This window comes from Miscanthus floridulus, unplaced genomic scaffold (genome assembly GCF_019320115.1).
Source record: "Miscanthus floridulus cultivar M001 unplaced genomic scaffold, ASM1932011v1 fs_443_2_3, whole genome shotgun sequence".
Classification (NCBI taxonomy): Eukaryota; Viridiplantae; Streptophyta; class Magnoliopsida; order Poales; family Poaceae; genus Miscanthus; species Miscanthus floridulus.
Genome location: NW_027096770.1, coordinates 1 through 60,000, shown reverse-complemented (window position 1 = coordinate 60,000; position 60,000 = coordinate 1). Strand labels below are relative to the sequence as shown.

Below are 60,000 nucleotides of genomic sequence, written 5' to 3'. Positions count from 1 at the left end.
CATGTGTGACCGCGAGGATTATGAGCTCGCCACTACCGTCATCAACTCTTCCAAGCTCCTATGGCTTGGTGAAGCGTCGACCCTGGTAGTCCCGGACTGCAACAAACCAACACCCTCGATGGCCTTCCGCCCACTCGAGGAAACTAAGGCGCTAGGGATCGACCCTATACAGTGACCGAAGTAATCTGACTGGGCGCCTACCGACTGAAGGACGACAACGGCAACATTCTCACCAACGCTTGGAACATCGAACAGTTACATCGTTTCTTCCCATAGAAATTCGGCCTTACTGTTTTTTCATTTAACATTCGCTCCTACAGAGCACCCCGGCCCAAACACTTTTGGCCTAGGTCGCTCGGGGGCTCCACGGAGGTGCGATACCACCTCTCTTTTTGTTTACTATCATATGGTAAAATACCTTTCTACCTGAACAAAAGGGTAGTTCGTTCCGTTAATTACCTTATGTAGCTTTGCTTTAAATATTTCGACCGATCACACCCCGCCTCTAGCTACTGTTACTAGCAGCTGAGCCTCACAGGCCATGCCCGGGCTCTTAAGGTTGCAGCCTATAGGACGAACGGGCAGGTGCAAAAAAGAAAGAATAAAAAACAAAATTATGCTAAGGTAAAAATAAGAAATGAATGGGACAAGCTTCCCCGAACGAAGTGATTCCATCACAAAAACAAAACTGATTGTATTCATTAAATACACAAAAATGTTTACATAAGGGCTTCCCCATGAACTCATCCTTTGCATGTGCTAAGTACTTCTGCTCTAATTTTTTTTACTATGGTCGCCCAAAGGCATCAGCTGACGGCATGACCGGCGAGGGAAGGGGCTGCTCATCCTCTGGCTGGGTGACGTTCGGCTCGGTCAGAGGTGGTGCGATGTTTGCCTCCAACCTAGGCTCCACTCCATCTATAGGTTGCATGCCTTCAGCTACGTTCGCGCGACAAGCATCCATCACCTGCTACGTGGAGACTTGCTTGGCCACCAACTATGTGTGTGGCAGCAAGCTTTCCCCGAGCACGTGGATGTCCTCTGTGCTCTAGCCATCGGCATAGCCGCTACAGATGGCGGTGAAGTACAGGTCTGGGTGGTGCGTCGCCACCGAGGTCAGCACCCTCGATGTCCCATAGAACATTCCATCAGTGATGAGGGCCGAACCTCATTCAGAACCTTTGCTAGTCGGATGGTGGGCGTGCTGGTGCTTGGCGCCGACTCGAAGACCTCCGAGATGATTAGCTGGGCAACATTGCGCATCTGGTCAAGTTCCCCCTCAAGAGCACATCGCTCTTCAAGGGACTTGGCTAGCGCCTCCGCATTCCAGCCAACAGTTGCCTTAGCCATCTCTAGGTCCTACTCTAGCGACACAACCTTTCTACCCAGCTTGGGAAGAAGGACGACAAGCTTAGAAGCAAGCTAAAGGATGAAACCAAGACATCAAAAGTAGAATGGATACATACCAAGGTAGGTGTTCTTGAGGATGGAGAGTCCCTCCTCCCACCGAGTCACCTGCTCACGCAACCGGGCGTTCAACTCCTCAATCCCATGCACCTAGCCCTAGAGCGCAAGCACTTCCTGGTTGACCTCTGACCAGGCCTTCTGCTCTGACTCCAAGGCCTTCTACTTCACTTCTAGGGTCTCTAGGGTACTTTGGAGTGCCACCTTAGTCTCCGCTAGGGACTTCTATAGCGCCGCCTTGGTCTTTGCTTGGTGGACCTTTGTCGCCTCAAGCCCCCACTCGATGGTGGTCGCCCGCTCTATCGCGAGCAGCTCCATCACCCATGCCTTGGTCACCTCCACTGCCTGGTCTTGGGACTCACAATGGGTGGACTCTAGCTCACGCTCGAGCTCGGTGACCCACCATGACATCTCAACCTTTAGGGCGTGCTCCATCCGGAGGAAATGAGACTTGCAGCTCGACATCTCCTCTAGACCCTACAGAACAAGAAGCAAGCATGACAAGGCAACTAATGAAAGACCAAGGAGTCAAGGACAAATGCAAAAAACTCACCTCTGTGACACAAGGCAGGTCAACCATGAACGCCTACTAGACAGACTTGACCCATTCTAGGGCCTCCTCCAGCTTCACCCTGGTTTGGGTGAGATCGAACTCCATCGCAAGTCCTTTCCCCCCAAGCACATCCTAGAGCTGACACTCCTACTCATCTCGAAGGATGAACTAAACCTTCCTTGGGTCCTCGGGGTAGGGCCACACCAGGTCGGTCGCCCCTAGCTCGCTAGAAGGCCCAGCCGATGACCGGACCACCGCTAGCTCCTGCGATGGTGCCGGTGGCTCCACCTCATCACCTGCTTCACCATCAAAGGGGATCTCCAATACCTTGATTTCATGAGCCACTGGTAGACATTCTACCTCTAGTCCGGCCGCATCTCCCCCGGCACCTCCAACTCTGACCAGGAGGGTGAGCCATGCGGCCCTCTGCCCGATGAGGCAGGGAGCCCCATCTCTCCCTCCTCTTCCGCTGTAGCTGGTGGGGGAGGAGCTGCAAGGGTCACCTTTGACCCAACCTCTGCCATGGTCATCGAGATTGCCGCCAACACCATCGCTGCAGCCTCCATACTTGCAATCGACTGTGAAGCCACCGTCCCCAGAGGGGAAGGACGCGTCGCCACCACCCTGCTCTCCCCACCACTCATCACGCCGTGCTGCAAGGTGGGCCTCCACTCCTCCTACACAGAAGTTGGGGCAATGCTCAACCCCATCAGCATCTGGCCCCCATCAAAAGGAACATGTCAGTCGCTCAAAAACTCAACTATGAGATCGAAAAGAAACAAAGAAAGCATACTAGGATGTAAGCGACAGTGTTATGAAGCCCCACTCACCAGCAATGGGCCTACCGGGCGAGGCCACTCCCGAGCCATGACCCATGCCCCCTCACTTCGACCGGGGGGGAGTCGATCCGACCGACTCCCACTCGGCCCGCGCGTCGTCGCGATCGCTGGTTTGGGGCGCACCGACCAAAGCGGCTAGTGGGGCATCCCCCATTGTGGGTCGCAAGCTGGCGCTAACCCAAATGATGCGTAGGTGCGAGGCCGCTCCTCCGACCGCCTGGCCTGCCCTGCCGCGCTCAGAGCAGGCGAGGACAAGGCCGATGATGCCTCCGAAGAGCGTGGCGACCGCGTCTGCTTTGCCTCTAGCTCACCGACAGTGTCCAAGCTCGCGGCATGCTTCCTCAGCCTGGGAACATCACTGCGCCTCTCCACCTCACGCCCACCATCGACAGACGCGGCCGTAGGCTCACGACACACCGCCGAAGTCACAACCTCCCAACCCCTCTCGTTCTCGGAAGAGCTTGTGTCATCCCCCACCTCCGTGGGGTCCTCCGACTCAAGCTTTGACTCGACATTGCTCCTATTTTCCCTGGCCCACACACGCTGGGTGATCTCCATCTCCTTCTCATGCTTCTATCGAGCCTTCTCAGCTCTATTCTTCTTCCTCTTAGCCACCGCCTCCTTCAGGGCGGCATGCCACACCGCGCCCTCTGGCCCCTTCAAAAGATGTGGCCGTGACTTGTAAACTCTAAGTCCCTATGAAATGGATGACTCAAAGTCAAGATATAGGAGAGCAAAAATGGAAAAGAACATGGAGTAAGGAGAGGGGAGCATACCACTTTGGATAGCTTCACGGTGTGAAGAGGTCCGGGCTTTCCATCAAGGGTCTCTTTGGCCCTCAACTGCAGCACCCGGTCCAGGCGACTCTAGACCTTGTCGTTCGGCAGCTCCTCCAGTGACGCACAGTTGGGGTCCATCGAGCCATTATACATCCACATCGGCCATGTCCTTTCCGCCAATGGGGCGACCCAACAATGGATGAAGGTGTGGAACACCCGCACCCCATTAAGGCCCTACTTCACAAGCTTCTAGAGCTCCGCCTTGATGATCTCTAGCTTCTTCTTCTCCTAGCTAGAAGGGCCCCATGACCAACTACCCTGCCTCTCTGGCCTCCTATTGGTGAAAGGCGGGAACGGCGCCTTCACTGGGTTCCTAATGTAGAACCATTCCCCATGCCACCCCTGATTAGAATCATAGGGGGTGTAAGTGGGCACGAGCCCGATGCGCTCGGTTTCTTCTACAGCACGAAGCCCCCACTGGCATGACCTAGAGAGGCTTCCCCTCTAACAATGCTTGTCCAGAGAACATCCGCCAGAAGAAATCCATGTGCAGCTCCATCCCAAGGAAGGCCTCACACACGGTGATGAATCTGGCAATGTGCAGCACCCTAGTTAGATTGAGGTGCTACAGCTCTAGGCCCCACTCATTGAGGAGCCCACGTAGGAACCAGTGCGTGGGGTATCCCAACCCATGCTCATAGAAGGAGAGGAAGGAGACAACCTTGCTGGCTCAACGCTGCGGGAAATCCTCCCCCGTAGGAGCCTTCCAGTGCGCCACCTCCTTCGGCGGCAGCACCCCCTTCTCAGTGAAGGTGGCCAGCACCGACTCCCTCACAACGGATGACCTCCCGCTCAACATTGCACTCTAGATTCATGAATGGAACTGCCGTGGTGCATGAACGCTCTTGGCGAGAAGGAAGAAGGAGGAGAGGCAGCAGATGGGGAATAGATGAAGGAACAGGATGAAAACCCTCTCCCTTCCCCTATTTAAGGAGAAGGCGCAACAGTTGGGGAAATGCGAGGGATTGGGGCAAAAAACCCTCTCCCTTCCCCCATTCAATCTGGATGGGATACGATGGGATGCGCCTTGAACCGATGGGATGCACCCTGCTAGATGGAACAATGCCTGTTAAGACACGACGTGGCCTAGGTATGGCCCACCACTACTGCACACCAGGCGTGAGAAACAAGGCGCAACTGCGCTCAGGCGTAGCCTTCCCAGGCAGGATTTGGAAAGGCCCAACTATGGGATCTTCACCTAGGAGAGACCAACGGGCTTCCTAAGTCGATCGGATGACTCAGGCAAATGCCGAGAGACAAGTAAGGAGCAGAGGGATGCCCCATGTGGGCCATGCCGACTCCATCGTGAACGACGAGTGTGGATCCCAGTTGGACATATCTAATAGGAGCTCCTCGAACCTCGTCACTCGAGTCATCAAGGTAACATTATGAAACCCCACCATTTCTTTATATGATCATTCATTCATCTGCTGTCATTCATACATTCATGCACGCATTCACTCATCCCATATATTTGGAGCATTGCATATGCAGTTAAATGCATCACAACACTCTGTGTTGCATCACAAAGTGGCAGTTGCCTCATTCAACCTGAGCAACGATTGACCGGGGTTCAAAGGCCAGCCCATGAAGGGCTCGAGGCCGCCTTGTGTCAAATAGAGCCAGGGGAGAAAACATAGATGAGCCCCGAGCGGCCCTCGCCTAGTCTGCCTCGAAGCAGATAGGGTCATCTCAACCTTCTCATTTGATCCTAACCTCGAGCCAAGCCCATAGAATCTCTATCAAGGGGAGGCTAGCGGGCCACCTGGGTTGGTCTTCGGAACGACCTAGGCATCTGTCGGGATGCAGGTTAAGGAGCAGTTGAAAGGTCCTAATGGCTAGAGGGGGGTGAATAGCCTAATAAAATTTCTACAACAACACTTAACAAAAGGTTAGACAATTATGAGGCAAAGCAAGTGTTGCGCTAGCCTACTCAAAATGCAAGCCACCTACCACAATTCTAGTTTAGATAGTGTCAATTCACACAATAGGTATGACACTACCCTATGTTAGTGTGCTCTCAAATGCTAACTAAAGAGCCACACCAATCAAGCAAGCAAGCTCTCACAACTAGCTACACTAAAGAGCTTATCAACTAGTTTGCGATAATGTAAAGAGAGTGATTAGGATAGTTATACCGTCGTGTAGATAAAGAACCAACCAATCACAAAGATGAATAACAATGACGACCAATCACCTCGGAATCAATGATGAACACAATGATTTTTACCGAGGTTCACTTGCTTACCGACAAGCTAGTCCTCGTTGTGGCGATTCACTCACTTGGAGGTTCACGCGCTAATTGGCTTCACACGCCAAACCCTCAATAGGGTGCCGCACAACCAACACAAGATAAGGATCACACAAGCCACAAGCAATTCACTAGAGTACCTTTTGGCGCTCCACCGGGGAAAGGTCAAGAACCCCTCACAATCACCACGATCAGAGCCGGAGACAATCACCACCTCTGCTCAACGATCCTTGCTGCTCCAAGCCATCTAGGTGGTGGCAACCACCAAGAGTAATAAGCGAAATCCGTAGCGAAACACGATCACCAAGTGCCTCTAGATGCAATCACTCAAGCAATGCACTTGGATCACTCCCAATCTCACTATATTGATGAATCAATGATGGAGATGAGTGGGAGGACTTTGGCTTAGCTCACAAGGTTGCCATGTCAATGAAAATGGCCAAAGATGTGAGCCACAGTCGGCCATGGGGCTTAAATAGAAGCCCCCATGAAATAGAGCCATTGTACCCCTTCACTGGGTACACTGCGCTCTGACCGGACGCTCCGGTCTTATTGACCGAACCCTAGACTCAGCGTCTGGTCCACTGATGAACGCCACGCGTCATCAACTTCAAACATTGTTCATCAGATTCCAATGGCTATGAAGTTGATCGGACACTCCGGTAAAACTGACCGGACGCTGGAGCCTCAACGTCCGGTCGAGTACAGTAAGGGTCGAAAATCGGTTTTCCTCAACCAGACGCATCTGGTCCACCTCGACCGGACACAGCACAGCGTCCGATGGTAAACCCTAGCCTCTGTACCCCCAGTCAATGCGACCGGACGCAGGCAGTCAACGTCTGGTGCTTTTGGATCCAGCGTCCGGTCACTTGACCGACGCTGGTATCACCTCTGTTTTCACTTCTAACTTCTCCACCCTTGCTCCAATGTGCCAACCACCAAGTGTATCACCTTATGCACATGTGTTAGCATATTTTCACAAATATTTTCAAGGGTGTTAGCATTCCACTAGATCCTAAATGCATATGCAATGAGTTAGAGCATCTAGTGGCACTTTGATAACTGCATTCCGATACGAGTTTCACCCCTCTTAATAGTACTGCTATCAAACCTAAATGTGATCACACTCTCTAAGTGTCTTGATCACCAAAAACAAAATAGCTCCTATGGTTTATACCTTTGCCTTAAGCTTTTTGTTTTTCTCTTTCTTCTTCTCAAGTTTAAGCCCTTGATCATCGCCATGCCATCACCATTATCATGCTATGATCTTTATTAGCTTCTCTACTCGAAGTGTGCTACCTATCTCATGATCACTTGATAAACTAGGTTAGCACTTAGGGTTTCATCAATTCACCAAAACCAAACTAGAGCTTTCAGCAGTGGAGTGCCACATGAGGGCTATGCTGACCCTATCACGAATGATGGATCCGGACTTCACTTGAATGTGCCCGTTAGCGAGCTCACCGAGCGCATCACTCGAGCCATCGAGGCAAGCAACATTAGCTCAGCCCCTCTGATTGCGAGAAACCATGGACGGGGTAACGCATGAAACTCAACTGACCCCTACCAAACCCAACGGGGCATAGGGGCTCAAGACGCCCAACACCTTGGTTGTGCCTAGGTCCATGACTCTAACTTGCCCAATCCCACACCGTGCCTGACACCTGGATCTGCGACTCTGACTCGCCTGATCCCTCGGCGCACCCGACGCCTAGATCCGTGACTCCAACTCGCCCGATCCCTTGGCTGCATGTCACACCCAATTTTAAGGATAAAATTGAATGCACAATACTCATGTGTGCCTAGGAAACAGTCATACACACAAGTCGACAAATCATATAAAGTATCATCACGGTGTCTCTTACATCAGATCCATAATACAACTTAGTCTTACATCACACAGCGAAAAATAAAAAGATAATAAACTCTTGTGGGCTTCATCACAGGGAAGGTCAACTGGTTGACCACAAGCCTAAAAATCCTCCGGGAAATCCTCATACCCGTATTCATCTGTTACCCATCCGGGATTTTTATCCAAATAAAGAAAATAAACAAGTGTAAGTACATCCCATACTTAACAAGCTAACATGGGATTATGAAGCTCAAAAAGGATTGACTCTGGTTTACTACGGTTAGCATTTTTAGTACGACAAGCTTTTAGTATCAAATATTATCAAATTACGCTTAAGCTCCCCTTTAATCCCATAAGAACATATATCAATGTAAAGTGTATCGTATATCATCATAGAACATCTTAAATGAACATCATCAAGTATCCAGTTATTCTATGAGTTTTCTGGGCCACTCGTAACTGTGAGCACGGCTGTTATAACAGTTTGTTACCCTCTGCAGAGGTGGTGCACATTCACCGTGAGTTGTGATCCCCATATGACCGGGTTAATTACTCCCATGTCACTATCAAGGTGAGCGGGTAGGGTACACTATGAAGCCATTTCATAGGTTTCTCTAACAAGTTAGGGCTGCTAGGTTTCCTTGGCAGGCAGATGTAGGAACCCCCCTTTCCTATGGCACATTTCCATCGCGGCTATACACATAGGAATAGAACCAGCCCTATACCCAACGTGGCAAGCCCCATTTGCGCCAAAAAGGTAACCTCTAACTAGCTAGAAAAGTTCCTATTACTGAGCTAAAGTTAGAGCCATATGACTCTTCCGGTTGCACTGTCAATCCCAGCTTTTGCCGACAGATAAGTCCTTATAGAGGGCTGGGAGCAACATGAACAAAGGTCATTTGCACTTTCGCCCTATGGAACAGTTGTTATAAATCATGTTAAACTCTTTGTTCCATAGAATCATTCATCATCATGTATATCAAGTTTAGTTAGAGCACTAGCAATCTACCCATATGCATTTAACCCATAGGAGACAAGGCACATGATAAACAATCACTAGGATGTCCTTACGGGTATCAAAATTAGACACATGCAAATGAGTAGTTGATTAAAGTTAAATAGGACATCAAGGTAGGCCCATGCTATACTTGCCTTGGTTCACAAACTCGTGCTAGTCCTGCTGGTCGTCGAAGAATTCTTGGTCTCCAACATTTTCCTCACCGTCTGAACGCGACCAACACGGCAACATACAACATTCCAAAAGCATTCATGCAAAGCAAACATTCCTATCATTAGAACAGTACACCAACAGTATTGAAAACAAGATAAAATGTTTGTAAAAATAATCTACGTCACGCTACGATCACGTCAACACGAAGTTCACGAAAAACGGAGCTAAAATGCGAAAGTTATGATTTAAACGGGTTTTTCTATAGCCATATATTTAATTAAATCTAATCATGAAATTAAAAAGTTCCAAACTTGACTAACAGTAGTTCTAACATGTAGCTTATGAAATTACGAAGCTAACGCGATTTGAATGGATCAATTCGGAGCTAAAACGACAATTTTATAAGCGAAACAGTTCAAATGGCATTTCTGTAAATACTGAAAATGTATTTTTGGACTTAAGCTGTGAAGTTTATGTTTTCCAAACAAGAATGCGCATTCGAGGAACTATGCCTTGGACTACGGTTTCAATTAGATGAAAACCGAGGGTCTCTTTAGAAAATTAACCCACGAAGGGGTATCGGATGATCTTGACCGTTGGATTAGAAACGAGCGGCCAAGAATGATTCCGGGGGAAGGGAGAAGAAGGTGGCCAGCTGGAACAGTGATGCCAGTGGCAAACACCATGACCGGCGGTGCGGAGGCCTCAGGCGCGCGCGGTTAGGGGGCTAGGGTTCACCAAATGAGAAACCGAGAGCACCGGGGTAGACGGGGGAAGAAGGGGGTCTCGGCCATGCCGCTACGGCGGCCGAAAGACGCAGGTAGCGTGGTGGCCGCCATGGCCAGTGGCCAAAGCTTGCGGAGCTCACGGCTAGGGCATCTAGAAGCCAAGAAAAATGAAAGTAGCGGTACCGGAAGATAGAGGGAGGCCAGGGGATTCTCACCGCGGGGAAGAATGAGGACGGGGAAGCTCGGTGGTGGCGGTCCGTGTGAAGGCGAGGTCGGCGAATCTCGGTGCTGCTGCTGTGGTGGTCTCCGTGCACGGTGAGCGCGAGAGAGAGTGGGGAAACAGCAGGGGCGCACGGGGGGAGGCTCGGCTGCTATTTAATAGGGCCGAGGAGCGGGGGGAAACGCTCCCACGACGCACGTCGTGGGCGACGGTTGCTGCAGCGCCGGGCGTGGGTGGTTCCAAGCCACGCGGGGAAGAGGACGGCGCTGACATGTGGGGCTGAGCGGTCAGCGGCTGCGGGGAAGGGAGCGGCGGCGGTTGCGGCCAGGCCGTTTGGTTGGGCTGGGCCGGCAGCGGTGCTGGGCCGAGCGAGGCACGAGGCTGGGCTACTGGCGCTGGGCCGAGCGAGGCGGGGAGGCGAGCTGGGCCGAGGGAAAGCTGGGCTGCGGGGGAAGGAGAGAAGGCCAGCGGGCCAAAATTCAAGAAGGGAGGGGAAAAATGATTCTTTTCTTTTCTTTTTCTACTATTTTCCAAATCCATTTCTAAATTCAAATTTCAATTCTTTTTGAAATATTTAATAAATTCCTAACATTCACAAAATGATATGCAGCAGCATGTATGCATTAAAAAGTTTCTAACCTTATTTTTAAATTTTAATTCCACAAAATTTATTATTTCCCTATCTTTTAATGCTCACATATTTGCATAAATAAATCATATTTAGCTATTTTAAAAGAATGTCATTTTTAGGGTGTTACACTGCACGCCTAGGTCCGCGAGTCCATCTCACCTGACCCCTCGACTGTCCATTAGCTACGCCCAATGCCTTAGCTATGCCTAGGTCCATGACTCCGACTCGCTCGAACCCACGACACGCCCGACGCCTAGATCTACGACTCTAACTCACCTGATCCCTCGACACGCTCGACGCCTGGATCCATGAGTTCGCCTTGTCCGATCCCTTAGCGCGCTCGACGCCTTGGTTAAGCGACTCCGACTCACCCGATCCCTAGATCTGTGACTCTGACTCACCCGAACCCTCGGTGCGCCCGATGCCCCGATTGATGAAACTCCGTCTCGCCCAGTCCCTTGGCTGTGACCAAACACCTGGGACCATGCTCCCGGAAACGATGGTCAGAAACCGGAAAAGAAGAGACTACGCCTGATTAACACATGACACCTATGCATATGACCATGTTTGGTGCATGGTATAGAGGGGTAGGAGGCCAGCAAGGGTGTCTAAGTCAAGAAGGAGGTCCGAGGCTAATTCGGTTCGAATCCCCGAGGTGGAGGCCCAAAGCAACTCAAGTTCGAGTCTGCCTTGGCCTCCAGGACCAGTCTGCCTTAAATTGGTCACCCAAGACGCATCCAGACTCTGTTTTCGACGATCCACATATGGTTAGAAAGCTAATTTGATAAGGAAATCAATCCAAGTGGTCTCACATCAAAGGACCTTCGGAATCAATGGAAATCGTCAAAACAAGTCAACATCTAGAATCTGCCAGGGTGCTGTGACACCGTCTTTTGGTCTGTTGGACCGTGTATCGTGTTTGGGCCCATTAGGGGGCGCGTCCAGGGGGGTGATGCCCAAAACTCTATAAATAGCAGCCGTCACTCTCCTTAGGATTTGGGTTTTGTTTAGTTCTTGATTTCCTTTTGAAACAGACATCGTTTTGCTGCAACTGTGCCGCCAAGGCTGCTTGCTGTGAACCAGGGTCCCAGTTCTTGATCTTGTTTGCCTGTGACGATTAGTCATTTAGAATAAAGACTTGAACTCCTTATTGTTATCATAAGCCTCATATTTATTTGTAATTTTAGATTGTGTTCATCCTGTTCTTGCTTGTGTTCTCGATTCGCTTGCAGGAAAGCCTTCTTGGTGAGATCAATCGCGTTTGCGTGGTTGATAACCAACAGAGTAGTGATGTAACGGTTGCGGGGGTCCGAATCAGTCTTGGTTCGAAGCCTAGATCGTGAACGTCGAGTCTCCACCAATCGATGCTATCATACCTTTCGGAAGATTGAGCCTAGTCTACATCAAGTGATATCAGAGCCCTTGTTGCCCGTTAGGTATAACTTTGTTTTTCCCTTTAGATTGTTACTGTTTTTGCATTACCTATAGCCCACAAAAAGCCAAAAAAATATACACTATCATATATTTCTAGTCCTATAGCCCCGCTGTGCCTTTGCAATTTTTTTTTAATTTTAGTTTGCTTTATTGAACTGTCGGCTCTCGTCGCGTCTTAGTGTTCGTTGTGTTCTGATCTTGTTCTTGGTCTAGTATCAAGTCTTGTCTTCTATGTGGTGATAGTTTGTTCCTTTTTGCCAAATCTTGCATCTCTGTTTGTTGTTACGTGAGAAAATTGAGGGAAAAGAATGAGTCAAGTTGAGAGAGACATATAGTACAAATCTTTATCATGATCCTTATTTCCACGTTTAAAAAGGATATCGCATCTGATCTCCACGGTTGTAGCTGGTGGATTATTCTTGCGCACAGTTAGAAAGAAAGGAAAGCATTAATTGACAGTTATAGTCTCCTTTGGAAATAATATGCACACAAGATTTTCTCCTATTGGTTAGTTGTGATCTTTGTTGGGCATCTCTTTGGTTTTTCCTTGCGCTAATCCAAAAGGAAAGTTCTTGTTAGGGTGTCAATGCCTAGGCAGTTCTACTGCTGATATTGTTTTGCTGGCCGAGAGTTTAGATCATGCTATAGTGCAACTTCTTGATATTTTTATTTACAATTATTTTTGCAGCACTTTTTTGAGTAAAAAAAGATAGAGTTAAAGGCAAATAGGTGCAAAAACCAAAAGAAGGAAAAAAAGCCGCACCTAAAAAAAGAGAGAAAAAAATAAAGTAGGAAAGAAAAATAAAGTGAAAATTTTTTTTAGAAGTGCTTGCATCCTTTTGAGTCCTTGTGCTGAGTTATACTGTATTGCTTGCTTGAACTAGGTCTAGGACGAGTTTAGGCCAGCGATATAGACTAGCTTGGGACTACTTTTCAATCTTGCAATTTCTAAATTAAATTATTGCTATTCCTTGCTACTATATTGTGCCTGTCCAAGCTCCACTTTCTTCTAATCAAGTACAGGTTCACCTTGCAACTGTTACACTCAAGTTACAATGGTATCACAGTCACTGACCGATTGCACCGCCTGTTACATTGGTAAGAACACTTGTAAGACCGTGGTAAGACGCTTGAGAGTGTGTGACTTTACTCCTTGACCACATCCTAAAGTAGCTGATAGGGATAATACTTTTGTGTTGTCTTTTGCTGTCTTCTAACAATGACAGGTTGTTCGTATCCACCGACTTATGATGGTATAGGTGTTGATGAGTACATGGAGTGGGAAATTGTCATAGATAACATATTTGCTACTCGCTTTATGTGTCCAAGGAGGAAGGTAAACAATGCAGCTAGTGTTTTGCGACATTCTGCTTTATCTTGTTGAAAGTCTTTAGATCCTTCTGATAAACCTTAAACTTGGAATGATATGAAACTCCTTATGCGGGAAACCTTTGTTAATCCACCTGCTATTTTGACTTCATATGATGCGGTGCACCATTTGGAGGAATAGTATGTTGTTATTCCTCTTTCTATGACTAACCTTCTGTAGGATAATGTATATAAGCGAGAGGATGACATGGAAGAAAATGATGAGCTCACAACCTCATATGCAAATTCAGAACCATCACTTCACAATGCACCTATTACTCCTGCTAAGAACATAGGTAATGCCCATGGTGCTACACTCATGGAAGGTGAAAATTGTCTTAATATACTAAATTTTTCCACAAACCATGCTATCATAGAGCAATTGTTAGTGGAATCCTCTCTTGATTTATCTTTGTCCCATGATAATTTGCTTGATGTTCCTTATGATAAAGATGAATTGATTGATAATGCTTCAGTTTTACATGTTTTGGAACCAACCACTTGTGCTGAAAATAAACATGTTATTTATATTGCTACTAAAACTGATGAGCTCAAACTATTGTCTTCTTTACATACTTTGGGTTACATTGAATTTGATGTTTTTTGTAACCTAGATTGTTTGGAGGAGAGCGTTTATAAATATGCTAATTTGCCTTGATTTTCTAAACACACATATCATGTTATTGGTAAATATAATAACAAAGGACAATATATGATACATCGAGTATACATTCGTAGTAATATGAATTCTTCTTTTGTTGTACAAGATTATGATCGTTTAGTGGGCAGCCATAATAATATAAACATTTTCTCATGTTCCTCAAAGAAACAAGTTCACTTCCAAGAAGGGGAGCATTGTTGGTTGCTACCTATGTCTGCTAGACCATCTATTTCTACATTGTCTTTGGTTTGTTCTAATTTTTTGTAGGATAGTGTTGACATACATCTTGTGCATTCGAATCATGGAGTCTACATGCTTGCTGAAATTTTTATGCGAGATGACATGCTAGAAACTTGGAAAAATGGTCATGTTCCTTTTCACAATTATTATAGTTTCCTTTGTCTTCTCAACCCCGTTCTCCTTTGTGTTGTGCAGGATCAGTTTCAAGCATAATCGACGCCGAGGACGGCTTTTCATCAAGAAGGGGAGGATGATGAGGACATGACACCCATGCATATGACCATGTTTGGCGCATAGTATAGAGAGGTAGGAGGCAAAAATGGGTGCCCAAGTCAAGAAGGAGGTCCGAGGCTAATTCGGTTCGAATCCCCGAGGTGGAGGCCCAAAGCAACTCAAGTTCGAATCTGCCTCGGCCTCTAGGACTAGTCTGCCTTAAACTGGCCACCCAGGACGCATCCAGACTCCATTTTCGATGATCCACATATGGTTGGAAAGCTAATTTGATAAGGAAGCCAATCCAAGTGGTCTCACGTTAAAAGACCTTCGGAATCAACAGAAATCGTCGAAACAAGTCAGCATCTAGAATCTACCAGGGTGCTGTGACACCGTCTTTTGGTTTGTTGGACCGTGTATCGTGTTGGGCCCATTAGGGGGCGTGTCCAGGGGGGTGACACCCAAAACTCTATAAATAGCAGCCGTCACTCTCCTTAGGGTTTGGGTTTTGTTTAGTTCTTGATTTCCTTTTGAAACAGACATCGTTTTGCTGCAACTGTGCCGCCAAGGCTGCTTGCTGTGAACCAGGACCTTAGTTCTTGATCTTGTTCGCCTGTGGTGATTAATCCTTTTGAATAAAGACTTGAACTCCTTATTGTTATTATAAGCCTCATATTTATTTGCAATTTTAGATTGCGTTCATCCTGTTCTTGCTTGTGTTCTCAATTTGCTTGCAGGAAAGCCTTTTCGGTGAGGTCAATCGCGTTTGCGTGGTTGATAACCAACGGAGCAGTGGTGTAATGGTTGCGGGGGTCCGAATCAGTCTTGGTTTGAAGCCTAGATCATGAACATCGAGTCTCCACCAATCGACGCTGTCATACCTTTTGGAAGATCGGGCCTAGTCTACATCAACGCCCACTATAGTGCACACACTCACGCCTACTGACAAACCCCCCCCAAGCAATTCTGCCCAAATCACCTGGGGGCTTGGGGGCTACACACGCGTGTGTGCTCGTGCGCACCCGCTAATGAAACAAAAAAAATTCCCCCACTTACAAAAAAAACCCCAGACGATCCTACCCGAATCGCCCGGGGGCTTGGGGGCTATACCCGCGGGTGCGCTCGTGCGCACCCACCGTCAAAGACAAAACTACCCCTAGACAATTCTATCCGAATCGCTCGGGGGCTCAGGGGCTCTTGTTGGGTTTATAAACCCAGGGTCCCTCATGGATCGGCTTCCCAGCCAAAGCTCGGCCCAGCAGGCAACGTTGCGAACGATGTGCAACTCCTGGGCCGGCCCAAATACCTAACGATAGGCCAGAAGGATGATCCAATCTCCGACCAAAAGGCCTGGCCAAGGAGGAATGGTGCCCGCTTCTGAGTCTAGCCCGCCTCTCCGATCGGACGGCCTCGCTTCCGACATCAGCCCGCCTCTCTGACCGGAAGGCCTGGCCTACGCCGCTTCCGACTCAGACCTGCATCTCCCATTGGGGATGCACCGAACCACTACTTAGAGCTCTTCTCCAACTAGCGTAGTTGGAGCCGACTGAAACCAACCGACCGAGGATGCCCGCTCGGTGAGGACCAGGAAATGGGCGAAGCAAGTAAAATAGGACTCTCAAGTCAACCACAATACCGAGAACCGTACCCTATACACCTATAGGACAGTACCGATAGGGCATGTCAGAAGGGTGCCCTGCAACCTTCCAGGCATGTCAGAACCCAAGCAGTGTTGTGGGCGCCGATGTTTCACCCTACAGTGTTATGGGCGCCATCAACTCCCATATCAGGCGAACATGGTAACCCCCCCCCCCATGTGCCTCTGGGCATCAATAGTGTTGTGGGTGCCATCATACATGGTAAATACGGTAAAAACCCCCACATGCCTCTAGGCATCAATAGTATGGTAAGCACCGACATCTGCCATACCAAAAGAAGACGACGGAACCTCCTACATGCATCTGACATTAATAGTAATGTGGGCACCTACAATCATCTTGTACCTGATGGCATGGGTGACAATACTTAGCATACATACACTCTCCCTCTCTCACTTGTAAGGCCGTCCCCTTTATCTATAAAAGGGGACGTGCTCTCTCACAACAAGGGACGATCAATCAGTCCACAACAACTCGAACAACACACACGATCCGAATGACCAAGGATCCCAACAAACAACAAATGTTCAAACACTTAGCACACTACAGAGCTCCCGTCACTCTTAGGCCTTCAGACCAGAGTCTGACTGGACTTCTTGCACCCCCCATCTCTCTCTCTCTTCCATTTGTAACCCCACAACAAACTTCAAGCACCTAGGCTTAGAAATAAAGTCACCGACCGACTCAAACTAGACATAGGGCACGTTGCCTGAACTAGTATAAACCCTGTGTCATTGAGTGCTAGGCCACATCCGATCACAACGTACGGCAAAACTATAAATATTTATGTGTTGGTCACTTTCTGCACCGATAGTTTCATTTTGGTGTTAGAGATTCTGATAGAGATCGCTGTGATCCACATGGCTCAAGTTGCAACCATGCCTTTTTGAAACTCCATGGTTAAGAGTTGCAACCAATTTAGGATGACACACTGCTCCAAAATGGCTAAACAATTGTTTTTCTTATAATTGTTTCTTATTCTACCTCACAATGCAAACATGTAATGTTAAGTTAATTCATCCCCTGTTCAAATTTGTAATCACCAGTCTCTTTTCTTCTTTATCTTAATGATATGGAAAGATTGCTGGCCACTAAGGCATTAACCATTCTAGAAAAGAGTTTGCATAAAAGTTCTTCTTACTAAAAAATGTCATGTTACAAGCAAGCTAGTTATGAGTGCTAGAGGCCCTAGAGTAGTAGAGTTTATAAACACTACAAGACTTGCAATTTTCCAATAGATGTAGTATATTTGTTTCACTAACTATGAATCTATGAACAATTATTTTGTTGGGGATTACATAGTTTGCAACTATCAAAATTGCTGGGAAAGATGGATTTTATACTACATAAATTGATGGTCGCTTAGTGAAAATACTGGTGGTGCTAACACTATAGACCACTTGGAAACTCCCGAGGTGAAGTGAGTGAAAAGTGAAAAACAAACCTCAACAATTAGTAGCCGTGTTTGTCAGAACCCCATGCGGCACTCTATGGAACAATCCTCTTTATGCACAAAACAATCGAAGTAGACAAGCTCCTTAGACATCTCTTAAATAATGCGTATGACGACAATAACCATATGCTTGGAACGAGTAACATATTACATGCTTTAACTATAGTGTTATTCTACAACATGTGAGCTCACTTCCATCCAAGGTGGAGTTTATTAATATCAGTTGCTTTGAACCATAAAGCTGGTACACCAATCCACACGTATGTATATTTATTATAATATACGTTGCCTACGTACATAGTCAAATAACATAATCAATGCAATGGTTTGAAAAGAACAATATCGACCACTTCTCAGTAAAATAGCCAAAAGAAAATAACCCATTGAGATGACATGTATGTTCTAGCTTAGGTTATTCCTGCCTTGATAATTAGGGACTATTGTGTATATATAATGTAAGGTAGTATAGTTGTCTTTTTTATTTTACACACTTTTTGCATCATGCCATTTGTATGTTTGATCATAAATATGAAGTTTGTGAGTCAAAGTTCAAAATTGGTTGCGGGGAAATACTTGAGGTCCACCCATAGTGGTTTTCTAGTTTTGTAGCAGCAATTTATTATGTTTATCTCTAACAATAATGTATAACCAACTATGTAAGTCAAAGTATATCTACAAGATTAAATAAAACCATGCAAATTTAAGATGCATGAAATTAAGCCAAATGACGATCGGGCCGGCTTAGTGCCACACACCTGGCATCCTCTCTATGGAAACAAATACTCTATAGCACTAGCCTAGTTCTAGAGTCTCTCTACAGTACTACAAAGATCCTCTCTTTATGTGCCACATGTATATTCCTTGTTTTTTGAAAAAGAAAAGGCTCAAGGTTTGTTTCATTTTGGTGTTAGGGATTCTGATAGAGATTGTAGTGATCCATATGGCTCAAGTTGCAACCATGCCTTTTTGAAACACCATGGCCAAGAGTTTCAACCAATTTACGAGGACACACTCCTCCCAAATGGCTAACTAGTTGTTTTTTACAATTGTTGCTTGCTACCTCACAATGCAGACATCATGTAATTTAAGTTAATTTGTCCTCGGAAATTTGTAATCACCACTCTCCTTTTCTTCATAATCTTAATGAAATGGAAAAAGTGCAAGCCATCAAGGCATTAACCATTCAAAAAAGAGTTTGCATAAAAAATTCTTCTTTACTAAAAATGTCATGTTACAATGCAAGCCAATTATGAGTGGTAGACACCCTATAGTAGTGGAGTTTATAAACACTATAAGACTTGCAATTTTTCTAACATGTATTATATTTGGTTCACTAACTATAAAACTTTGGTAATTATTTTGTTGGGGACTACATAACTGGCAATGTAGTCAGATAACATAATCTATGCAATGATTTGAAAAGAACAATATCTATCACTTCTCAGTAAAACCGCCAAAAGAAAAAAAAAACTATTGAGATGACATATGTTGTAGCTAAGGTCATTTCTGGCTCAATAATTAGCGACTATTGTGTATGTATGAATGTAAGGTAGTATAGTTGTCTAATATTTTTTTATTTTACACATTTTTTTGCATCATGCCATTTATATGTTTGATCATATATGCAAAGTTTGTGAGTCAAAGTTCAAAATTGGTTGTGGGGCAATACTTGAGGCCGACCCATAGTGGTATTACAGTTCTATAGCGGCAATTTATTATGTGTATCTCCAACAATAATGTAGAACCAACTATACATCATAGTCAAAGTATATCTACAAGATTGAATAAAACCATGCAAAATTAAGATGCATGAAATTAAGCCAAATGACGATTGGGCCGGCTCAGTGCCACACACCTGGCATCCTCACTATGGAAACAGATACGCTATAGCACTAGCCTGGTTCTAGAGTCTCTCTGTAGTACTGCAGAGATCCTCTCTTTATGTGCCATAGGTACATTCCTTGTTTTTAAAAAGAAATAGCTCAAAGTTTGTTCCATTTTGGTGTTATGGATTTTGATAGAGATTGTCATCATCCATATGTCTCAAGTTGCAACCAAGCCTTTTTGAAACTCCATGGTCAAGAGTTGCAACCAGTTCAGGAAGACACACTCCTCCCAAACGGCTCAATATTTGTTTTTCTTACAATTGTTGCTTGCTACCTCACAATGCAAACGTCATGTAATTTTAAGTTAATTCGTCCTCTATTCAAATTTGTAATTACCGCTCTTCTTTTTCTTCTTAATGTTAATGAAATGGAAAAGCGGTGGCCATTAAGGCATTAACCACTAAAAAAGAGTTTGCATAAAAAATTCTTCTTTACTAAAAAAATCTCATGTTACAATGCAAGCCAACTATGAGTGGTAGAGGCCCTATAGTAGTGGAGTTTATAAACACTATAAGACTTGCAATTGTTCTAACATATGTAGTATTTTTGGTTCACTAACTGTAAAACTTTGGGTAATTATTTTGTTGAGGATTACGCAGTTGGTAATTATCAAAATTTGTTGGGAAAGATGGAGGTTATAGTTATACTACAGACACTGATGACCAATTAGAGAAAATAGTGGTGGTGCTAAAACTATATACCACCTAGAAACTCTCGAGGTGAAATAAGTGAAAAGAGAAAAAAAACTTGACAATTGGTAGTCGTGTGTTTGTGAGAACCCCACGTGGCACACTATGGAACAATCCTATTTATGCACAAAATCGTCGAAGTAGACGAGCTCCTTAGATATCTCTTAAATAATGCGTATGTTGACAATAGCCATCTGTTTGGACCAAGTAACACATTACATGCTTTAACTTTAGCGTTACTCTACAACTAAAGAACACACGCCAACACCAATGTGCGAGTTCACTTCCATCCACAGTGGAGTTTATTAATATCAGTTGCTTTTAACCGAAAAACCGGTACACAAATCCGCACGTACGTATATTTATTATAATGTACGGTGCCTACATTCATAGTCAGATGACATAACCCTGCAATAATTTAAAAGAACAATATCTACCACTTGTCAATAAAACCGCCAAAAGGAAAATCACTTAGATGACATGTATGCTGTAATTTAGGTTATTTGCTCCTCGATTATTAGCGACATTGTGTATATTTGAATATAAGATAATATAGTTGTCTATTTTTTTATTTACACATTTTTTTACATCATGCCATTTGTATATTTGGTCATACATACAAAGTTTAAGAGTCAAATTTCAAACTTGGCTGTGAGGCAATACTTAGGCCCACCCATAGTGGTTTTCTGGTTTTGTAGCTCCAGTTTAGTATGTATATCTCTAACAATAATGTCTAACTAGCTATACATCTGAGTCAAAGTATATCTATAAGAATCAATAAGACTTGCAATCTTTCTAACATATATTTAGTATTTTTGGTTCAATGACTATAAAGCTTTGGGTAATTATTTTGTTGGGGATTACATAGTTGACAATTATCAAAATTGTTGGGAAAGATGCTAACACTATAGACCACCTAGAAACTCCCGAGGTGAAGTGAGTGAAAGGAGAAAAAACCTCGACAATAGGTAGTCATGTTTGTCAGAACCCCACGTGGCACTCTATGAAACAGTCCTCTTTATGCAAAAAAATCATCACGTAGACAAGGTTCTTAGACATCTCTTAAATAATGCGTATGTCAACAATAGCCATCTGCTTGGACCAAGTAACACATTACATGCTTTAACTTTAGCGTTACTCTACAACTAAAGAACACATGACAAAACCAACGTGCGAGTTCACTTCCATCCATAGTGGAGTTTATTAATATCAATTGCTTTTAACCAAAAAGCCGGTACACAAATCCACGCGTACCTATATTTATTATAATAATGTACGGTCCCTACGTTCATAGGTGACATACCGTGCAATACTTTAAAAAGAACAATATCTACCACTTGTCAATCAAACCACCAAAAGGAAAATTACTGACATGGCATGTATCCTGTAATTTAGGTTATTTGCTCCTCGGTTATTAGCGACTATCGTGTATATTTGAATATATGATAGTATAGTTGTCTATATTTTTTTATTTTACACACTTTTTACATCATGCCATTTGTATGTTTGGTCATAGATATAAAGTGCGAGTCAAAGTTCAAAATTGGTTGTGGGGCAATACTTAGGCCCACCCATAGTGGTTTTCTGGTTTTGTAGCCACTGTTTAGTATGTATATCTCTAGCAATAATGTCTAACCAGATATACATCCCAATCAAAGCATATCTATAAGAATCAATAAGATCATGCAAATTTAAGAAGTAAAACAACTAAGCCAAATGGATGCTTAGTAAAAAAAAGATTTTATTTTAAAATTGAGGACCGCTTAGTTTCACACTCTTCACCAGCGTGATGTGTGGTTGGCGAGCACACGCCGTGAACACGCACGTCCGAGGCCTTGGTGCACGGCCCATGCTGAAATACCGCGTCCACACTACCTCAGATCTGGACATCACCGCCGGTTCAAAAATCCACTTCACTACCGGATTTTAAACTGACAGTGGCATATCGGCAGTGATAGGGGGTTGATATCACTGCCGGTCCTTAAAAACCGACACTAATCTATAGGAAACAGTGTCGGTTTCTGGCTCCACCCGGCAGTGTTCAATTGAACAACACTGCCGGTTTGTAGTGCCAACCGACAGTGACGGTTGCTTCAAGAGTGTCGGTTCTTGGCTCGAGCCAGCAGTGTTGAGCAAGCCTATGCCAACCGACAGTGACGGTTGCTTCAAGAGTGTCAGTTCTTGGCTCAAGCTAGCAGTGTTGAGTAAGCCTACACTGTCGGTTCATGGATCAAACCGGCAGTGTTGTAGTAAATATCAGTGTCAGTTCATGATCAAACCGACAGTATTCTCGTAACTATCAGTGTTGGTTCATGGTTCAAGCCGGCAGTGTTGAGCAAGCCAACACTATCGGTTCATGGTTCAAACCGGCAGTGTTGTAGTAAATATCAGTGTCGGTTCATGGATCAAACCGGCAGTGTTCTCGTAACTATCAGTGTTGGTTCATGGTTCAAGCCGGCAGTGTTGAGCAAGCCAACACTGTCGGTTTCCTTCTAACCGGCAGTGATGGTTACGACAACACTGTCGGTTTGTTGCTAACCGACGGTGATGGCCCGTTCGTATTTTATTGTTTTATAATTTATTTTAATTTATATTTTTTCATGGAATCGGGTTTCGCTTTATATACGCTACGTAGACGACAGGTCCATCAATATTAAACATTACAAATGTTACGATTACAATTCAAATGTTCTTATCCACATCTCGATCCCTCAAAATAAAAAAGAAATATTCTTGGACTTCACACATGCTTCTCGGACTTCCTACAATAATCTGGTGAGCCGCTCTAGGCCATACTGGTCCTTGTACCTCACGGATTGTGCAATGGAAAATACTCCATCTTTTTCCAATACCTCGGCTAAGATGAATTTTGCCAGCTCCGATTGTAGTGCGACGATCTCCATGTCTAGCAGTCTTTCGTGCTTAAATTTCTTGCGCTGTCGTTCAAAAAAGATGATATACAAAGAGAAATAGTAAATCATTTTATTGAATTATTAACAGACATAAATGAAATGGAGATTATACACCCACTTATCAGCTTCTTTTGATTTCCCACCGATGTAGCGAAGCATTGCCCACATTACATAAAATCCGTATTCATTGTTTCCCGCTGGCTGTGATAAGTACTTCTCCTCTATTTCAACAACCTTGAATGGGACCGGCGTTCCACCGATATGTCTTCTTCGGACACTGAGCAAACCAAAGGTGCCTTACCTCTCCACCGATGTGCTTATAGAACATAGTATTGACAGTCCTCCAGTCATGCTCATCTTCAGGGTCCTCATCATTGTATCTTTCTTACGTTCTTCGCCATGCCAGCGCAACAGCTTAGCTGACTTTGCACATGCAAATAGCCTATGCACCCGGAGAGCTATAGAGAAATACCAAATGACCTTTATGGGACCTCCTCTGGTCTTGGTATCCTCATCTAACGGCCCTTCCTTGTACCGTGGAGCTTCACACTTGGGGCACTTGTCCAAGTCTTTGTATTTTTCTCCACGGTACAATATGCAATCATTAGAACACGCGTTGATTTTTTGAACCTCGAGGCCGATGGGGCAGATCATTTGCTTGGCCAAGTATGTCTTTTCTGGCAACTCGTTTTTTTTCTGGGAGCATTTTCCTTATTATACCTAACAACTGATCGAAGCCTTTATCGCTCAATCCGTTTGTCGATTTGAACTCTAACAGCATGATGTCGGCTTCCAGTTTGCTCATTGGGCAATTCCTATACAATGGTGTTTTGCTATCTTGTCTCATTTTCTCTAGCTTTCTCAGTTGTCTTTCACTAAGACATCCGGTCTCTACATTACATAGCAGCTGAGAAATGCCATCGTTATCCTCGGTGTCGTCAGCTAGCGTGTTCCTAAACACATTATTAACTGTGGCCATAGGTTCATGTTGACACCAGGTTCCTCGTCAGCATCATGGATGGCTACGTCAGGCATGTCCACATCATCATCGTTTTCCCGCAGAACATTCACACCAACCTCGCCATGCATAGTCCATATCGTATAGTTTGGCATGACCCCCCTGGTAATCAAGTGCGATCGTATAGATTCAATTTGATGAAAGTTCCTATGATTCTTGCAATCTTTGCATGGGCAGAAGATAGGGTTTCCATTTCCAGCATGGGCTTTGGCATCGGTGATAAACTGGCTGACGCCATGCATGTACCGCTTGTCCGTTCGGGACAGATGCATCCACTCTCGATCCATCTCTGTACAAAAAAATACTGAGACAGTAATTACAAAGAATTAATAAGAAATCGAGCTTCATGAACAACAATTGTAGCTCGAAAGTACCATTTTTGGAAAATATTATTGTACACTAATTATTAAAAAAATTGAAATTGGTAGCCCCGGCCCTATAAATTGAAAATCGTAGTAAAAAACAATTATTGCACAATATTGAAGAACAACTATTCTACTCTACTTCTAATAACTAATTATAGCATCACATACTAGCAATGATGATCTTGACCACCATAGAATAATTAGCTAGGAATTTAAATGTGTTCATAAACACCAACCTTTTGGATGATGGATTCACCACAATTTGAGCCTAGCACAAATGTCTAATTGGAAAAGTGCTCTCTAGAATGGAGAAAGAACTAGAATGAGAATCAAGCAATGTAGCCATCAAAACGAAGCTAATTAAGCAACAAAATCAAAGGAGTCGATGTTTGCTACTAACCTTAAAGCAAAAAGATCAAGCCATTCTTCAAAATCCAAGCACTAGCTTCATGGTGAAGAGCAGCCGCAACAATGGAGAGAAGGGTCCAAATACGCGCCTCTGTTCTCGGGATGGAAGAGAGGAGAAAGGAGAGGACGGCTGCAGCCTTTTTGTGTTGTAGGCTTATCACCGTCGGTTCTTGGCTAGAACCGACAGTACAGAGCCCTATCACTGTCGGCTCTTGGCTTAAACCGGCAGTGATGAGTGCCCGCCAAAACACTGCCGGTTCAAGCCACAAACCGACAGTGATGTGGTTCTTCACTACCGGTTTTAGCCCAGCCCCAATCATTTTTTTATTTTTAAGCTCATAACCGGCAGTGAAGGTACATCACTGCCGGTTCTCACAAATCCGACAGTGATGAGGCCGACAGTGATGTGCAAATCTGGCGTAGTGCCACACACGTTACAAATTTCTCAACGGGAAGAAAATCCTTTGAATTGTTGATTTGTTTACAATTTGGCCAATATTAATTGCAGGTGATAGAGTCTATATCATTTTGCTGCCGTTACACAAGGGAGCAAAACCGCGCTCATGGATCGCTCAAAACTAGAGGCGGTGTCGAGCCAAACCGCTAGTGGTATTCTACCTCCTGGTTTCCCGGCCGAGCTCGGGGCGTCTATAAAAAGGCGGCGCGCGGCGACACAAAGACACTCGTCAACTCACTAGTCAAAGGCAAAAACAAGGTATGCTTTTACCTCTGGTAACAGTGACGAAGCCAGAAAAAAATTTAGGAGAGGCTGAACAAAAGAATAGAGACTTTTTTATCTTCTCTGAACCTTAGCCCCTCTTACCTAATACATATATGTATAAAATTTTAAGAAAGGGCTTAAGGGGGCTCCACGTGCCCAGGATCGGTAGGGGGCTAGAGCCCCCCCCCCCCCCCCCCGCCCTGACTAATCTTAAATTATTTTTTACTATAATAGTATGTGAATCTAGTAAAAATATTTGATGAGTTAAAATGAGCATTTTTACAAATATGCTGGACAAACTTTTTCTTTGTGTGTGGGGGTGGGATAGGGGGGGATCGGGATTCATCACTAGGTGTGGCCAAGGCTTGAGCCCTACATCTACAACCCCCCCTCCCAACCAAGTGTGGCCAAGGCTTGAGCCCTACATCTACAACCCCCCCCCCCCCCCCCCCCCCCCCCCCCCCCCCAACAAACACATCGCCATTGGAGTATGGATGTCTCGTAGGATATATTTCTAGATCTGCCATGGTGGTGGATGGTGGAGGAAGAGGGGGGAGAATATGTATCAGTGGAAACTTTTGAGAATCTAGTTATGTTTTTTATTTACTCCTATCAGTATATAACAATCGTTTTGGTGTAAAAAAACTACATCCAACTTTCAGGCTACACGAGAGCTTTATTTATCAGTTAGAAGAAGTATTACTTTTATAGAACTTAGCATTGCCCTTGAATATTTAGAACCAACTTTTGTTATTATACAGATACAAGGAACATTGTACCTGGTCATTCCTTGCATGAAAACCATGAAATAGAAAATGAACACACGGGTGGATTTTCATATCTTTTTTAGAAGGACGACAAAAAAAAAATCACCGCAGTTTTTATTAGACAGGAGTGAAGTTTTCACATGGAACGTTCAAATGTGTGGATTTTACTGTCATAGCAATCTTCCTCACTCGCGTTCACATCTATATGCAGGCAATCGTCGGAGTCGTCATGGTACTCAGCCTTGTGGTGCTTTTGCTCTCCTTGAGGGAGACGACGAGAACCATAGATGAAGCCAGCGTAGAGACCATGGGTCTGGCGCTCCGGCACGTCGCCGGCAACATGCAGCCGCTCCTGGAAGCCAACCGCTCCGCCGTCGCCATCGCCGACGCCGCTCGGGAGCCCGCGACCAACAACGAACCATCACCAGCTTCGATCTCTCAAGTGCTAGCTAGCTTTATTTTTTATTTCCATTTCCGTTGTCGCCATTACTGCGCTCCATATAGTTGTCATTTTTATCTTATTATATATACGCGACTTGAGTCACAACTGACACGTGGTTGCTTTGCTTACGTGGACGTGGCAGGTGAGGCCCAAGATGTTCATGGCCTTCGCCATGCAGCCGCTGCTGGCGCAGGTGTCGTACGCTGGCGCCGACGGCCACGCGTTCGCCTTCTACCGCACGGAGCGCGGCGAGGCGAGAGCGCTGTTCACGGACTCGCAGAAGAGGTGGTGCACCCAGGCGGTGGACCCGGCGACCGGCCGCCTGGTCGGGAGCGCCGCCGCCGCCGCCACAGATGGGTTTTTCCTGCCGAACACTACGACGACGCAGGCGGCAGCGGCCCTCGTCGGGAGCAAGAACAACGCCTCGCCGCCAGCGGCGTCGCTCTGGGAAGGGTGGGCGCGCCCGGGCGTCCGGATGCTCTTCTTCTCCGCGCCCGTCGGCGGCGACGCCGGCGGCGGCGTGGTCCCGGCAGCGGTCGCCGTCCACGACGTCTTCGAGGTCACCGCCTCCCGCATCGGCGTCCAGGACGGCCTGGACGTGTACTACGCGGTCGGCGACGACAAGGACGACTTCGCGTCAGCGTCCGCCAACTACGAGCCTCTGCTGCTTGGCTATCAGTACCGCACCGCCGACGACACGGCGGAGGACACGCTCACGTTCTCCAAGCTGAAGTGCGCGGCCTCCGCTATTGACGACGCCGCGCCCGAGCTCGGCCAGCTCGTCTCCGGGGGGCCCAAGCACAACCGGTACAACGCCGTGTGCGCCATGTTCGACGTCTCTGGAGTACAAGTGGTACGTATACGTGTGCAACAAAAAGAGTAGTGTTACACGTATGGGTCTGCTATTTTTGGCAATTAATGACGTGGCAAGTAGTATATCATACAGCGCGCAATCCTTCCAAGAAGATCATCAGATATTACTTGATCCTTAATAGCATCGATCGAGTATTTTCCTTTCCTAAATGCTGATACGATACGCATGCATTCCATGCTAATAATGTATATTTTCCTTTCACAAAAAAAAAAAAAACACCCTTGGGCTTTTGGGCCAACGCCCAACGGCCGGGTGTGTCACGGTGCATGTATTCTCCTGATCTAACACATGCATGCATATGCTTCCCTGAGTCCTGACGCCGTCGTCCTCGTCGTCCGCGTCTCGCAGGCGCTCCGGCTGGTACTCCGGCCCCCGGTCCAGGGCCACATGCTCCAGGCGCTGTGCATCGCCGTGATCGTCCTCGCGTGCGCCCTGCTGCTGGTGGCCGTGGTGTCGTGCGCCTTCGCGGTGCGTGGGCTGCGGCGGGCGGCGGCGCGGGAGATGGCGCTGAACGCCGACCTCGTCCGGCAGAAGGAGGCGCTGCGGCAGGCGGAGCGCAAGAGCATGAACAAGAGCAACGCCTTCGCCAGCGCCAGCCACGACATCCGGTCCGCGCTGGCCGCCATCGCCGGCGTCGTGGATATGTCCCGTCCGGAGGCGCAGGCGCTCCCCGCCCCAGGCATCGTGGAAAACCTCGACCAGATGGGCATCTGCACCAACAAGCTCTTCGGTTAGTCTGAACCCTGGACAGATCCCTAGTTAATAATATACAGTAATTTGCATCAAGCTTTGTTCATCATCGTCTAGCTTGGAAAGTAGGAATATTGGTGCAACTAATATGAATATATGATGTTTTTAAATTTTAATGTTACTAATCCACCAGTTAATACTAGAAAAAATGTAGGATTGTGATCTACTGTATTTTTTCAGCTACAATAGGAAGGATTAATGCTGCTAATATAGGTTAGCAATTAAAACGTTCAACTAGGAAAGGTGCCAGCTACACGACGGGGTTCGTAGGTGTTTCATCAGCAATCAGACTACAGATTGTCTATCAAACAGGGCTAGTTGCCGTATACTAAAGCCCCCTTTGGCACGGCTCATCCAAAACAGCTTCACCGGTGAAGTCAAAGTCGGTGAAGCCAGAAAAACTAGTTTTTCCCTGGCTTCTAGTTCATTTTAAGCCCGGCTTACTAAACGGCTTCACGCTACAGTGCCTCGATTTGCGTAAAATAGATGAAGCCGAAGCCGGCATAAGCCGTGCCAAAGAGGCCCTAAATATAAGTACATGTTGTTTTTGAAACTTAATATAAGTATAAATGCTATACTATGATCGTAGCAATTTTGTTTCAGGAGATATATTATTTGTAGAACAATATCAATTCGAACCTTGTAGGTCATTGTCGGTGCGGGACCCACGGGATACCCCGCAAGGAGAGGAGAAGATCTAGTCTAACTAGGATTCTTCCCCTGTAATCTTAGTAGAAGTATTATTCTGTAATCCTACTATGAACTCTCATTGTAAACCGATTATGATTCTGACCTCCTGACTATATAAAGGAGGGCAGGGTTCCTAGGGACAGGGACTTTTCAACAACACAACACTTTATAATCAATCCAACGCAAAGGTTAACGTCCGACTGGACGTAGGGCTATTACTCGATCAAAGATCGAGGGTCCGAACCAGGATAAATCGATTGTCTCTTGCGTTAACCGTCGAGTTCCGCACACGCTGAAGCCCGAACATACTGCCCCGGGGACCCCCGTGGCAGGCTATCGGTGATCAAACATCGACAGCTGACGCGCCAGGTAGGGGCTTTCGGCGACTTTGCATCCAAGAGCTCGACGGACCTCGTCAACATGATCTTCTCGACGGGATCAACCTTCATCTTCGGCTCATGGATCTGCGAGGCAGACGACGATGGCAGGCTCCGAGGCCATCTCCTCGAAGATTCGGATCATCATCAAGACCTTTCCATTCTGACGACAATGACAGATCAACTTGCTGGAAGATTCGCACAGCTCACGATGTCCGATCCAACTCAGATTTCGTGGCTTCACGCATCCGATTCAAACTCAGGTTCCGCTTCCGAGACGGAGTCTTATCCGAGTTCTTTCGGAAAACCGAGTTCTTTTCTAATAAGGCTCCGGAACACAACCTCAACCTATCAAGAATACAACTTGGAGTACACTCAGAGTACTCTAAAGAAGACGGATCCTTTTCCGTTCGGCCTTGACAACATGGCAACGTCTTATCAGGCACAGCTCGAAAGATCTCTTAATCCAATGCTTGGAATACCACTGACAGGAGCTCAGAAAGGTCTCGTACTAACCATAACATCTCAAGACTGCATCATCCACTGGCCAGGTTCTGTTCCTACGGATAGCAGTACCCGGCTAGTTGACACAACAATGACTATAGCTCTATCCTACCAAGAAGGAGACTCGATCTGTGACCTTGAAGCCTCTACTGAAGTTATCAACAACTCTGGCAGTACGGAAACCAACGCCGATGACAGAACAACTCACGCTAGAGAAGTACTCATGATTCGCTGTCCTCGATCACCATTGGTCCCCCCAGAAGCGCCCGACGTCAGGTCTTCAGATGAATCTGAATCCAACATATCACCATTTACCCAGGGGCACGATGATGAGACTGAGAGTCAGAGGCAAGCCAGAGAGAGAAAGAACAAATTAAAGCAAGGACGTCAATGCCGTGCTAAGCAGCGTAAGGAAGCTTGGATCAAATATGAGTCAGACCTAGCCGAGTACAATAGAAGAAAATCAGAGCGAGAGGTCGAAGAAGGACGAGCAGTGAATACACCCTACGATAAGATCCGAGAAGCACTAGAAGAACTCAGGGCGACTTCACATCCCAATGAAAAACAAGAACAGCTCCGGGACTTCCTCTGATCAACAGTACTAAGGACGCACGACGGAAGGGCCCGCTCAAGACTACCTGATAGGTCAACATCTCACGAGCAGGAAGATCAAAATCTAAGGAAGTCCGCTTTCGAGAGATTTGGACCAAGTGGAAGTCACAACAGAGAAAGCAGAAGAAATCATAGTCAAAACGATCGAGTCAAACAACCAAGAAAGGCCAGAAGCAAAGCACCTACTCGGACAGCCACGCAAAACTACTCTCACCCAGACAACAGCTGGCAAGAAGAAGGCGCTGAATCAGAATACACAGAAACCAGAACGCATGATAGATTCCCCTGTTTTGCAATCAAACTTACTTCAATACGACTACCTCACAAGTTCAAGCCGTCCAACCACTCCAAGTATGATGGCAAGACCGAACCAAGGCAGTGGCTCAGGAATTTACTCGCAATCGATTGAATTGGCCAGGAGGAGACGGTGACATCAAGACCTTGTTCTTCCCCATGGCCCTAGAAACCATGCCCCTTCAGTGGTTTGATAAATTGAATCCAGGATCAATCGGAAATTGGGAGGACTTGCAAAGAGCTTTATGTGAAAATTTCGTGGGCATCATTACACACCTAATCACCCACGCAGAGTTAAAAGGACTCAAGCAGAAAGGAGGTAAAAGTCTCAGAAATTACTATCGACATTTTAGCGAACTACAAGCTCAAGTACATGACATCACCCAACGAGAAGTAATCGAAGCTTTCTCTCATGAAATCATGGCTAGGTGGCAATTTCAAGACTTCTGCAAAGAAAACCCAAGAAACAATGAAGAATTCAGTTGAACAGTGGAAAAGATTATTACCGCAGAGGAAAAGACACGAGAAAGATTCCCAGATAGAAACAACCGAGACAACCCGGACAAGCAAAATCTTTGAAATAACAGACATCAGGAAAGAAAACGTGGACCAGACAACACCTGTAGCAGTCACTGACAAATCAAGGAATTCCAAGCCCAGGAGGTATGACGACATTGAAAACATGCGTTGCGTCTTGCACCCCAAAGGAAATCACACCATCGGAGATTGCTACACCTTCAAAGATCGATACACAAGAAAGGATAGTAACGAAAATACCAAAGAAGGCAATCAGAAAAAAGAAGAAGACAACCACGAAGACAAGGGATTCCAAAAATCCAGGGGGACAGTAGCAGTAATCTTTGCCGGGGTCCCAGATTCTAGAAGCAAACATCAAGAAAAGCTAGCAGCTACGAACCATCATGGCAGCAGAACCGGCTACCCCAAGATATCTCAACTGGTCACAGTATCCAATCCAATTCTCAAGAGAAGACCAATGGACTAGTGTAGGAAACGCAGGCTATTACCCACTGGTTCTAGATCCAACTATTGCCGGTATGACTATCACAAAAGTGCTAATCGACGGCGGAGCTGGACTCAACATCATTTTCTCAGAAACTCTAAGGAAGATGGGACTACAACTCGCCAGGATGATTACACCAACAAGCACGCCTTTTTATGGCATAGTACCCGACAAGGCAGCAATGCCACTTGGACAAATCACTCTACCAGTTACTTTTGTGACTCCCTCGAACTATCGTATAGAGTTCATCAAGTTCGAAGTTGCAGACTTCGATTCATCATATCACGCAATCCTTGGGCGCCCAGCACTAGCAAAATTCATGGCAATACCGCATTATCCATACCTGTTGCTTAAGATGCTAGGGCCAAATGGTGTCCTTTCTCTATGGAGTGATTTGAAGCGCGCTTTTGACTGCGATGTTCAGGCAATCCAAATTGCAGCAAAAGCACAGGCCACCGATGGAAGAAAAGAAATAGCCACTGTTGCAGCAGAAATGAGCCCAGCAGAGCTAGTGATACCGGCTAAAAAACCCAGCATCCTAGCACCACCAAAAGAAGCCGACGTCAAGCAAATCGACCTGGGCACCGGTGATCCCTCCAAAATGGCAACCATCAGTGCCCACCTCACGGCAAAATAGGAACTCACGCTCACCAATTTTCTTCGGGACAACAAAGATATCTTCGCTTGGAAGCCGGCCGACATGCCAGGGGTCCCAAGAGAGTTGGCTGAGCATAGAATTGATATCAATGAAGGCTCCAAGCTAGTGAAGCAACGACTACGAAGATTCTCACCCGACTAAGAAGGCAGCAATTAAAAAAGAAATTACAAAACTAATGGCAGCCGGATTCATCAAAGAAATCCTCCATCCAGATTGGCTAGCAAACCCAATTCTAGTACAGAAAAAGAATACAGACGAGTGGCGCATGTGTGTCGACTACACAGATCTCAACAAACACTACCTGAAAGATTCGTTTGGGCTACCACGCATTGATCAGATAGTTGACTCAATAGCAGGATCTGCCCTATTGTCCTTCCTTGATTGCTATTCAGGATATCACCAGATAGCTTTAAAGAAACAAGACCAGAGCAAGACATCTTTCATCACTTCATTTGATGCCTACTGCTACAAAACCATATCATTTGGACTCAAGAATGCTGGTGCCACTTACCAAAGAGCTATCCAAACGTGCCTCGGTGATCAGATCATCGAAAACAGTAGAAGCATACTGTGGATGACATAGTAGTAAAAACAAAGAACCTAGATTCACTCATTGAAGACTTAAAGCAAACCTTCGAAAACCTGAAAAGATGGAGGTGGAAATTGAATCCAAACAAGTTGTATTCGGGGTTCCTTCAGGACAACTACTCGGATTCTTGGTCAGTCATCGCGGAATCGAAGCAAGCGCTAAGTAGATTCGAGCCATAACAGAGATGGGCCCTCCTCGAAGTGTCAAAGATGTGCAGAAACTAACAGGCTGCTTGGCGGCCCTCAATCATTTCATATCAAGACTGGGCAAAAAAGGGTTACCTTTCTTTAAATTGCTAAAGAAGACAGACAAGTTTGAATGGACAGAAGAAGCCAACGAAGCTTTCAAGAAGCTCAAGGCATATCTCACCTCCTCACCCGTTCTCACACCTCCAAAGAAATATGAAGACATGATGATGTACATTGCGGCAACTTCTACTGTGATCAGCACTGTGATTGTTGTAGAAAGAGAAGAAGAAGGGCGTGTATATTAAGTAGAACGCCCCATATACTACATCAGCGAAGTACTGTCAGAATCAAAAATCCGGTACCCACATGTGCAAAAACTACTCTACGCCCTCCTGATCACTTCACGCAAGCTTCGCCACTATTTTGAAAGCCACAAGATTACCGTGGTGACAGATTTCCCACTCAGAGACATCCTACACAACAGAGACGCAACAGGGCGCATATCTAAGTGGGCAGTTGAACTTGGTGCTCTCAATATCGATTTCACCCCACGGAAGGCAATTAAATCTCAAGCCCTGGCTAATTTTGTTGCCGAAGTGGATAGAAATTCAACAACCTATGTCAAATACCATCCTTGATCACTGGAAGATGTACTTTGATGGATCACTCAAGCTAGGCAGAGCCGGTGTAGGCAGTTCTCCTCATTTCTCCAGGTGGAAAACAACTCAAGTATGTCCTTCAGATACTATGGCAAGCTACAAACAATGAAGCAGAATATGAAGCCCTCATCCACGGGCTACGAGTGGCAATTACCCTCGGAATCAAGCGTTTACTCGTATACGACGATTTAGCAGTAGTCATCAATCAAGTCAACAAAGATTGGGACTGCACCAAAGAAAACATGGGCACCTACTATGCTGAAATATGAAAGCTCAAAAAACATTTTCAAGGATTAGAAATTCTACATGTCCCACATGATTCTAATGTTGCGGCAGACGTCCTCGCCAAGCTTGGATCAGACAGGGCGAAGGTCCCACCCGGTGTATTCATAGAGGAGTTATCATCTCCCTCTATCAAACAATCCAGTGAGATAACCCCTAAAATCTCAACTAATGGCACCCAGATTTTGGTAATCACCACTTCAAGGACCTAGGTTTTTATTGATTACATCAAAGAGAATAAGTTGCCAGCAGAAAAAGAGGAAGCTACCCGAGTTGTTCGTAGAAGCAAGAATTACGTCCTAGTAGGAGACAAGCTCTACAGAAGAGCTGCATCATTAGGAGTACTCCTAAAATGCGTCTCATTTGAAGAGGGCAAAGAGATCCTAGACGAAATACACTCGGGTTGCTGTGGAAATCATGCCGCTTCAAGAACACTAGTTGGCAAAGCATTCCGCACCAGTTTCTACTGGCCAACCGCTTTGAAAGACACAGAAGAACTCGTTAGAAGATGCAAAAGTTGTCAAATGTTCGTAAGACAAGCTCATGTGCCAGCTCACAACCTCATCTGCATCCCACCTGCTTGTCCTTTCTCTTGCTAGGGGCTAGATCAAGTAGGACCTCTCAAGAAAGCAAAAGGCAGTTTCGAGTACATCTTTGTAGCAATTGATAAGTTCACCAAGTGGATTGAATTCAAACCACTCATAAAATACAGCGCAACCAAAGCAGTCGAGTTCATCCAAGACATTATGCACCGCTTCGGCATGCCCAATCAAATCATCACGGATTTGGGTTCTCCCTTCACAGCCATAGAATTCCAAAGTTGGGCATAGGACTATGGCTTTAGAATAGATTACGCATCAGTCGCACATCCAGAGGCCAACGGAGGTCGAAAGGGCTAACGGACTCATACGAGCCGGATTAAAACCAAGATTGTATGAAGAACTAGTAGACTATGGATCAAAATGGATTGAAGAATTACCCAAGGTCATATGGGGGCTACGAACCCAAATAAGCAGAGCCACCGAATACTCACCTTTCTTCCTGGTTTACGGATCAGAAGCCGTACTACCTGCCGACTTGATCTGGACGTCACCAAGGATAGAACAATATGATGAAGGAGAAGCAGAACAAACCCGAAGATTAGAGCTCGACAATACAAAAGAAGTCAGAGTAAACGCTACCCTTCAATCAGCAAGATACCTCCAAGGGTTAAGACACCACTACAACAAGAATACCCAGCCTCGATCATTACAAGTCAGAGACCTAGTACTAAGAAGAATACAAAAAACCGACGGACGCCATAAACTACTCAGTCCATGGGAAGGTCCTTTTATCATCACAAAAGTCATCAGACCGGGCACATACAAGTTGATAACTAAAGATGGAAAAGAAGTCAACAATACATGGCACATCAGCCAGCTACGAAGATTCTACGCATGAAAACAACTCAAGGGAAAATATATATACAAGCCACAAGAGACCAATGTTCATGATCATCAACAACATATGTACTATTATGACCTATCAATATGCATGATCAATAAAGATGGTTCTAACTCAACAAACATATGTCTTATTATGGCTTTCCTCGAGTTGTTTCCAATGAGCACCAAAAAGCAAAATGGCTGAAAAGATGCCTGAGCATACCGTCCGAGAGCAAAAGAGCTGAAAACATGCTTGAGCCCGCCGATGAGGGTAGCTAATAAGCTAACACTCGAAACAAAAAGCAAAATGGCTGAAAAGACGCCTGAGCATACCGGCCAAGAGCAAAAGAGCTGAAAACATGATTGAGCCCGCCGATGAGGGTAGCTAATAAGCTAACACCCGAAACAAAAAGCAAAATGGCTGAAAAGATGCCTGAGCATACCAGCCAAGAGCAAAAGAGCTGAAAACATGCTTGAGCCTGCCGATGAGGGTAGCTAATAAGCTAACACCTGAAACAAAAAGCAAAATGGCTGAAAAGACACCTGAGCATACCGGCCGAGAGCAAAGGAGCTGAAAAGATGTTTAAGCCCATCGATGAGGGTAGCTAACAAGCTAACACCCGAACCAAAAAGCAAAATGGCTGAAAAGACGCCTGAGCATACCAACTGAGAGCAAAAGAGCTGAAAAGATGCTTGAGCCCGCCGATGAGGGTAGTTAATAAGCTAACACCCGAACCAAAAAGCAAAATGATAGAAACTAAGCCTGAGCATAAATCAGAGCAATTTCAAGACAAGACCCTCTAGCTCCTTCTTCCAAATAGCAAGAGGCTTGAGGACTACTCTCAAAAGATCCCAAGAAGCGCTACATAGTTTCGCTCAAGAAAGCACTCGAACGACGCTTGTTCCTACTCAACAAGAATTGAAAGAACAAGACGAGGCTTCCAGAACTCAACCATGAAGTGCTCGGGGGCTTGTCGATCCTAGGATGTTTTTGCAACCAGAGATAGGACCAGATGCTGACCACACTCCAAAAAGAAGAAGCTGGAGATGTCCTAAGTCTTTTTAGTACTAACAAGAACACAAAGTTTGTTGAGACAACGGTCTATACCGAGTTGTTTACAAGTCACAGACAAAAGCTAGACAAGCACTCGACAAATCAAGAAAGTCAATCAAGACATCAATCTACATATACCGAGTTGTTTACAAGGCACAAACGAAAGCCAGAAAAGCACTCAATAGATCAAGAAAGTTTGTCAAGACAATGATTTACCTAAACCGAGTTGTTTATGAGACAAAGAAATACAGACAAAGAAGACATCAACAAAAAATAAAGAATCTCCATTCAGTTTTCAAGTATAGTGTTTTGTTACAGAAGCTGGAATACAAAGGTCGATTACATCAGGCATTGTCATCAGGAGAAGAAACATCAATGTTAAGTTTATCTACAATCTTCCTGGCTAAATCATCGACCTCAGGCTCCAGCTTCTCAACAACATCCAGATACTCTTGGCTCTCGGCTTCATCAGCAACCTTGGACAAAGGAAAGTCTGGAGAAAGAACTCGGACCTGGGCAAGAACGTTCCTGGTACAAAGATGGGCACACCGCTTCATGAACTCCTAGAAACGGGTCGGCACTTGGGGAATGAACTGAGCCCAAGAATGACCATCATCTGCTGGAGTCTGGAGAAGGTCAGCTACTGACCGAAAAGACTTCCACAAAGCTTTCTAGTTCTCAGTAGCCGTTGCCAACTTGCGAGTCAAGTCCTCAACGGTTTTTTGGGCCTACACAAGATCTCTGTCAGCTCCACGCCTAATCAACCTAGCAAGCACGAGTTCTTCTTCAGCTTGAGTAATTACCTCCTCAGCCTTATTGTGGCTAGTATGAACGAGTGTCTTCATCTCCTCGATACCCTCCGAGAGCTTCTGCTTTTTAACTCGGAGAGCTAGACCAAGCAACAAAAGACAAGTCAGCAGAAAGGCAAATTTGAATACAAAGGGAAGCAAAAAAGAACTCGCGATACCATGGCACTCTTTCTTCATGGCCTCCTGGGCAGCTGCATCCCTCTGCTTTTCTACCTCAACTACCCAGGCATGGAGAGCCTTCTCCTCCTTCTGATGCGTTTGACGCTCAATCTCCAACTCGGCCCGACAGAGGTCAAGCTCTGCCTTCAGGGTACTCACCTCGGAGGGCAACTTTATCTCGATTTCAGACGAGAAAAAGAAGCTGGTATGATCATGAGAAAAAGACTGAGCAAAAAGAAAGAGAGAAAAAACAAGAAATAAGGACAGGAGAAAAACGAACATCCAAAGAAAGAAGTTCAAAAAAACTTACATGGAGCTTTTCTCCAAAAGAAGTCGCGAAGGTCGCCAAGTTTCCCCAGGCGGCAATCAGCTCCGACAATCGATGAGTGGCATCAAATTGCTGCACCATGTCATCAGCCAAAGGCGGACCACCGGAAGCAAGAAGAGGAGAGGGAAAAGCCGACTGAGGCGAAGAAGTCACGACCAGGGCAATCTCCTAGGAAGCCACGGCCAATCCCTCAGATGAACCCACCACCATGGTCACCGTCACCTCAGGAGTCGACAAATCAACAGCTGCGGACTCTGTCCCCCTCACAGCCACATCGGCGACCGTGCGTTCCAAGTCCTGAGACTCAGTACGCAAGGGTGCACTAGAGGTTTGACAAGAAGTCGACTAGAGGCTCAAGGAAGACGAAGGCCTGAAAGTTGACAAGGAAACTCATCAATAAGAATAAGAAAAAAGGAGAACAAAAGTAGAGAAATAAAACCAGAATTCACTCACTCAGCTATCTTCTTCTTAATAAAGCCAAAAGAAGACCTCGCAGGGGGAACCACGGCAGCAAAAACATCGCCACCACCCTGCGACATGAGCGGTGCGGCCGGTACAGGAGCCCTAGAAGAACTCGAACCCGATGTCCGCTTGCTACAAGAGAACAAGACCAAAGTCAAAACAAAAAGAGGAGTTCAACAACAAGAAAACAAGAAAAGAACTCACCAACGAGTAATGAGAGCAGCATCATCATCCTCTTCTTCTTCACTCTCGACCAAGGCCACCATAGCGCCAGCTGAAAAAGGACAAAAGTACTCGATCAAAGATAAAAACAAACAACAAAAGGGCAGAGCGTATTAATATGCTCACCTAAGAGCATGCTAGCTACAACTGGAGTACCTAGGCGAGTATTCGACTGGTGAGACTTCTTGGCAGTAGATGGAGCAGAAGAAGAACTATCCGCTCGACCCCTCTTTCTGAAAGTACATGGAGCTCGAGGAACTAGATGAGGAACATACTCTTCATATATGTCAGAAAATGCGGAAGAAACACCAGAAAGCATCATGGTAGTTTGAAACTTACTGGTCAAGGACGCCCCAGCAAGACTACCCCCAGCCTCCACATTTGCAGGGAGATCATCAAGGGGAATTGGATCAGTGAAATTATGCCCCAATTCCTATAAAAAGTAAAACAACAAGACAAGGAAGATTAAGCAAAAGTAGATACAACGAAAGAGAATCAAAAGTACCCACATAAAGAAAAGAACAACTCACAGCAGGGGTGGGTTGTTAGCACTGTACTCAAGGACAGCAAGCGGGACGACGCTTACTCCTTTCAGCATATTCTAAAGATGCTCAAGCACCTCCTCATCAGTTAACTCAAGGGCTTGATCGTCTGGAGTTCAGCAGTTGTCACAGGGTTTTTTTCCCATCAGTCATTAACCAAGGGACCAGAGCCAGAGTGAACGGAAAGAGGAGGAATCAAGTTGGCAGCATAAAACCAGTCAGCACGTTAATCCCTTACAGAATCAACTAGGTCATAGTCAAAGAACTTGCTCTTAAGACCCTGGCGAAACTGAATCCCGCAGCCACCAAGAACATTGGTGTCATCGCGGTGGGGTTGGGGCTTCAGGCGGAAAAAGTAACGAAAGAGGGAAAGAGAAGGAGGAATTCTAAGGAAGGTTTCACAAAGATGAATGAAAATGGAAAGATGAAGGACAGCATTGGGAGCAAGGTGGTTCAGGCTAATACCAAAATAGTTAAGAAATCGGTAAAGAAAGGCAGAAGCAGGAAGGCAGAGACCAACACGGATAAAGGAGATGAAAAGAATAATCTCACCAGGACTTAGAGCAGGGACCCGGTGCTCGCCTAGAGCTCTCCAATCAGCGATACCCTTGCTCTGAATCAAACCATCGCTAACGAGCTCGCAAAGCGATCCTCAGTTGTTGTTGGAGCTGGCCAGATCTTTTAAGCAGCCCTCATCGCCATGAATTCTTGATTCTCGATAACGGAGAGCGATGCTTCCTTGTCGACAAACATCGCCTGGGACTTACTCGCCGACTTCTTCCTACCCATATACTAGCAAAGGCAATGGGGCACTAAGAATTGGGAAGGCTTAGATGGCAGCGCTCAGATGACGACAACAATGGCGGCGGCAAAAGTTTGGAGACTAGGGTTTCAAGGCAAAGGCAAGGTACCAAAGAAAGGGAGAAGAAAGACCTTTAAATAGATTTTATACCAGTAAAAACGTGGCCCACCAGGCCCATTTTAATACGGCAGAAGGACGCAATGGTCCATTTAACGACGCAGCTAAAATGATGGACGGCTCAAATCCACACAACGGTACAGTTCAACGGGCGGATTTCAGACTTATCCACCCAACACCACGGTAGAGTTTTCATATTACTGCAAAAAGAACTCATCAACAACAAAGCAAAGAAGGGTTACCTCACAAGAAGCGCAACAACCCAGTCCTTACAGAAAGAACTCAGAAATTTCATCAACAACCGGGACATCAGGAGAATAAAGAATGACAACTCAGAAGACAAGATTCTTTCCATTACAAATGGTTTCAAAAAATAGAAGATTACACATCTTACAAGACCCAACGAACTCAGTACTACGACAAGCAAAGTAGAAAAGAGGAACCCAAACACGGCTAGACTCTGGAACGACTATGTGTTCCAAATTGCTACTCGGTAGGACAAACCACCCTCGGCTACACTGTTTTCTTTGAAGGACGGACGTAGTGCATCCAAGGCAGAAATCAGCAGCACGACGGGACAACATGGAGCAGAGAAGGCCGGCAGGCATTTGTCTACCCAAGTCCGATGTGATGTTGGATATGGTGTTGATCTGCACCGGACAGTCTTAGAGCAGGCGACGAGGATCAACCCAGAACTGTCAGATGAAGGATCGCATCCCACATCACAAGACTCCCTCCAACTACCGCCACGTACTTCCAAGTACAATGCTGCTGCGGGATTAGCCTACCTCTAATTACTATCACAAGACTCCCTTCATCTATGGCAAGATACACAAGAACTACAAAATACGCCCGGGGGCTGCTCTACTTCAGTAACTATCATATTCATGACTATGGAGATTTCAGACCACGCGCAAAAATGCTCGATGAATCAAAACAGCACAAGAGGAGGATACTTATAAGCCAAAGAAGCGGTGCACATGGACCAGGAGCACCAGTGGAACAAACCTAACAAAGGACACAGTGAAAAGACAGAATTCAATGAAAGAGGACTCAGGCGTGAAGGAACAATATTCAAGGACAAGCATATTCGAAAGGATATACCAACACTATACAACTCATGAGCAAACAACATTTACACTCAACCACTACCAAACAACCACATCTGACAACAGCAAACCGCCATAAAATATGCCAAGACCCAGCACCCTAGTTCTTTTTGAATAAAAGAACCCGGATATACGGTCGGGGGCTGCAACAGGAGAAGATTTTCAGCTCTTTTGAACAGCATAAGATTCAAGACCCTCCAACTTTTTGTTCCAAATAGCAAGAGGCTCGGGGGCTACACTCAGTGAGTGCACTTTTTCCTTCAAAAAAGCACATGTCACTCTAAAGACTTCTTCAAGACAGACCACTTCAAGGCCACATGACAAAAAGAACACGGAAATAGCTATATCCGAGCTCTTTTTGACAAAGAACCCGGGTATACGCTCAGGAGTCCTTCGACGAAGATTCAGGGCGATTTCAAGAGAAGACCCTCAAGCTCCTTGTGCCAAATAGCAAGAGGCTCGAGGGCTACACCCAAATGGGAGTACTTTTTTCTTTAAAAAGGTACACACAACGCGAAGATCTCATGAAGCGCTACACGGTTTTGCTCAAGAAAGCACTCGGATGACGCTTGTTCCTGCTCGACAAGACTTGAAGCAACAAGATGAGGCTTCTAGAACTCAACCATGAAGTGCTCGAGGGCTTGTCGGTGCGGGACCCATGGGATACCCTGCAAGGAGAGGAGAAGATCTAGTCTAACTAGGATTCGTCCCCTATAATCTTAGTAGAAGTATTATTCTGTAATCCTACTAGGAACTCTCATTGTAAACCGACTAGGATTCTGACCTCCTGACTATATAAAGGAGGGCAGGATTCCTAGGGACAGGGACTTTTCAACAACACAACACTTTACAATCAATCCAACACAAAGGCTAACGCCGACTGGACGTAGGGCTATTACTCGATCAAAGATCGGGGGTTCGAACCAGGATAAATTGACTGTCTCTTGCGTTAACCGTCGAGTTCCGCGCACGCTGAAGCCCGAACATACTGCCCTGGGACCCCCATGGTAGGCTATCGGTGATCAAACATCGACAGTCATGGATATGATGGATTTGTTTTCTGTAGATATACTGAACTCGATCCTAGACACAAGCAAGGTGGAGTCGGGGAAGATGAAGCTCACTACAGGAAACAAAGCCTTTGCCGAGTGCAAACTGCTTTGCCGAGTGTAAAAAATCAAGCACTCGGCAAAGACCTTCTTTGTCAAGTGCGGCACTCGGCAAAGAATTACACTCGGTAAAGAATTTTTTGCCGAGTGCCGGGCACTCGGCAAAAAAGGGCACTCGGCAAAGGACCTCTTTACCGAGTGCCAGGCTCTCGGCAAAATCTCAGCACTCGGCATAGGCTGTCCCGCGTAATGGTGTTCGGCCACGTCCTTCTTTGCCGAGTGCCTGCTGTTAGGCACTCGGCAAAGATTTTTTTTAGAAAATACTTTGCTGAGTGCTCCTGACACGGCGCTCGGCAAAGATTCAATATTTTTTTTCGAAATGTCTTTGCCGAGTGCCTAACAGCTTCGGCACTCCGCAAAGAGAGGAATTAAAAAAATTATATATTTTTTTGAATTACCTTTATCGAGTGCCCCTGTGAAGGCACTCGGCAAAGACCCCCTTTGCCGAGTGCCATGCCTCGACACTTGGCAAAGTTTTTTTATTTTTTTTTGTTTTTGGCCTCCAAATTTTTTGTGCAGCCCTTCTAAAGTACCAGAAACTCCTCGTTAGAATTTGAGGATTTTTTTGGCTTTTTGATATATTTAGTTACTTTATTTTGTTTACTTGATTTTTTTCGAAAAATATAAATTTGAACTGCACGTGGTACGAATAATGAAATTTAATGATTCAAAAATTGATAGTCATGTTAGTGAGTGTAGTGTGAGGCCGTATCCAGGAATAGACCCAAAATTTTAGATATCTTGTTCACGAAACATGACCGTGAACTTGCATGTGAAGTGTTTTTAAATTCTATAAAAAGCAAACGAAGTCCGAAAATCATGAAACTTGTTGAGATGTCGTGATATCGTATGTGGAGGCTATGATAAAAATTTCAGAAGATTTCATGCACGTTGTCATGTACGATGCTTATAAACCAGGACATCTCTACATGTGTCCTGGTTTGTAAGCATACATTCTAGAGGAGGTGTTGAACTTCACAGAGAAATACTACATTGAGAACCTTCCTAGCGTTTATGATCCACCCCCTCATTACAATACTGGCAAAAATGAATCAAACCTCAGCCTTTTCCAAGGGCAACTCGGAAGCGCAAGTGCATCGACCACTAAGCAATTGAAAAATGAAGAGTGGCGCAATATCATGCTATATGTGTTGACCAACCTTATCGAGGTGCAGCCGTTCATTGGGTAAGTTCTGAACGAACTTGTTTCATTTCACCGTATGTCCTTGTTTCTTCGTCCAACCCCCTTGTTTCTCGTTGGTATAGGGAATTTCTTCATCAATCCTGGCATGGATCAAGGCAACCTACCCCGCAAGAAAAGGATACCCTTCTTTCATAGGGTTGAAAGGTCCTAATGGCTAGAGGAGGGTGAATAGCCTAATAAAATTTCTACAACAACACTTAACAAAGTAGTTAGACAATTATGAGGCGAAGCAAGTGTTGTGCTAGCCTACTCAAAATGCAAGCCACCTACCATAATTTTAGTTTAGATAGTATCTATTCACACAATAGCTATGATACTACTCTACGTTAGTGTGCTTTCAAAGGCTAACTAAAGAGCTACACCAACCAAGCAAGCAAGCTCTCACAACTAGCTACACTAAAGAGCTTGACAACTAGTTTGCGGTAATGTAATGAGAGTGATCAAGAAGGTTATACCGCAATGTAGATGAAGGAACCAATCAATCACAAGGATGAATAACAATGAAGACCAATCACCTCGGAATCAATGATGAACACAATGATTTTTACCGAGGTTCACTTGCTTGCCGGCAAGCTAGTCCTCGTTGTGGCGATTCACTCACTTGGAGGTTCACGCGCTAATTGGCTTCACATGCAAAACCCTCAATAGGGTGCCGCACAACCAACATAAGATGAGGATAACACAAGCTACGAGCAATCCACTAGAGTACCTTTTGGCTCTTCGCCGGGGAAAGGTCAAGAACCCCTCACAATCACCACGATCGGAGCCGGAGACAATCACCAACCTCCGCTCGACGATCTTTGCTGCTCCAAGCCATCTAGGTGGCGGCAACCACCAAGAGTAACAAGCGAAATCCGCAGCGAAACACAAACACCAAGTGCCTCTAGATCCAAACACTCAAGCAATGCACTTGGATTCACTCCCAATCTCACAAAGATGATGAATCAATGATGGAGATGAGTGGGAGGGCTTTGGCTAAGCTCACAAGGTTGCTATGTCAATAAAAATTGCCAAAAGCTATAAGCTTCAACCGGCCATGGGGCTTAAATAGAAGTCCCCACGAAATAGAGCCGTTGTACCCCTTCATTGGGCACAACACGGGCTAACCGGATGCTCCAGTCATGTTGACCGGATGCTCCAGTCATATTGACCGGATGCCACTGTTCGCCTAAATGGTCATTTAGCCCATTTAAACACCATGTAAACGCTACATGGTCGTGCGCCGTTTCCGTTTAATCACTCGTTTACCCCGTTTAATTGACCGTTTAGCCCGTTTAATGGGACGTTTTGACCGAATAATGGCTAAACGGTAGGTGACCGACTGTTTAGCGTTTAGGAAAACACTGCCGGACGCTGGACCTCAGCATCCGGTCGCCCGACGACAGCCATGTGTCCCGAACTCAATGGTCACTTGAGTTGACCGGACGCTGCACTATAACTGACCGGACGTTGGCCACCAGCGTCCGTTCGTTTCTAATAAGGTTCCAGAAACGCTTTTCGCCCACCGGACGTGTCCAGTCATGCACGACCGGACCCTTCCATCGTCCGGTCAGAGACCCTAGCCTCTGAGTGCTGCCCGATAATAGGATCGGACACACCTCGCCAGCGTCCGGTCGCTGAGCGACCCAGTGTCCGGTCGTTTGACCGACGCCAGCATCTTCGCTGTAACAACTGACCGGACGCGCCGGTCTGCCTGAGACCAGCATCCGGTCACCTTGTGACCAGTGAGTCTAACTCATTTTCACTTCTAACTTCTTCACCCTTGCTCAAATATGCCAACCACCAAGTGTATCACCTTGTGCACATGTGTTAGTATATTTTCACAAACATTTTCAAGGGTGTTAGCATTCCACTAGATCCTAAATGCATATGCAATGAGTTAGAGCTTCTAGTGGCACTTTGATAACCACATTCTGATATGAGTTTCACCCCTCTTAATAGTATGGCTATCAAACCTAAATGTGATCACACTCTCTAAGTGTCTTGATCACCAAAACAAAATAGCTCCTATGGTTTATACCTTTGCCTTGAGCTTTTTGTTTTTCTCTTTCTTCTTTCCAAGTCCAAGCACTTGATCATCACCATGGTATCATCATCATCATGCTATGATCTTCATTTGCTTCACCACTTGGAGTGTGCTACCTATCTCATGATCACTTGATAAACTAGGTTAGCACTTAGGGTTTCATCAATTCACCAAAACCAAACTAGAGCTTTCAATCTCCCCTTTTTTGGTAATTGATGACAACCCTTATACAAAAATATAAAATAAAATTCAATTGAATCCATGTTGCTTGCCCAAGCATATTTCCCATGTGTAAAAGAATATGGACAAGTTTCATGAACCCTAAATGGTAGCAATTGCTCTCCCTACATATATGCTAAGAGTTTGGATTGTAGCTTGCACATATGCTTAGATAGGAAATATAGGAGTCAATATCTACCAAATGATGCTAAGGTATAAAAGATGGACCTTTGAAGCATGATACTAATCGGAGTGCACCATTATACCATCCTTAGCACCATGGTTAGCTTTATGCTACTTGAAATCATACTTCGAAAAGATACCAATTGTAAAAACTTACTTGGAATGAAAGTCATCTAGTGATTTCATTTCATCATACAATCTTACAACTAGCATACATCACACAAGCATGGATAACTAAATTTAAAACTTGTGCCATGCAAGCAAACATATGAAATGCACATTCAAATGCACCATACAAGTTTATGAGCTTGCTCCCCCTACTTGTGTGCTCAAAATTTTAATTGATTTCTTTCCTTTGTCATATTTCTCCCCTTATGTCAAGATCTCCCCTATCACTTGTATCTTTATTTCTCTCCCCTTTCACTATTTTTTCACTTATCTTTGTGCACTATTTCTCCCCTTTGTCACTTATGTCTTTGTTTCTCTCTCCCTTTGTCATCAATGACCACAAAGGCTTAAAATATAGATAGTGCCACTTGTAGGGTTGAGATTATCAATGTCAATCAATGGGGTGAGGATTATTTTCCCAAATTTGGTCTAATCTAGATCATTCACCAAAGATATTTAACTCAGTTTGATCCAAGGACAAGCTTCTTCACACCTCCAAATAAGGGTTATCTTGTACCATGTTGAGTTAAACACTTAGAGTTCATTTTCTAGATTAAACACTAGGTTTACAAGCCCACAAACATGTCATATGCCATCACTAGATCAAGTCAAGCATAGAAGCAATAGTGATACCATATAAACATCAAATTCATTTGATTTTCATGAATGAGCCTAATAAAATTGAACCACTTGAAGGTCCTAGAAGGATTGAAAATGTGACTAGATGCACTAAACATGTCCTTAGCAAGGATGTATGTTATGCCAATCAACTTTTACCTTGAATAGCTTGAAGGAGAGGCATGTCATATGAGTGGGGGTGCATCAACACATATATGAGAAATCCAATATGTTCAACTCATTCCTTAGCTTGCAAAACCTTTTCTCATCCAATGGCTTGGTGAATATATCGGCAAGTTGATCTTCGGTGCCTACACTCTCAATGCAAATGTCCCCTTTTTATTGGTGATCTCTTATGAAATGGTGGCAGACATCAATGTGCTTTGTTCTTGCATGTTGAACCAGATTGTTGGTCAACTTGATTGCACTCTCATTGTCACATAGCAATGGCACTTTCTTGAACTTGATTCCAAAGTCACTCAAAGTGGCCTTCATCCAAAGTATTTGTGCACAACAACTACCGGCGGATATGTATTCAGCTTCGACGATTGATAATGCAACACTATTTTTCTTCTTTGATGACCATGAAACAAGTGATCTTCCTAATAATTGACATGTGCCTGAGGTGCTCTTCCTTTTAACCTTGCATCCCGCATAATCTGAGTCGGAGTAACCAACTAGCTCAAACTTTGCTCTTTTGGGATACCACAAACCAACACTTGGTGTATCCTTCAAGTACCTCAATATTCTCTTTGTAGCCTTTAAATGACTTTCTCTTGGTGAGGCTTGAAATCTTGCACACATGCATACACTAAACATGACATCCGACCTTGATGCGGTCACATAGAGTAGGCTTTCAATCATAGACCGATACAACTTTTGATCCACCATGTTTCCACTTGCATCACTATCCAAGTTGCCATTGGTTCCCATTGGTGTGCTAATGACTTAGCTATCAATCATTCCAAACTTCTTGATCATGTCCTTGATGTACTTGCCTTGACTCACAAATGTACCATTCTTCAATTGCTTGATTTGAAGACCAAGGAAGTAACTCAACTCTCCAATCATGGACATCTCAAACTCATTAGCCATCATCTTTCCAAACGCATCACAAAAATCTTGATTGGTTGATCCAAATATGATATCATTAACATAGATTTGCAATACAAATAGATCTTTTCCAATCTTCTTGATGAAAAGAGTGGTGTCAACCTTGCCCATTGTGAACCCTTTAGAGAGTAGGAAATCCCTCAATCTCTCATACCATGCTCTAGGTGCTTGCTTCAAGCCATACAATGCTTTCTTCAATTTGTACACATGGTTGGGCTTCTTGTCATCTTCAAAACCGGGAGGTTGCTCAATATATACTTCTTCATTGATGTAGCCATTGAGAAATGCACTCTTAACATCCATTTGATAGAGCTTTTTTGTTGTGGGCACAAGCATAGGCTAGCAAGATTCTAATTGCTTCTAATCTAGCAACCGGGGCATATGTTTCTCCAAAGTCAAGACCTTCAACTTGTATATAGCCTTATGCTACCAATCTTGCTTTGTTCCTTACTACTATCCCATCTTGATCTTGCTTGTTTCTAAAGACCTATTTGGTTCCAATCACATTGTGTCCCTTTGGTCTTTCTACCAACTCCCATACTTGATTTCTTGTGAAGTTATTCAATTCTTTATGCATAGCATTAACCCAATCAACATCCTTCAATGCTTCATCTATCTTCTTTGGTTCAATGGATGACACAAATGAGAAGTGTTCACAAAATGATACTAATCTTGATCTTGTTTGTACACCTCTAGAAATATCGTCAATGATAGTGTCCAATGGATGATCTCTTGCAATATTGGTTGATTGGAGTATTGAAACTTGATTGCTTGTACTTGCTTGATCATTGGATTGAGATGATGTACTAGCCACTTGATCTTGTTCATTATCATGAGATCCACTTGCACTAACTTGATTTGTATCATCTTGCACATTTGAGTTAGAGAGCACTTGCACTTGATCATCTTCATCATCATTCACTTGCCTAGGCCTTAATTCACCAATATCCATGTTCTTCATGGCATTTGAAAGTTGAATGCCTCTAACATCTTCCAAGTTCTCATTCTCTACTTGTGAACCCTTGGTTTCATCAAATTCAACATCATGAATTTCCTCAAGAGTACCACTATTCAAATTCCAAACTCTATATGCTTTGCTTGTAGTGGAATAACCAAGTAGGATTCCTTCATCATATTTCTTGTCAAACTTGTCCAATCTTGTGCCTTTCTTCAAGATATGGCATTTGCAACCAAAGACCCAAAAATATGCAACATTAGGCTTTCTACCATTCAAGAGCTCATATGGTGTCTTCTCTTTCAATCGGTGACAATAGAGGCGGTTGCTACTATAGCAAGTCATGTGATAGCTTTGGCCCAAAAAGATTGACTCACATTGTACTCACTAAGCATAGACCTTGCCATATCAATGAGTGTTCTATTCTTCCTCTCAACAAGGCCATTTGATTGAGGTGTGTACTTGGCCAAAAATTAATGTCTAATTCCAAATTCATCACATAACTCATCAATTCTAGTGTTCTTGAATTCACTACCATTGTCACTTCTAACTCTCTTGATGGTTGTTTCAAACTCATTGTGAATGCCTTTGACAAATGATTTGAATGTTGCAAATACATCACTTTTGTCCACTAGAAAGAATACCCATGTGTATATAGTGTAATCATCCACTATCACAAAGCCATATTTGTTACCACCGATACTAGTGTATTATGTTGGCCCAAACAAATCCATGTGCAATAACTCAAATGCTTTACTAGTGCTCATCATGCTTTTCTTTGGATGGGTGTTTCCAACTTGTTTGCCGGCTTGACAAGAGCTACAAAGTTTATCCTTCTCAAACACAACATCTTTCAAGCCTCTAACTAAGTCATGCTTAACCAATCTATTCAATTGTTTCATTCCAACAAGACCAAGCCTTCTATGCCATAACCAACCCATGCTAGACTTAGTGAACAAGCATATAGATAATTTAGCTTCACTAGCATTGAAATCAACCAAGTATAGATTCTCATATCTAAATCCTTTGAAGATCAAATTAGAGCCATCTACACTTATGATCTCTACATCATCTACCCCAAATATACATTTGAATCCAAGATCATATAATTGAGCCATGGATAGCAAATTAAAGTTCAAGCTATCTACTAGCAACACATTGGATATGCTCATGTCATTGGATATTGCAATCTTACCAAGCCTTTTAACCTTGCCTTTGCCATTGTCACCAAATGTGATACTATCATAACCATCATTGCCATTGGTGTTGATTGAGTTGAACATTCTTGCATCACCGGTCATGTGTTGAGTGCACCCACTATCAAGAACCCAATACCTTCCTCCGGCTTTGTAATTAACCTACAAAAGAAGATCAATTCTTTTTAGGTACCCAAACTTGCTTGGGTCCTTGAAGGTTAGTCACTAAGCTCTTTGGTACCCAAATGGCTTTCTTCTTTGAGCTCATCTATGGTTTACCAATGAACTTAGCCTTCACACCATTTGTACCCTTAGTAAGCATATAGCATGAATCAAGCTTTATGAAGGATACATTAGCATTTTTGCTCTTATTTTTGCATTCATGCTCCTTATGACCCACTTGCTTGCAACTAGTGCAAAACCGACCATTGTTCTTCACAAAACTAGTCTTGTGAGGAGCAAAGGCCGCTTTGCCTTTCTTGGGGGTATAGCCCAATCCCTCTTTATAGAGAGAAGCTCTTTGGCTATCCAAGCACATAAGCAAGCGGTCCTCACCACCATAATCTTTAGCTAAGGTGTGAGTGAGCTTATTGACCTCCTTCTTGAGGTTCTCATTCTCAACCACTAGTGAGGTGTCACAAGTGAGACCATCACTACTAGATGAGGTAGAGGTGGAGGTGCTACAAGAAGGGTTAGTAGGAGCAACAATGATAGGCATGGATAGTGATTCACCAATTATATCACAAGTTAAACCTACATTGTAAGTTTCAACATGCTTCTTTTTATTTTGCTCATCAAGCAAAGATGAATAAGCCTTTTCAAGCTTTTTGTGAGCTTTGCCAAGCTTCTCATGGGCTTCCTCTAGCCTCTTATGAGATGCATTGAGCTCATCAAAGGCTTGCTTAAGGGCTACTAGTTCCTTATGCAAGCATTTGCATTCCCTTCTTTTGATGTCAAAGTGTTCTTTAGCATCTTCTAGCATGTCAAATAGTTCATCTTTAGTGGGTTCATCATTATCACTATCACTATCATTTTCATGTTCATTTTCATCATCATGTTCTTCATCACTTTTATCATCACAAGATTGTACCTTAGTGGCCTTAGCCATGAAGCATGATGAAGATTCGAAGAGAGAAGGCTTCTCATTAATAGCAATGCTTGCAAGAACCTTCTTCTTGGTGGTCTTGTTATCATCACTATCATCATCATCATCACTTGAGGAAGCATCACTATCCCAAGTGACAACATATGAACCACCCTTCTTCTTCTTGAATGCCATCTTGTCCTTCTTCTTCTTGAATGCCATCTTGTCCTTCCCTTTCTTTTCCTTCTTGTCATTCTTCTTGTTTTTCTTGTTGTCATCATCATTGTCGCTATTGTATGGGCATTGAGCAACAAGATGATCTTTGCTTCCACACTTGAAGCACCTTCTTAACTCTTCTTTATTCTTGGATGAAGACTTCTTTATTCTAGCACGATAGCCCTTCTTCACCATGAACTTGCCAAATCTCTTGACAAAGAGAGCCATCTTCTCATCATCATCATCCTAAGATTCATCTTCTTCACTTGATGTTTCTTGCTTAGCTTTGCTCTTCGATGATGTGGCTTTGAATGCCATGCTCTTCTTCTTGTCATCCTTCTCATATTTCTTTTCCTTCTTTTCTTCCTTCTCATCTTCATCTCTATATGTGTCATCGGTCATGATATCTCCCAACACTTGGTTTGGTGTCATGGTGTCCAAACCACTCCTTACTAGAATAGTGACCAATGTGCCAAATCTTGAAGGTAAGCATCTCAAGAACTTATGGGAGAAGTCCTTGTCCTTCACCTCTTCTCCAAGTGCTTTGAGATCATTGATAAGCACTTGAAGCCTATGAAACATCTCCGACACACTCTCATCCTCCTTCATCTTGAAGCTTGCAAACTTCTCTTTGAGGATGTATGCCTTAGCACATTTTACGGCTTGAGTGCCATTAAATGATTCTTTCAACTTCTTCTAAGCTTCATGTGCCATCTCAATATTCTTGATTTGCTCAAATGTTCTTTCATCAATTGCATCATGAATAGCGCTTAGAGCAATGTCATTGTTTTGGAGAAGCACTTCTTCGACCACGGTGGGATTCTCCAGATCACCAATCTTCACCAATCTCAATTTTGGTTTCTACCACCTTCCACACCTTTCTATTAATTGACTTGATGTGTGTGGTCATCTTTGACTTCCAATAAGGATAATTTATGCTATCAAATTAGGGTGGCTTCTTGGTGTTGTTGATTTGAGCCATTTTTACACCGAAGGTTGTTAAGCCTCAAATCATGGTGACCTCTACTCCGATACCAATTGAAAGGTCCTAATGGCTAGAGAGGGGGGTAAATAGACTAATAAAATTTCTACAACAACACTTAACAAAGTAGTTAGAAAATTATGAGGCGAAGCAAGTGTTGCGCTAGCCTACTCAAAATGCAAGCCACCTACCACAATTTTAGTTTAGATAGTATCTATTCACACAATAGATATGATACTACTCTACATTAGTGTGCTCTCAAAGACTAACTAAAGAGCTACACCAACCAAGCAAGCAAGCTCTCACAACTAGCTACACTAAAGATCTTGACAACTAGTTTGCGATAATATAATGAGAGTGATCAAGAAGGTTATACCGCCGTGTAGATGAAGAAACCAATCAATCACAAGGATGAATAACAATAAAGACCAAACACCTCAGAATCAATGATGAACACAATGATTTTTACCGAGGTTCACTTGCTTGCCGGCAAGCTAGTTCTCGTTGTGGCGATTCACTCACTTGGAGGTTCACGCGCTAATTGGCTTCATACGCCAAACCCTCAATAGGGTGTCGCACAACCAACACAAGATGAGGATCACACAAGCCACGAGCAATCCTCTAGAGTATCTTTTGGCTTTTCATCGGGGAAAGGTCAAGAACCCCTCATAATCACCACGATCGGAGCCGGAGACAATCACCAACCTCCACTCGACGATCTTCGCTGCTCCAAGTCGTCTAGGTGGTGGCAACCACCAAGAGTAACAAGCGAAATCCGCAGCGAAACACGAACACCAAGTGCCTCTAGATGCAAATACTCAAGCAATGCACTTGGATTCACTCCCAATCTCACAAAGATGATGAATCAATGATGGAGATGAGTGAGAGGGCTTTGGCTAAGCTCACAAGGTTGCTATATCAATGAAAATTGCCAAAAGTTATAAGCTTCAACCGGCCATGGGGCTTAAATAGAAGTCCCCATGAAATAGAGCCGTTGTACCCCTTCACTGGGCACAACACGGGCTGACCAGACGCTCTGGTCATGTTGATCGGACGCTGGACCTCAGCGTCCGGTCGCCTGACGACAGCCACGTGTCCCGAACTCAATGGTCACTTGAGTTGACCGGACACTGCGCTATAACTGATCAGACGCTGAGCCACCAGCGTCCGTTCATTTCTTGTAAGGTTTTAGAAACGCTTTTCGCCCACTGGACGTGTACGGTCATGCACGACCGGACCCTTCCATCGTCCGGTCAGAGACCCTAGCCTCTGTGTGCTGCCCGACAATAGGACCAGACACACCTCGCCAGCGTCCGGTCACTGAGCGACCCAGCATCCAGTCGTTTGATCGACGCCAGCATCTTCGCTGTAACAACTGACCGAACACGCCGGTCTGCCTAAGACCAGCGTCTGGTCACCTTGTGACCAGCGAGTCTAACTCCTTTTTACTTCTAACTTCTTCACCCTTGCTCAAATGTGCCAACCACCAAGTGTATCACCTTGTGCACATGCGTTAGCATATTTTCACAAACATTTTCAAAGGTGTTAGCATTCCACTAGATCCAAAATACATATGTAATGAGTTAGAGCATCTAGTGGCACTTTGATAACCGCATTCCGATACGAGTTTTACCCCTCTTAATAGGACGACTATCAAACCTAAATGTGATCACACTCTCTAAGTGTCTTGATCACCAAAGCAAAATAGCTCCTATGGTTTATATCTTTGCCTTGAGCTTTTTGTTTTTCTCTTTCTTCTTTCCAAGTCCAAGCACTTGATCATCACCATGGTATCATCATCATCATGCTATGATCTTCAGTTGCTTCACCACTTGGAGTGTGCTACCTATCTCATGATCACTTGATAAACTAGGTTAGCACTTAGGGTTTCATCAATTCACCAAAACCAAACTAGAGCTTTCAAGGGTGCAGGACCAGAGAGCCCCGATTTTATTTGTTGGTTCAAACAGAAAGCCCAAACTGATGCGCCTATTAGTGACGAGCTGAAACAGGTTGCAAACGACTATGCTGTTAGGGTCAAGTCATTTACCGATTATGACGTGAATGGATATCGTTTTCACACAGCAAGCTATGAGCAGAGTCGGCCCAATCAAAAAACCACAAACAACGAAGTTGTTACGCTCGGCACTAATGGACTCAACTATTATGGAAGAATTGAAGAAATCTATGAACTATCATTCTATGGTTCCAAACCTCTTACTCCTGTCATATTCAAATGCCACTGTTTCATCCTGGAGTAACGAGATGGACCCCTAAGCTTGGGCTAGTCGAGATTCGACAGGATTCCGTCTATCTAGGAAAAGATGTCTACATTGTGGCTCAACAGGCCATCCAGGTTTATTATAAGTCATACACGTGCAAAGACGCCGAGCATCTTAAGGGTTGGTCTATTGTGCACAAGGTATCGCCACACAGTAAACTACCTGTCCCAAACAATGAAGATTACAACTTCAACCCAAACACATATGATGGAGAGTTCTATCAAGAAGAGGGGCTACAAGGGAGGTTTGACATAGACTTAACCGAAGAGATAGGAATGAAAGTAGACAATGAAAGGGATGATGATGAGGACGCTGGAGACGAGGTGCGAAATCTAAAGGACATATAAATGCTTGAGCGATTACGTTTAGGCAATGACAATGAAGACAATATTCCTCCTTCGGATAGTGTTGATGAGTTGGACAATGTTGATAGTGATGACGAGACCTATGATCCAGCTAATCTCAATCATGAAGATTATTTCTAATACATGTAATACTATGTTTTGTTCATTTTTGCATATATTTCTAATACATTATTTTTTGTAATTATGTTTTGTTCATTTTTGCACCTATTTCTAATTACGTCTTGTTTTTCTTTTTTATTGCAGGTGATTGAACAAAGATGGCGGGCGACCGTTATAGGTCCGTGAACTTGATTTACCAAAGACCACGGCGGCTACAAGAGGAGGCGGAGGGGGCGGCGGAGGGATCGGATAGGAGGAGGAGGAGAAGGACTGCCAGCCGCAAGAGGGGGCAATCTCCTCCCACGCCGCATGAGGAGGAGGTGGCGCCCGTGGACAAGTTGGACGAGGAGCTGGTTCGGTAGACAGACGAGGAGGAGGGGCCGCACGAGGACGACGAGTGCAAGGCGGCAGGCATGGGTTCCGCTTCCTCTGACTCCTCTTCGAGTGACTACTTGCGAGGTCCCACGAGCCTCCCACAGGTTTCGCTTCCTCACCAACGCCCAGTGATTCGCCCCAAAGGGCAAAAGTAAGTAACTTTATATGTTATCACCACTACTTCATATGATATGATGAAAAAAACTAATAATTTTTCTTAATCACTTGTGCAGGAACTGAGGTGGTTGTGTCAGGTGGTAGCGCATGGCTAGTCAACGGCATCCTGGGTTGTCTGTGCAAGCAACACTTCCCCAGCGTTGTCACGTACACATCGAAGATGGAGCCGGCCTACTCGTTTGACCACTATGTCGTCGCCCTCGATGTGGAGTACCCTAACAAGGCGGCGCGGGTGAAGGCAGAGTTTTGGGTAAGTCTCACTCGCACAACATTGCTCAATACATCGCATTCATTGGACTTTTCTTGAAATAATGAATGGATACATCGCTTTTGTATATAGACTTATTACAGATGCGAGGGATTTGAGGTCAGAGCGGAGCAGCTGACTACCAAAGCCTGTAAAAAACTCGTCACCGACATGCATCACGAGGCGCGCATCTAAGCCATCGTAACCTACTATGGGTCGAAACTTGAAGAGAGGAAACCCAAGAAAGACGTAAGAGAGATGCAGCTGACCCGAGAGCAGTACCTTGAGGTAAATGAAGAACATCAATATTGATTTGTTTTGAGATTAAGTTGGTTTAATTTGATCTTCTTATATGTCCAATACTTGATGACGTGTAGATGATTCCCTGGTGGTGCCAAGCGTATCCCGAGTGCTGGGCGATGATGGTGGAGAGGTGGTTCACGGAGGAGTACCTCAAGATGCATAGGGATGCCCGGGACCGTCGTTTGCAGATGCAAGGTCCAGCACACCATCAAGGCAGCCGCAGCCTCGCTGGATACAAACAAGCATGGGTACGTGAATTCATTTATCTATTGTGACACTCAGTTCTGCTTGATTTGTAATCATTATGCTGTCTTTCTCGTAGTCGGCGTCATATAGTGGCCAGGCTTGCTCGGACTTTTAGGCATGGTGTATGGCCTACAAAGGCAAGACGACGTCCGACGTCTCCTTCAACCTAGAGGACCCGCCCGAGGCATACACGAACTTGAGCGTCCACTCCCACATCAGTGAGTACACTGAGGTGGCGAGGTCGCTCCATGGGTCAGACCATGATCCGAGCACCCAGGACTTCGATGGAGAGGCCGTCATGAGGGTGGGGCAAGGCAAGAAGCATGAGCGGTTCTGGCTTGGCGATGGCATCATCGACACGACCTCTACTCCCTCTCTCTCCTAGATCCGAGCACGGAGCACGAGCGAGAGTCCAGCCATTCGTACACGACCGACCGCTACACAGCACCAGGTTGACACACTCGAGGTTATTCCTGTTTTACTCGTCATACATTGATCTTTACACACCTTAATTAGCTTTGCATTACTGAAACAGTGGAGTAAAATATTGCAGGCCCCGCTGGAACAAGAAATGAGACAACGTCAGGAGCTGGAGGCCGGGCACCAGAGGATGGCGGCCCAACTGGAGGTCGAGCGGGCTAAGCGGGAGGCCGAGCTGGCCGAGCGGCAGGCCCAGGCGCAGAGGCTGACGGACATTACGAAGTTCCTACAAGGGCTTGGGCAACGTGTGGGCTTATCTCTGCCACCTGGACTATTGGTTCCACCTCCGCCTCCGCGTCCTGCAGCTCCAGCTACTCCTGTGAGTATGAAAGTTTTTTTACTTTCGCTTGTGCTTTGCTTGTATGGCCTCTACCTTCCTAGATTAGCTATCCAAATAATCTTGTCTCACATGCAATCTTTTCTCCTTTGTGCAGTCCTCATCTGACGGTGGTTCGAATAATCCACCTCATGCACCTCTGAATGATAGAGTTGGGCTCGCAGTGGCCGAGATGAGTGCATGTTGTATTTTTTTATTTGTTGTTCATTTGGTGATGGACTTGTGATATACTTGTGATGCACTTGTGGACTTTGATGGACTTGTGGATTTATTTAGATGGACTTGAGCACTTATTATTATATATGTGATATATATTGTGATGGATGTGATATGTGCGGATGAATGTGTGGATGGATTAGATATATATGTGATGGATGAGATATATATGTGATATATGTTTGTATGAATTTATTTATCATGATGGAATGTAAAAAAAATAAAAATTGCCGTTTTGAGTCACTTTGCCGAGTGTTGCACTCGGCAAAGGACTCCGTTGTCGAATGCCATGGTCACAGCACTCTGCAAAGTAGGAAAAATGGGCGCTTGGAAAACCATTTTTTCAGCTTTATCGAGTGTCATGACCATGGCACTCTGCCGAGTGCTGGCCAGAGGGCAGTCGGCAAAGAATTTTTTTTTAAAATAAAATCAAACTTTGCCGAGTGCCGGCCAGAGGGCACTCGGCAAAGATTTTTTTTTAAAAAAAAATCAAACTTTGCCGAGCACCGGCAAAGGGGCACTCGACAAAGAATTTTTAGAAAAAAAAACATCTTTGCCGAGAGCCGGATAGAGGGCACTCAGCAAAGAATTTTTTTTAAAAAAAATAAAAAATCTTTGCCGAGTGCCTGTAGGGTTGGCACTCGGCAAAGCGACCGTCAACGGGGCCGGCGCCGTGACGGTCGCTTTTCTTTGTCGAGTGCCCCAGGAGCTCTCGGCAAAGCCTTCGTCGAGTGCCCGATAAAAGACACTCGGCAAAGAGAGCTTTGCCGATCAATTTTTTTTCCGTGTGTTCTTTGCTAAGTGCCGCACTCGACAAAGACTTTGTTAAGTGCAATTTGACCTTTGCCGAATGCCTCAAACACTCGGCAAAGAACCTGAATCCAGCGGTGGCTGGAGGAAGCCGAATTCAGCATGGCCGACGTCCTGCAGGAGTCGGTGGACATGGCCAACGTGACGGGCGTCCGGCGAGGAATCGAGGTGATCTGGGACCCCTGCGACTTCTCGGTCCTGCGATGCGCGGCCGTCCTCGGGGACAGCAAGCGCCTCAAGCAGATCCTGGACAACCTGCTCGGCAACGCGCTCAAGTTCACCGACGATGGCCACGTCCTCCTCCGGGGCTGGGCGACCCGGCCGATCGCCGGAAGCGGCGCAGCGCTCCGTCAAGGTTTGCGCACCCAAGGCGCAGCGGCGGCGGCGGTTCATTGGCACGCTTGTTCAGAGGAAGGGAGGATCCTGATGGCCAGGATCATGTGCAGAATGACCCCAATCTGTGGTTGAGTTTTACTTTGAAGTGGTTGATACCGGCATTGGGATCCCCAAGGAGAAGAGGCTGTCTGTGTTTGAGAACTATGTTCAGGTGAACAATGGCCAAGGCGGCACAGGTTTGGGGCTCGGAATCGTGCAGTCCTTTGTAAGTTACTACTCAAATCAAATATATATAAACAAATCCTGTTCATTTTCTTTGTAAATAAATTTTTGGTCTTGGCTGATTTATTATGTTGGTCTTCATGATCACAGGTACGCTTGATGGGAGGAGAGATTAGCATCAAGGACAAAGAGCCCGGGGAAAGAGGGACATGCTTCGCGTTTAACGTGCTGCTGAAGATGAGCGAGGTGCAAGTGCAACAGCCTCAAGACATAGAAGAAGGACCGGCAGTTCCATCAGCAGGCACACTGAACGGCTCCAATTTCAGAGCCTCAGCGTTTCAAGAAGCCAGCAGCTTCAAGGGCGTGCACTGCGTTCTCTACGTTCATGGGTCTGAAACCAGGAGGATCCTGCAGACATGGATGGAGAGCATCGGGGTCAAGGTCTGGCTGGTCCGGCAAGCCGAGTTCATCGGTTCCACCTTGGAGAAGGTGCAGAGCAATAGCATGGCCACCGCTGCCGCTGACTGCGGCGGAGCTGACCGGTGCTTCAGCTCCAAGGAAATGGTGAACCAGTTGAGGAACAGCACTGGTCCCAGGAGAGCCAGCCTTGGGGGGACTCCTGGTATCCTTGTTGTCATCGACGTGTCCGGTGGTGGATTGGAGGAAATTTGCCAGGAGATGGCCAAACTTGCCAGGATCAAGCATGAGGCCCCATGCAAAGTTGTTCTGCTGGAGGATATCAAGACCCCTTCCAGTGATCTGAGGAGGCTCAAGGAGCAGGGCTGCGATCTCGTCCTGCGAAAACCGGTGCATGGGTCTTGCCTGTTCACTCTCCTTATGACTCTGAGAGACCTCCAGGTTTCAGATGCACAAGCAGAGTCTTCTCAAGTTGGTCCTGAGATTGCTAGGAACAACAGCCAGCAGCAAGGTTTGCCAGATGTTGTTATTCCTTGTGTGCAGGAAGCTGCTGCATCAACTGAAGCTTCATGCTTGGTTCAGGAACAGAAGCCTGAAGATGATAAGCCTCTTGCCGGGATGCAGATCTTGCTAGCTGAAGACACTG

At 45.1% G+C, this 60,000-nt stretch overlaps 1 pseudogene; it reads left to right on the top strand.

Annotated features, from left to right (window-relative positions):
- Positions 1 to 27,945: 27,945 nt before the first annotated feature.
- Positions 27,946 to 59,930, top strand: LOC136531798 (probable histidine kinase 2; annotated as a pseudogene).
- The last annotated feature ends 70 nt before the right edge of the window (positions 59,931 to 60,000 follow it).